Source organism: Eumetopias jubatus, unplaced genomic scaffold (genome assembly GCF_037043125.1).
Source record: "Eumetopias jubatus isolate StellerSeaLion01/CBP00866 unplaced genomic scaffold, mEumJub1_p1.0 scaffold_11, whole genome shotgun sequence".
NCBI lineage: Eukaryota > Metazoa > Chordata > Mammalia > Carnivora > Otariidae > Eumetopias > Eumetopias jubatus.
Window position 1 is genome coordinate 66103137 of NW_028274817.1, and position 60948 is coordinate 66164084.

Genomic DNA, 60948 nt, shown 5'->3' on the forward strand with positions numbered 1-60948 from the left:
GAGACAGAGAGTCAAGCAAAATGAGAAAACACAGGATTTTTTTCCAAATGAAAGAACAAGATAAAACCCCAAGAAAAAACCTTAATAAAACAGAGACAAGTAATTTACCTCATGAAGAGTTTAAAGTAATGGTCATAAAAAGGTTTGCCAGACGTGAGAGATGAATGAATGAATACAGTGAGAACTTCAGCAAAATATTAAAAAATATAAAAAGTATCAACAAGACACAGAGCAGAAAAATTACATTAACTGATCTAAAAAATTTTAGAGAGGTTCAACAGCAGACAAATGAAGCAAAAAAAAAAAAAATCAGTGATCTGAAAGTCAGAACAATGGAACACACCAAAACAGAACAGCAGAAAGTAAAAAGAATAAAAAAAAATTAAAGATATAGTAACAGACCTATGAGACAACACTAAGCAGAATAATTCACATTATTGGGGCCCCAGGAGAAGGGAAAAAGAGGCAGAAAAAACATTTGAGGAAATCAGAATTTGAGAGATAAGTGATACCATAAGACCAAACAATATTAGAATAATTGGGATCCCAGAAGAAGAAGAAAAAAGAGAGAGAGGGGCAGAAGGTATATTGGAGCAAATTATAGCAGAGAACTTCCCTAATCTGAGGAAGGAAACAGGCATCAAAATCCAGGAGGCACAGAGAACCCCTCTCAAAATCAATAAAAATAGGTCAACACCCCAACATCAAAAAGTAAAACTTACCAGTCTCAGAGACACAGAGAAAATCTGGAAAGCAGCTCGGAAGAAGAGATCTGTAACCTACAATGGTAGAAACATTAGATTGGCAACAGACCTATCCATAGAGACCTGGCAGGCCAGAAAGGACTTGCATGATATATTCAGAGCACTAAATGAGAAAAATATGCAGCCAAGAATACTATATCCAGCTAAGCTGTCATTGAAAATAGAAGGAGAGATAAAAAGGTTCCAGGACAAACAAAAACTAAAGGAATTTGCAAACACGAAACCAGCCCTAGAAGAAATATTGAAAGGGGTCCTCTAAGCAAAGAGAGAGCCTAAAAGCAACATAGACCAGAAAGGAACACAGACAATATACAGTAACAGTCACCTTACAGACAATAAAATGGCACTAAATTCATATCTTTCAATAGTTACCCTGAATGTAAATGGGTTAAGTGCCCCAATCAAAAGGAACAGGTTATCAGATTGGATTAAAAAAAAAACAAGACCCATTGATATGCTGTCTGCAAGAGACTCATTTTAAACCCAAAGACACCCCCAGATTGAAAGTGAGGGGGTGGAAAACCATTTACCATGCTAATGGACACCAAAAGAAAGCTGGGATGGCAATCCTTATATCAGACAAATTAGATGTTAAACCAAAGACTGTAATAAGAGATGAGAAAGGACACTATATCCTACTTAAAGGGTCTATCCAACAAGAAGATCTAACAATTGTAAATATCTATGCCCCTAACATGGGAGCAGCCAATTATATAAGGCAATTAATAACAAAAGCAAAGAAACACATTGACAACAATACAATAATAGTGGGGGACTTTAACACCCCCCTTACTGAAATGGACAGATCAACTAAGCAAAAGATCAACAAGGAAATAAAGACTTTAAATGACACACGGGACCAAATGGACTTCACAGATATATTCAGAACATTCCATCCCAAAGCAACAGGATACACATTCTTCTCTAGTGCCCATGGAACATTCTCCAGAATAGATCACATCCTAGGTCACAAATCAGGTCTCAACCAGTACATGGAAGATTGTGAAGATGTCAATGCTACCTAGAGCAATCTACACATTTAGTGGAATCCCCATCAAAATACGATCAACTTTTTTTCAAAGAAATGGAGCAAATAATCCTAAAATTTGTATGGAACCAGAAAAGACCCCGAATAGCCAGAGGAATGTTGAAAAAGAAAAGCAAAGCTGGCGGGATCACAATTCCGGACTTCCAGCTCTATTACAAAGCTGTCATCATTAGGACAGTATGGTACTGGCACAAAAACAGACACATAGATCAATGGAACAGAATCGAGAGCCCAGAAATGGACCCTCAACTCTATGGTCAACTAATCTTCAACAAAGCAGGAAAGAATGTCCAATGGAAAAAAGACAGTGTCTTCAACAAATGGTGTTGGGAAAATTGGTCAGCCACATGCAGAAGAATGAAACTGGACCATTTCCTTACACCACACCCAAAAATAGACTCAAAATGGTTGAAAGACCTAAATGTGAGACAGGAGTCCATCAAAATCCCAAAGGAGAACACAGGCAACAACCTCTTCGACCTCAGCCGCAGCAACTTCTTCCTAGAAACATCGCCAAAGGCAAGGGAGGCAAGGGCAAAAATGAACTATTGGGACCTCATCAAGATAAAAAGCTTTTGCACAACAAAAGAAACAGTCCAGAAAACCAAAAGACAACTGACAGAATGGGAGAAGATATTTGCAAATGACATATCAGATAAAGGGCTAGTATCAAAAATCTATAAAGAATTTATGAAACTCAACACCCAAAGAACAAATGATCCAATCAAGAAATGGGCAGAAGATATGAACAGACATTTTTCCAAAGAAGACATCCAAACAGCCAACAGACACATGAAGTAGTGTTCAACATTGCTCGGCATCAGGGAAATCCAAATCAAAACCTCAATGTGATACCACCTCACACCAGTCACAATGGCTAAAATTAAAACAAGTCAGGAAACTTGACAGATGTTGGCGGGGATGTGGAGAAAGGGGAACCCTCCTACACTGTTGGTGGGAATGCAAGCTGGTGCAGCCACTCTGGAAAACAGTATGGAGGTTCCTCAAAATGTTGAAAATAAAACTACCATATGATCCAGCAATTGCACTATTGGGTATTTACCCCAAAGATACAAATGTAGGGATCCGAAGGGGTACATGCACCCCAATGTTTATAGCAGCAATGTCCACAATAGCCAAACTGTGGAAAGAGTCAAGATATCCATCGACAGATGAATAAATAAAGAAGATGTGTTATATATATTTATGTAGCCATCAAAAGGAATGAAATCTTGCCATTTGCAACAACGTGGATGGAACTGGAGGGTGTTATGCTGAGTGAAATAAGTCAATCAGAGAAAGACATGTATCATATGACCTCACTGATATGAGGAATTCTTAATCTCAGGAAACAAACTGAGGGTTGCTGGAGTGGTGGGGGTTGGGAAGGATGGGGTGGCTGGGTGATAGACACTGGGGAGTGTATGTGCTATGGTGAGCGCTGTGAATTGTGCGAGACTGTTGAATCACAGATCTGTACCTCTGAAACAAATAATACAATATGTATCTTTTAAAAAAGAAGATAGCAGGAGAGGAAGAATGAAGGGGGGAAATCGGAGGGGGAGACGAACCATGAGAGATGATGGACTATGTAAAACAAACTGAGGGTTCTAGAGGGGAGGGAGGTGGGAGGATGGGTTAGCCTGGTGATGGGTATTAAAGAGGGCACATTCTGCATGGAGCACTGGGTATTATACGCAAACAGTGAATCATGGAACACTACATCAAAAACTAATGATGTAATGTATGGTGATTAACATAACATAATAGTAAAAAAAAGGGGACTCCCTATCAAGAGATGCTGTGTCCCTCTGTGAGGAAGAAATTCAGAAGGCCACTGGCACTGCCCAAACCATCTTCTCCACCCTCTATTCCTCCCTCTACCCCTTCTCCCAGGCCAGTTGGTTTGTATCCACCTCTCCCAACCTGTTACCCTCGCCCTTCACTGCTTCCATATCCAGGGGCTTCCCACCCTAAGCTGTGTCCCCTGGTTGAAGTGGCCAAGGAATTTGGAATTCAGGTTACTCAAAAACCTTTCTCTTTAAAAGAGTTTAACCGATTAAACAAGACCTGGGAATGTTTTCTGGTAACCCAGATGGTTACATAGAGGCCTTCCAGCATTTGACCTTGGCCTCTGATCTATCCTGGAAAGATGTGATGATCATTTTAGGACAGACTCTTTCAGAGACCAAAAAGGAAAAAGGTTCTTAAGGAAGCCAGGATTTATGCTAATAGTCTTCACCTTTCTGATACCAAATACCCAATAGGACAGACTGCTGTCCCTCCCATGGATCCAGGGTGGGGTTATAATCAACCTTCAGAGAGATGAGAATGAGACTACTTTCTGTGTTAAGGCAAAGTTAAAAGCCAGCTGACAAAAATCATCAGCTACTTTAAGATAGCTGTAGTCATCCAGGAGGCAAATGAGAACCCAACCACCGTTCTGGAAAGACTCAAAGAGGCTGTGACTAAATATACTTAACCTTGATCTCCAGTCTTTTGAGGGACAGATAATACCTTTCTTAGTCTGCTCCAGATGTCAGGTGGAAGCTGCAAAAACCGGTAAGAGAATCAGGCACCACTCTTGAAGAATTCCCTTCAGCAGCAACTGTCTTTTATAACAGTGATGAAAAGAGAGAGGCCAAGGCTTGGGAGAAGGAGCAAAGGAAGGAGGTAAGGCAGGCCCAATTGCTAGTGGATCTATAGGACCAAGCCCACTCCAAGGATGTCCAACTCCATGCTGAAAAGAGATCAGGAAAATGTCTGATCTGTAGGACTGGCCACTGGGTGTGAGATTGCTCTATTAAGGACAAGCACCCCCAAATACCCTGTCTTAAACATCAACACACAGGACACTGGGCAGCTAACTGCCCCCAAGGTCAAAGGACCCTGGGTTCAGAAACTGCTGTCCCGCTGATGGTGATGGATGAAAGGGCCCTCTGCTCCAGTCACCCCCTTGCAAGAAGTAACCATCAATGGACTGGAGCCATGTATAAAGATGGATATGGTAGGTAGAACAACTTTCCTTTTGGATACTGGGGCCACTTTGTCCTGACCTCCTTCTCTGAGATTAAGATTCCTGCAAAGTGATGGGAGTATCAGGCAAACTAATTACTAAGACTTTCACCCCTCTCTTTTGTTGCCTATGGGAAGATTACAGCTTTTCCCACTCCTTCCTGGTTATGCTAGAGTGTCTTTCTCCCCTAGTGGGAAGAGGTATATTAAATAACCTAGGAGCTAGGCTCATTCTGAGAGGAACTACAGCTACCGAGGCCCCCAAAACTCCTACTAATTGAAAAAATTCTGGAGCCCAGTTCTTTAGAAGAGGTTTTGTTAGTAGACCCTAGGATATGGGATGATGGGCTTCCAGGATGAGTGGTCACCACCACTCCTGTGTTAATAGAGCTAAAGAACCCTAATAAATGACAATACCCTGTCCACCTTGAGGCATGACAAGGACTCCAGCCTAAAACATGGCATCTTGATTCATTTTAACTCCACCAAAGGAAAATTATACCTAGCCCAGGGAGAAGGGACTGATCATTGGGAACCTGGTCAGTCAAATTCATCCACCCTTTTTCCTTCCTTCTCTGAGGCCCCATGTTTTAATACTGTTTCCTTGGCAACCCAAGCCATAACTTCCCTGTGGAAATATAGGTCCCCAATAATTGGATAGCTGAGGGTCTTTTATCATGCACATGGGTGCCTCCTATTGCCAGCCAAGATCCTCTTTGTCTGCAGCAACAAGGGTTATTCCTGCCTCCCTACAAATTGGACAGGGATTTTCACCTTGGCTCATGTCCTCCCTCAATTTTCCTACCTTGAGGGAACATTCTCCATACCCCTCCCCATCACCACTTGTTTAAGACACACCAAACAGGCTATGCCTTTAATACCTAGCTTACTAGGAATCTTGTCTCTTGCCAGCATTGCAGGAGTGACCACAGGAAGCTACAGAACCCATGCCCCCAACCAAATTTATTATAATCTATCTAAATCCCTGCCCAAAATAAATGAGTACTTTGCAGCCACCTTCTTTGATGCCCAGATAAAAATTAACTCTTTGGCAGCTATGGTCTTACAGAACTGTCAGACCCTTGATGTCTTTACAGTTAAAAGTGGAAGAACCTATTCATTACTAAGAGGAGAATGTTTTTGGTTCAATCGAAATACCCAGGTACAACACATCAAAACCTTCCTAGAGGGCTACCCTGGGTGGCTCATTTGGTTAAGCATCTGACTCTTGATTTTGGATCAGGTCATTCTCATGGTTGTGAGATTGAGCCCTGCCTCAGCCTCTGCAATGGGTGTGGAGCTTGCTTAAGATTCTTTTCTCTTGCTCCCTCTCCCTCTGCACCCCCCACTCACACGTGCTTTCTCTAAAAAAACAAACAAAAACAAAACAAAACAAAACTTTCCTAGAAAATGCTTAGGTGTTTCATGATCAAGCTAACTGAGGATGGTCAAATTGGAAAAAATACCTGATCCTGGCTATCATGGCTGCCTCCTTCCTTTTCTGGGGCTCTTAATTTCCATAATAGCTCTCCTTCTTGCAGGACCACCCTTATTTAATTTACTTGTAAAATTTGTGTCCCCCAGACAAAAAGCATTTAAACTCAAAATAAGCATCCAAACACTGAGGCTACCAGGCCATCTCGACTCAAAACACCTCCATCTACATGAGACCCCTGGATGGACATCACACCTGGGAATTCCTTCCACCTGACAGATAGCAAGAATAGTGGGCCCAAACTCTCTGAAGCAGGAGGGAAGAGATGTTAGGTAGAAGCTAAATATGAACAGGGGAGAGAACACCCAAGGAAACTTCATCACTTGATCTGAAAGACTTCAGAGTCCCAAGTCCCTGAAGGGGGAGTGATAGAGTAGGCAATTAGTTAGACATGAGCTGGAGGCAAGGATGGTGATATATAAGTTACACATTAGAAGCCTGAGGACACATTATCCTGATTTTGTGGCTTACAACATCCTGACCTTGTGGCTTCCAAGACCCTGGGGCTACAGACCAAGAGCCACAGGTACAGATCATGTGCTGTCCTCTTCCACCTTTGCTCCAGGGTAACCCCTAGATTCATTATAATGCCTTTGCCTTGCAGTTATAGTCCCCTGATGGAGGAAGGCTGCTACAGTGGTTCCCTTACAGACCTTGTAAGGTCAAAAACTCCCCCTCCCAACTTGTAGGAAGAGTCCCCCAAATGATTAGAAGCAGCCTCCATTAAAGACCACCCAGTCCATGATGCAAGACGCCACTCACATAAAAGGAAAGGATCCCTGAAGGCTCACAGCAGTTGCCACTTCTGGGCCTGTCTGCTCTCCCACCTTGAGAGTGTACTATCCTTAATAAAACTGTTTTATGCTTTCAAAAGAAACCCAAGATAAAAACAACTTTTTACATGCAAGGAACCCTCCATAAGACTATCAGCAGATTTCTCAGCAAAAACTTTGCAAGCCAGAATGGAGTGGCATGATATATTTAAAGTGCTGAGAGGAAAAAAGAATTCTCTACCCAGGGAGGTTATCATTCAGAATTGAAGGAGAAATAAAGAATTTCCCAGACAAATATAAACTAAGGGAGTTCACCACCAATAAATCAGCCCTGCAAGAAATGTTAAAGGAACTTCTTTAAGCTGAAAAGAAAGGGCTCTAATTAACAAGAACACATACTACAGTAAATATCTCATGGGTAGAAGTAAATATGTAGTAAAGGAATTGGATTAAACTCTTATCAAACTAGTATGATGGTTACAAGAGAAAAGTAAAAATAATGATAACAACAATGATTAGTTAAAGGATATACAAAATAAAAGATGTATAATGTGATATGAAAAACATAAAACATGGTGGGGGATAAAAATGCAGTTTTAGAATGTGTTCAAATGTAACTTGGAATTGACTTAAAACAGGCTCATAGATATGGGCTGTTAAATGTAAGCCTCATGATAATCACGAAGTAAAAAACCTAAAATAATACACTAAAGATAATGTAAAACAAATCTAAATAACACTACAATAAAATCATCAAACCACAGGGAAGAATAAAAGAGAAGAAAGGAATAGAGAGGGAGTACAAAACAGCCAGAAAACAACTAACAAAATGGCTATAACTACATACCTATCAATATTACTTGTCATGTAAATGGACTAAATTCTCCAATGAAAAGACATAGTGTGGCTGAATGGATTAAGAAAGAAGACCATTGTATATGCTGCCTGCAAGAGACTCACCTCAGATGTAAAGACACATACAGGCTGAACGTGAAGGGATGGAAAAAGATATTTCATGCAAATGGAAACCAAAAACTAATTGGGGTATATCAGACAAAATAGACTTTTAAAGTCTATTGTTTTAAACAATGAATGTAATAAAAAGAATAAAGATGGATAAGCATTATATAATGATAAATGGTGGAAATCCAACAAGAAATAGTATTTGAAAATATCCATTTAACATAGGAGCATCTATATATATAAAGCAAATATTAATATACTTAAAGAGAGAAATTGACAGCAATACAATATAGTAGGGGACTTTAATACCCTACTTACATCAAAGAACAGATCATTTAAGCAGAAAATCAATAGGGAAACATCAGCTTTATTTTTTGTTGTTGGGGGAAGACATTAGCTTTAAATGACATATTATAAAAGGGAGTTAAGAGATATATACAGGTCATTCCATCCAAAAGCAACAGAACATATTTTCTTCTCAAGTGCACATGAAACATACTCCAGGATAAATGATATGTTAGACCAGAAAACAAGTCTCAATAAACTTAAAAAGATTGAAAATTTTCAACCTTCTTTTCTGACCCCTGTGGTATGAAATTACAAATGAATTGCAAGAACAAAACTGGAAAAACTGAAAATATATGGAGATTGAACAACATGGTACTGGACATCCAATGGATCAATGAAGATATCAAAGGAGAAATCAAAATAATACCTTGGGACAAATGAAAATGGAAATACAACATACCAAAATCTATGGGATGCTCCAAAAACAGTTCTAAGATTTGTTTATAGTAATATAGGCCTACCACAAGAAACAAGAAAAATCTCAAATACACAATCTAACTACACTTAGAGATATGAGAAAAAGAAAAACAAGTGAAGCTTAAATTTAGTATAAGGAAGGAAATAATAAACATCAGAGAGTAAAAAAATAGAGACTGAGAAGATCAATGAAACTAAGTCATAGTTCTCTGAAGAGATAAACAAAATTGACAAACCTTTAGTTGGCCTAAGAAAAAAGAGAGGCTTAAATAAAATCAGAAATAAAAGAGGAGAAATGACAACTGATTAAAAAAAAAAGGATCATTACAGACTACTATGAACAATTATATGCCAACAAACTGGACAACCTAGAAGTAATGGATAAATTACTAAAAATATACAATCTGCCAAGACTGAATCATAAGAAATAGAAAATCTGAATAGACCAATTACTAGTAAGGAGATTGAAACAGCAATCAAACACCTTGCAACAAACAGAAGTCCAGGACCAGATGGTTTTACCGGTAAATTCCACCAATAATTCAAAGATTTAATACATATCTTTGTCAAATTCATCTAAAAAATTGAAGTGGAAATAATGGTTCCAAATTCATTTTACAAGCCCAGCATTACCCTGATAACAAAATCAGAGAAGGACACCACAGGAAAATAACATTACAGGCCAATAACACTGATAAAACAGATGAAAATCATAAAAGAATTAGCAAATTGAATTCAACAATATATTAAAAGGATCATACACCATGATTACATGGAATTTATTCTAGGGATGTTAAGGATGGTTCATTTGCAAATCAATCTACATAATACACCACATTAACAAAATGAAGCAAAAAACCCCTATGATCATCTTAATAGATGCAAAAAATTGACATAATTTGACATCTATTTATGATATAAATTCTCAACAATATGGCTATAGATGTAATGTACTTCAATATAATAAAGGCCATATATGACAAACCGATAGCTAATACATCATAGTCATATGAAAAACTGAAATGTTTTTTCTAAGATGAAGAAGAAAACAAGGATGCCTAGTCTTGCCACTTTTACTCAACACAGTACTGGAAGTCCTAGATAGAGCAATTGGGCAAGAAAAAGAAATAAAAGGCATCCAAATTAAAAAGGAAGAAATTAAACTATAACTATTTTCAGATAACATAGCATTATATATATCACTCTGAAGACTCCACCAAAACAACTGTTAGAGGTAAAAAAAAATTTTCAATATAGTTGTAGGGTACAAAATCAATATATGAAAATCTGTTGTACTTTTATATACTAACAATAAAGTATCAGAAAGAGAAATTAAGAAAATGATCCAATTTGGAATAGCATTCCCCCCTCCAAAAAAATTTACCTCAGAATAAATTAAACCAAGATCACTATTCTGAAAACTGCAAGACACTGATGAAATAAATCAAAAAAGACACAAATAAATGGAAATATATTCTGTGTTTATAGATTGAAATAATTAATATTGTTAAAATATCAATACTACCAAAAGCCATCTATAGATTCAGTACAATCCCTATCAAGAGTCCAATGACATTTTTTACAAAAGTAGAAAAAACACTCTTAAAATTAAATGGAATGACCAAAACCCCAAATAGCCAAAGAAATCCTGAGGAAAAACAATGCAGGAGGCATCACACTTCCACATTTCAAGCTACACTATAAAGCTACAGTAATAAAAACAGTATTTAATGGTATAAAGCAGATACACACATGAATGGGACAGAATAGAAAGCTCAGAAATAAACACAAGCATATATGGTCAACTTATTTGTGACAAAGGAGGCAAGAATATACAGCAAGGAAAGCACAGTCTCTTCAATAAATGGTGCTGGAAAAATTGGACAGCCACATGCAAAGAATGAAACTAGACCACTATCATACACCACACCAAAAATTTACTCAAAATAGATTTAAATCTTTAATATACAATGAGAAATGATAAACCTCTAAGAAGAAAACACAGGCTGTAAACTCCTTGACATTGCTCTTGGTGATAGTTTTGTAGATCTGATTCCAAAGGCAATGGCAATAAAAATGAAAACAAACAAGTGGGACATCAAAGTGAAATGCTTTTGCACAGTGGAGGACACCATCAACAAAATAAAAAGTCAACCAACTGAATGGGAGAAGACATTTGCCAATTATGTAACCAATAATGGATAATATCTAAAATATATAAAGAACTTATATATCTCAATAACAAAAAAATCCAAATTAAGTATGGGCAGATGATCTGAATAGACTCTTTACAAAGAAGACATACAGATGGCCAATAGGCACATCAAAAGATGCCTATTATTCATCATCTGGGAAATCCAAATCAAAACTACAAGAAAATATCACCTCACAACTGTCAGAGTGGCCATCATTAAAAAAAATAACAAAAATATGACAAGTGTTGGCAAGGATATGGTGAAAAGAGAGCAACTCATGCACTGCTGGTGGGAAAGTAAATTGGTGAAGCCACTAAGGAAAACAGTATGGAGGCTCCCCAAAATATTAATATTGGAACTAGTATATGATCCAGCAATTCCATTTCTGGGTATTTATCTGAAGAAAATGAAAACAAATTCAGAAATAAATAAGCACCCCTATGTTCATCACATTGTTATTTATAATAGCAAAGATATAAGTCAATCAAAGAAACACAATTATCATATGGTTTCACTCATATGTGGAACATAAGGAATAGTGCAGAGGACAGTTGGGGAAGGGAGGGAAAACTGAATGGGAAGAAATCAGAGAGGGAAACAAACCATATGAGACTCTGGACTCTGGGAAACAAACTGAGGGTTGTGGAAAGGGAGGTGTGTGGGGGGATGGGGTAACTGGGTTCTGGGCATTAAAGAGGGCACATGATATGATGAGCACTGAGTGTTATATTCAACTAATGAATCATTGAACATTAATATCAAAAACTAATGATGTACTATACCTTGGCTAATTGAATTTAAATTTTTAAAAAAGATATGGAAATAACCTAAGTGTCCATTGATGGATGAATGAATAAAGAAGATGTTATATATAATTGAATACTACTCAGCAATGAAAAAAATGATATCTTGCCATTTGTATCATCATGGATGGACTTTGTGGGTATTATGCTAGGTAAAATAAGTCAGAGAAATACAAGCACTATATGATTTCCTTATATATGGAATCTAAACAGCAAAGCAAATTTTGTACAAAATAAAGCAAAACTCATAGAGAATAGATTTGTTGCCAGATGGAATGGGGTTGGGGAGGGGGGCTGGATGAAATGGGTGATGGGGATCAAGAGGTACAAACTTACAGTTATAAAATAAATAAGTCCTAGGGATATAATATAAAAAAAAAATTTATGGCCCAGAGTACAGTCTATTTTTGTGTATGTTTTGTGTGTGCCTGAGAAGAATGTGTATTTTGTTGTTTGGGGCAAGGTGTTTTAGAAAGGTCAGTTAGACCACATTGGTTGACTTTTAAAGGGTATTTTCACTTGGTATAGAATACTAGTCTGATAGGTTTTTTTTTTTCATTCAACACTTAAAATATGTATTCTTGCTTGCATGCTTTCTGAGAAGTCTATAATTCTTATTTTTCTTCCTCTGTAGGCAGTATGGCCCCACTCCTGACTAACTATAAGATTTTCTCCTCAGTTTGGTTATTGTAAATAATGCTGCTATGAACATTGGGGTGCAAGTATCCTTTTGAATTACTATTTTTGTATTATTTGGGTAAATACCTAGTAGCATAATTGCTGGATCATAAGGTAGTTCTATTTTTAACTTTTTTGAGGAACCTCCACAATGTTTTCCAGAGTGGCAGCACCAGTTTGCATTCCTACCAACAGTGCAAGAGGGTTCCCCTTTCTCCACATCCTTGCCAACACCTGTTGTTTCTTGTGTTGTTGATTTTAGCCATTCTGACGGGTGAGACTCAGCCATAAAAAAGAATGAAATCTGGCCACTTGCAAAGACATGGATGGAGCTAGAGAGTATTACACTAAGCAAAATAAGTCAGTCAGAGAAAGACAAATACCATATGATTTCAGTCATATGTGCAATTTAATAAACAAAACCAATGAGCAAAGGGTGAAGAAAGAGAGACAGGTAAACCAAGAAACAGACTCAATTATAGAGAACAAACATAGTTACCAGAGGGGAGGTGGATAGGAGGATGGGTTAAATAGGTGATGGGGATTAAGGAGTGCACTTGTTGTGATGAACACCCAGTGTTTTAGGGAAGTGTTGAATCACTATACTGTATACCTGAAACTAATATTACACTGTATGTTAACTAACTGAAATTTAAATAAAAACTTAAAAAAAAAAGATTTTCTCCTTGCTGGTTATTCTTTATTATATTCATATATATATGAATATAATATGCTTAAGTGTGCATATTTGTTTCCATTTTCTTTTATATTTATCTTGCCTGATGTTCTCTGAAAATTCTGAGTCTTTGGTGTTTGTTAGTAATTTTGGAAAATTCACAGCTATTATTTCTTCAAATATTTCTTCTGTTTTGTTCTCTCTCTTCTGCTTATGGGATTCCACTGACATGTGTATTACACCATTTGTTATTGTTCCATAGGGCTTGCATCTTCTGTACTATTTTCCTATTCTTTTTCCTCTTAGTATTTCAGTCTGGGTAATTTCTATTTACTCATCTTCAAGATTAGTGATTCTTTCCTCAACTGTAGTGAGCATACTGATGAGCTAGAAAAGACGATCTAATTTCTGATTTCTAGTTTTCATTTCTGGCATCTCCATTTTATTCCTTCTTACAGTTTCTGTTTTCTTTTTTTATTTATTTACTTGAGAGAGAGAGAGAGAGAGCAAGTGACAGAGAGAGCACGAGCAAGGGAGAGGGGCAGAGGAAGAGGGAGAAGCAGATTCCCCACTGAGCAGGGAGCTGGAGGCAGGGCTTGATCCCAGGACCCCAGGATCATGACCTGAGCCAAAGGACAGACACTGAACTGACTGAGCCACCCAGGCACTCCAGTTTCTGTCTTCTGTTCAAGTACTTCCATAATCTTGCATGTTTTCTACTTTTTCTATTAGAGCATTTAACAGGGTTTCCAAGGTATCCCAACCTCAGCATAATAAACATTTCCAGCCAGATAATTCTATTGTAAGTTGCTGTTCTTTACGTTGTAGGATGCTTAGTATCCATGGTCTCTACCCACTAGATGCCATAGCACATCTTATGACAATGATAAATACCTCCAGACATTTCCAAATGTTCCCTGTGGGCAAAATTGCCCCTCCTCCTTTGATAACCAGTGCTTAAACATGTTAATCATAGCTGTTTTAAATTCCCTTTCTGATATTTTTAACAATCACGTCATATCTGAGTCTGCTTTGGATTATTTCTTTGCCACTTCAAACTGTTTTTCCATGCTTTTTTGTCATGTCAAATAGATTTTTTTGTTTAAAGATGAACATGTATAGAGTAATAGATACTGAGATAATTTTTTTATACTTCAGGATTAGCATGTTTTTCCTTCTGCTAGGCCTTTAGTGTGGATGCTTATGTTGATCTAGTCAGGAGTTGGACTAGGTTTGAAATTTGCTTAGTTCCTATTGTTGCTATGGTTACAAGAGTTGGAATTTGTTGCTATGGTTATCTGAATTGGATTTTGTTGTTGCTATGGGCACAAGAGATTTCAAAATCCTCTAGTGATACCTTGTTTTTGTCTCTCCTCTTGAATTTGGATCTTTCTTTTGTTTTGCTCCCCATAGTCAGTCTCTTGTCATCCTTCCAGCTGTACTCCACTATAATATTTACTCGAGCTTTGTTAGCCTGGTGAGGGGGAAGTTGGTGAATGGGACATTCTCTGATGCTCTTTTTAAGCCTCGGTGTTAGGCAAATATTTTTAACCTGAGTTTTGAGGCATGCTCTTCACAAGTGTTCCTATTCTTTCTCCAAATGTAGATTTTAGGAAGGTAAATATGGGTGCAGTTTTTGTGGGGGTCTGCATTTCCCTCACTCAACTACAGTGGGTTTCTATTGGTGCATTACCTTGAAGATGAAGTCTTTTGTTCTGAGGTGCAGATGGAGTGGGGGAGGATGTTGGACTATGTTGATTTTGACAGTGGCTATTATTATTTTTTTCCTCCAGCAACATGTGGGAACTTTCTTAGGTTCCTCTTCAGTCTTACTTCTGGGGTTTCCGGGGGGGGAGGGAAAGGCCTGCAAATAGGTGAGAACACACTTCTGCTGTGGCCCTTGTCCTAATTCATGCTAATCCATAGTTGACCTTTAGCAGTTCACTGAATATTTCCAGTTTAATCTTCTTGAAGGTTATATGAATTTGTAACATTTATTTTGGGTATACAATGGTCCAGTCCTGTTTTTATCTGCAGGCAACTCTCTCCAGATTTCAGGTCAGTTGTCTGCCCTTTGACTTCAATTATCTGATAGGTTCAAGAAGAGTTGTTAATTTACATTTTGTCCAGCATTTTTCTTGTTCTATGGGCCAACATAATGTTCCTTCCACATTTCTATATCTTCCAGGTGATTTCAGAAACTACTCTTAATAAACTTTTAAAGTGATTTAAATAATAAAAATTACCTTATATGTTTACCCATGCACTTATCATTTTGGCGGATCTTTATTCCTTTGTGTAGATCCATATTTCCGCTTGGCATCATTTTACTTATGTTTGAATGGCTTCATTTAACATTTTTGTACTGTGGATCTGCTGCTGATGTATGTCTGAAAAAGCTTTCATTTCACCTACATTTTTTTAAAGATTTTTTTTTTCTGGGTATAGAATTCCAGACTGACATTTTTTCCTCTCTCAGTAGTTGTATTAGGGTAATCCAGAGAAAACTAATAAAATGTGAGAGATATTGGGGAAGGGTCACACAGTTATAGGTTATTTTTACCCAGGGAAAGTTAATCTTTGTTCTATTAAGGCCTTCAACAGATTGGATGAGGCCTGACCATTATGGAGGGCAAAGTGCTTTATTCAAAGTCACCAATTTAAATGTTAATTTCATCCAAAAAAATAACCTCAGAAATATCAAGGATAAGCTTCGACCAAATATGTGTCAATTTAATTGACAAATTTAACAATCACGGTACTTTAAAGATGTTGATGTATTATCTTCTTTTGGCATTGTTTCCAATGAGACATCTACTGTCATCTTTGTATTTGTTCCTCTATATGTAATGTCTTTTTTCTCTGGTTGATTTTAAGATATTTTTCACTCATTTTGAATAATATGGCTATATGCCTTGGTTTATATTTCTTCATGTTTTTGTGCTTAGTTTGTTGGGCTTCCTGGATCTATTTTTATCAAATTTAAATAACTTTTGGCTATTATCATTCAAATTTTTTTCCTTTATCTTTTCTTTTCCTTCTAGGACTCAAATTCCATGCACACTATGCCTCTTGAAGTTTTCCCTCAGCTTGCTGATACTTTGTTCTTTTTTTAAACAACTTTTATCTCTATATGTTTTACCTCAAATAGTTTCTAGTGCCATATCATCAAGTTCATTTGTCTATTCTTTAAAGCTTTACTGTTGTAATTCCATCTAGTATATTTTTATGTTGGTTATTGTAGTTTTCATGTCTAGAAGTTTGAATTGTTTTTTGGGTTTTTGTTTTTGTTTAAGGGGGGAGGGGCAGAGGAAGAGAGAGAGAGTCTTAAGCAGACTCTATGTGGAGCCTGATGCAGAATTGATCTCACAACCCTTAGATCATGACCTGAGCTGAAATCAAGAGTTGGACACTTAGCTGACTGAGCCACCCAGACATCTCTGAATTGTTTTTTTTTTTTAATCTTTAGCTCTGTTTAACTTTTTGAACATATAGAATACAGTTAAAATAACTTTAATCTTCTTGTCTGCTAATTCGTAAGTCTCTCAGTTCTGGTAAGTTACAATTAAATTATTTTTCTTCTTCATAATTGGTCATTTTCTTCTTTGCATACCTGGTAATTTTTTATTGGATTGCTGACATCATGGATTTTACTGTTTACGTTCTGGATATTTTTGCATTCCAATAAATATTCTTAAGCATTGCTCTGTGATGTGATTAAATTACATGGAAACAGTTTGAGCTTTATGGTTCCATTTTTGTTATTTGTTATGTGGAACCAGAACATTCTTTAGTCTAAGGATAATTATTTCTCACTCCTGAGACAAGACTCTTCTGAGTACTTTACCCTCTATCTCATGAATTATGTGGTGTTCCAGTCTGGTTGGAAGAGGCACTCTTTCTGACAGAATGCTAGGTACTTTTCCTTCAGATTTTTTCTTGTGGTTCTTTTTCCTGCTTTTGGGTGCTTCCCTCACATGTAAGATCAACAATCTGCTGTGTACTTGAGAGAAACCCTCTCCTGACCACTGTTATTCTCTCTGTGTGCAGCTAGCTCTCTCCTCTTCTTTACCCTGTCCTGCAAACTCCAGTTACTTTGATTTTTCCTGACTCTTAGCTTCATTTTTTCAACTCTAGGAGACCCTGTGGCACTGCCTGGATCCCCATTACTACACTGATGCATATGCATAGAAACTCTCAGGGAATTAAACTGAGACAATTATTTGGATCATTTTGTTTCCTTTATGATTCTCAGGTATCACTTTATTTCACTGCCTGATTTGTTTTTGTTAATGATTGTTTCAGATATTTTTCCTTTTTCAAAAAATAATATTTCAGAAAAGAAGGTAAATCTGGTCCATAGTACTCCATTTTGTCCCAAAACACAAGTCTCATAAATGAGTTTTTGTTTATATTATAATCAATATATATTTTTAAAACACACTGTAGACAGCTGGATTTGTCTACAGCAAAAGCACCAGCAGAGCCCAAGGGGTCAACAAATCCACACAAATCTGCCCACAGAAGTGATGCTAGAAGAACAGGAGGAGAGAACAACCCATCTCTCAGTCAGTAGCAGTGGAGCAATCTACCTGTGGCAGTGAATACAGTTGAGCCCAGTCCTTTCTACCATTATGACTACTGGACTCTGTGGGTCAGTCTTCCTGAAACAGCAGCAACATATCCACCAGTCAGGCCAACTAACTCATGTATCAAACTCACCAGCACCAGGTCCTGTTAGCACCAAGGATGATAGTAGGTCTGGAGTGTCCCATCCCTTCATCCAATGTGATAGAAAGCTATGCAGACCCAGCAGTACTTGGCCTTCCGTGAAGTGGCAGAAGAAGATCAAGCCAAATGTCTCCCAGATTTCCACCCAATGGCAGAAGTCAACCAGGTGTCCCAAATCCTGGCCCTTCCCAGTGGCATAAAGTGAATCAAGCCAATGGTCTTTTGAACCTTTATGTACCCAGACATTGTGACTCTTGCTCTTCTAGTCAGTTGAAGAAGGTGGTAAAAATAAGTGCTTCCCTTACCTGGTGCCACTAGTAGATATAGAGCAGGGAGCTCACTGGCATTGGGTGGCTGGAAAGTAGTCCAGGGGAATTGTTCTTTGTCTTTTGTGATTGGTATTGGTATCCTCTATCCCTCACCTAATTACACCAGTAGCACAGGGAAAAACCTTCCATACTCACAGGTGGAACTAGCATGGATACAGCAGGAGACCAAGCAAAATCAGAAGAATAAAGTAGACTAAAGTAGCATTGGAAAGGCTTGAAAAACTAGACTGGCATTGTAACTACAGCCCACAAAAGAAGGCCAGAACTATATGCAAAACCACCTGCAACATCATGAGTGGCATGGAACAGATCCTTTCTCACAGCCATCAGAAGAAACCAACCCAGTTGTTAACTTAATATTGAATATGTAGTCACCAGAACTTTGAGACACTAAATTTCTGCTTAAGCCACCCAATTTATGGTACTTTATTATGGCAGCCCTAGAAAACTAATACAAATCTTGAATGAGAAAATATAATCAATTCATGCCAGCATGCTTTGAATATGAATTGGATGTTGGAATTATATAACAAGAATTTTTTTATACACAGATTTATTTTCTGAGATACATTTCACAGAACTCACAATTCATCCATTTAAAATGGGGTGTTTTTTTAGTATATGCACAAGGTTGTACAACAATTACCACAGTCTAATTTTGGAACATTTCACACACCCTCAAAAGAAACCCATATTTATGAGCATTCAATCGCCATCTCTATTTAACTCAGACATAAAAAATCATAAATCTACTTTCTGTATTCATAAATTTGCCCATTATGGACAGTTCATATAAATTAAATCATCTAATATCTCAACTTTTGTTAGTTGGCTTCTTTCACCTAAGCATAATGTTTACAAGCATCATCCACACTGCAGTGTGTATTAGTATTTCATTCCTTTTATTGGTGAATAATGTTCCACTATATGGATATACCATATTTTTTATCAATATATCAGTTAATGGACATTCTGTTTGTTCCCATTTTTAACCTTTATAAATAATGCTACTATGTGTACAAATTTTTGAATAAATGTATCACGTTACATGTTTTGGGTTTATACCTAAGAATGGAATTTGTGGATCATATGATAATGCTATATTTAACTTTTTAATAAACTTCCAAATGTTTTTTACAGTGACTGCACACATTTGCATTTACACCAGCAATATGTGGGGTTCCAACTGATATGAACACAAATTTTAAAGCAGTCATAATAAAAATGTTTCAACAATAGCTAAAATTCTCTTGAAACAAATGAAAACTTAGAAATTATTGTTTGAAAAAATGAAACATAACAAAGGACAAAATGGACATTCTAGAAGTGAATATAATGAAGAAAGAAAATATTTCCTGATTAGCTTGACAGTAAAGTGGCAATGACAGAATGAAATCAGTAAACTGGAGAATAGAACAATCAAATTATTCAATCTGAAAAGCAAAAAGAAAATAGACTGAAAAAATGAACAAGGCCTAAGGGCTCTGTGATACAATGAAAGATTCAACATTCCTATCATCAAAATCTCACATGAAAATGGAAAAATGAGATTAAAAAAGTTCAAAAATAATTATCTATGGGAGCACCCAAATACATGAAACAGTTAATAACAAACATAAAAGAATTAATCAATAGTAATACAATAATAGCAGGGGAGTATACCACCCCACATACAGCAAAGGACAGATCATCCAACTAAAAAATCAACAAGGAATGACACATTGGGACAGATTGATTTAACAGATATATTTTAACATTCCTATCTTTCAATAGTTACTTGGAATGTAAATGGTCTAAATGCTCCAATCAAAAAACACAAGGTATCAGATTGGATAAAAAAGCAAGACCCATCCATATGCTGTCTATAAAAGACTCATTTTAGACCCAAAGACACCTCCTGATTGAAGTGAGGGGGTGGAAAACCATTTATCATGCAAATGGACATCAAAAGAAAGCTGGGGTAGTAATCCTTATATTGGAAAAATTAGATTTTAAACCAAGGACTGTAATAAGGGATGAAGAGGGACACTATATCATATTTAAGGGGTCTATTCAACAAAAAGATCCAACAATTCTAAATATTTATGCTCCTAACTTGGGAATATCCAATTATATAAACCAATTAATAACAAAATTAAAGAAACACATTGATAATAATACAATTATATAGGGGACTTCAACACCCCACTCACAGGAATGGACAGATTATCTAAGCAGAAAATCAACAAGGAGGGCTTTGAATGACACACTGGACCAGATAGAATTCACAGATATATACAGAGCATTCCATTATAAAGCAACAGAATACACATTCTTCTGAGTGCACATGGAACATTCTCCAGAATAGAGCACATACTGGGTCACAAATCAGGTCTCAAGAGGTACCAAAAGACTAGAATTATTCCCTGTATATTTTCAGACCACAGTGCTTTGAAATTTGAACTTAATCACAATAAGAAATTTGGAAGGAACTCAAATACTTGAAAGTTAAAGAGAATCCTACTTAAGTATGAATGGGTCAACTAGGAAATTAAAGAAGAATTAAAAAGTTCATGAAAAAAATGAAAATGAAAACAACTGTTCAAACCTTTGGGAGGCAGCAAGGACGGTCCTTGGAGGGAAGTATATAGCACTATGAGTCTTTCTCAAGAAACAAGAAAGGTCTCAAATACACAGCTTAACCCTACACCTAAAGGAGCTGGTGAAAGAACAACACATAAAACCTAAACCCAACAGGAGAAGAGAAATAATAAAGATTAGAGCAGAAATCAATGAAATAGAAACCAAAAGAACAGTAGAACAGATCAACAAACTAGGAGCTGGTTCTCTGAAAGAATTAATAAGATCAATAAACCCCTGGCCAGACATACAAAAAAGAAAAGAGAAAGGATGCAAATAAATAAATTCATGAATGAAAGAGGAGAGATCACGACCAAGGCTGAAGAATTACAAACAATTATAAAAACATATTCTGAGCAACTATATGCCAACAAATTAGGCAATCTGGAAGGAATGGCTGTATTCCTAGAGACATATAAACTACCAAGACTGAAACAGGAAAAAAATAGAAAACCTGAACAGACCCATAACCAGCAAGGAAATTGAAGGAGTAATCAAAAATCTCCCAACAAACAAGTGTCCAGGGTTGGATGGCTTCCCAGGGAATTCTCCCAAACATTTAAAGAAGAACTAATACCTATTTTCTGAAACTGTATTAAAAAATAGAAATGGTGAGATGGCTGTGTGGCTTAGTCTGTTAAGCACCTGCCTTCAGCTCAGGTCATGATCCCAGGGTCCTGGAATCAAGTCCCACATTGGGCTCCTTGCTCGGCGGGGGCCTGCTTCTCTCTCTGCCAGCCATCCGCCTGCTGTGCTCTCTCTCTCTGACAAATAAATAAATAAAATCTTTAAAATAAAATAAAATAAAATAAAAAACAAATAGAAATGCAAGAAAACTTCCAAACTCATTCTATGAGACCAGCATTACCTTGATCCCAAAACCAGACAAAGACCCCACCAAAAAAGAAAATTACAGACGAATATCCCTGATGAACATTGATGCCAAAATTCTCACCAAGATACTAGCCAATAGGATCCAACAGTATATTAAAAGGATTATTCACCACGACCAAGTGGGACTTATTCCTGGGCTGCAAGAGTGGTTCAGCATTTGCAAATCAATCAATGCGATACATCACATTAATAAAAGAAAGGACAAGAACCATATGATCCTCTCAATGGCTGCAGAAAAAGCATTTGACAAAATACAGCATCCTTTCTTGATTAAAACTCTCCACAGTGTAGGGATAGAGGATCATACCTCAATATCATAAAGTTATCTATGAAAAGCCCACAGGTAATGTTATCTTTAATGGGGAAAAACTGAGAGCTTTTTCCCTAAGGTCAGGAACATGACAGGGATGTCCACTCTTACCACTGTTGTTGAACACAGTACTAGATATCCTAGCCTCAGTGATCAGACAACAAAAAGTAATAAAAGGCATTCAAATTGGCGAAGAAGAATTCACTCTGTCTCTTTGCAGATGACAGGATCCTTTATGTGGAAAATCCAAAAGACTCCACCCCAATATTGCTAGAACTCATACAGCAATTCAGCAACATGGCAAGATATAAAATCTATGTGCAGAAATCGGTTGTATTTATATACATTATCAACGAGACAGAAGAAACTGAAATTAAGGAATTGATCCCATTTACAATTGCACCAAAAACCATAAGATACGTAGGAATTAACCTAACCAAAGAGGTAAAAGATCTGTTCTCTAAAAACTACAGTACAGGGGCACCTGGGTGGCTCAGTCAGTTAAGTGGCTGTCTTCACTCAGGTAATGATCCCAGGGTCCTGGGATCAAGCCCTGCATTGGGCTCCCTGCTCAGCAGAGAGCCTGCTTCTCCCTCTCCATCTGCCTGCCACTCTGCCTACTTGTGCTCTCTCTCTCTCTCTGTTCAGTAAATAAATAAAAATCTTAAAAAAAAATAAAAACTACAGAACACTTATGAAAAAAATTAAGACACAAAGAAATGGAAAAACATACCATGTGTATTTACTGGAAGAATAAATTTTGATAAAATGTCTATGCTACCCAGAGCAATCTACACATTGAATGCAATCCCTATCAAAATACCATGGACATTTTTCACAGAGCTCGAACAAATAATCCTAAAATTTGTGTGGAAACAGAAAAGACCCCAAACACCCAGAGGAATGTTGAAAAAGAAAACCAAAGCTGGTGGCATTACCAAGCCGGGTTTCAAGCCACATTACAAAGCTGTAATCATCAAGATGGTATGGTATTGGCACAAAAACAGGCACATAGATCAATGGAACAGAATAGAGAGCCCAGAAATAGACCCTCAACTCTATGGTCAACTAATCTTTGACAAAGCATAAAGAATATCCAATGGAAAAAAAGACAGTCTTTTCAACAAATGGTGTTAGAAAAATTGGACAACCACATGTAGAAGAATGAAATGACCAATTAGGGGCATCTGGGTGGTTCTGTCCATTAAGTGTCTGCCTTTGGCTCAGGTCATGGTCCCAGGGTCCTGGGATCAAGCCCCACATCGTCTCCCTGTTCAGTGTGGAGCCTGATTCTCCCTCTCCCTCTGCCTACTGCTCCCCCTGCTTGTTCTCTCTCTCTCTGTCAAGTAAATAAACAAAATCTTAAAAAAAGAGAAACTGGACAGTTTTCTTACACCATACACAAAGATAAACTCAAAATGGATGAAAAACCTAAATGTGAGACAGGAATCCATCAAAAGCCTAGAGAAGAACATGGGCAGCAACATCTTTGACCTTAGTCACAGCAACTTCTTGCTAGACACTTCTCCAAAGGCAAGGGAAACAAAAGCAAAAATGAACTATTGGGACTTCATCAAGATAAAAAGCTTCTGCACAGCAAAAGAAACAGTCAACAAAACTAAAAGGCAACCTACAGAATGGGGGAAGATATTTGCAAACGTCTTATCAGATAAAGGGCTAGTATCCAAAATCTATAAAGAAGTTATCAAACTCCACATCCAAAAACAATCCAGTCAAGAAATGGGCAGAAGGCATGAACAGACATTTCTTCAAAGAAGACATACAGATGGTCGACAGACATATGAAAAAATGCTCCACGTCACTTGGCATCAGGGAAATACAAATCAAAACCACAATGAGATACCACCTCACACCAGTCAGAATGACTAAAATGAACAAGACGGGAAACAACAAATGTTGGTGAGGATGTGGGGAAAGGGGAACGCTCTTATACTGTTGGTACAAATGCAAGCTGGTATAGCCACTTTGGAAAAGAGTATGGAGGTTCCTCAAGAAGTTAAAAATAGAGCTACCCTATGACCCAGCAATTGCACTACTAGCTAGTTACCCCAAAGATACAAATGTAATGATCCGAAGGAGCATATGTACCCCAATGTTTATAGCAGCAATGTACCCAATAGACAAACTATGAACCTAGATGTTCATTGACAGATGAATGGACAAATAAGATGTGGTATGTATATACATATATATGTGTGTGTGTGTGTGTGTGTGTGAGTGTGTGTGTGTGTGTGTGTGTGTGTGTGTGTGTGTGTGTGTCTGTATAATGGAATATTACTCAGGCATCAGAAAGAATGAATACTTACCATTTACATTGACATGGATGGAATTGGAGGGTATTATGCTGAGTGAAATATGTCAATCAAAGGAAGACAATTATCATATCATTTCACTCATATGTGGAATACAAGGAATAGCACAGAGGATCATAGGGGAAGGGAGGGAAAACTGGATGGGAAGTGATCAGAGAGGGAGACAAACCATGAGAGACTCTTAACTATAGGAAACAAACAGGGTTGCTGGAGGGGAGGCGGTTGGGAAATAGGTTAAATGGGTGATGGGCATTAAGGAGGGCACATGATGTGATAAGCACAGGATTTTATATCCAACATATGAACTGTTGAACTTCTACATCTGAAAGTAATGATGTTGGCTAATTGAATTTAAATAAAAAAAGAGAAAACACCTTTAAAAACAGGTCAATAGAAATAGTGCATACCTATATAGGAAAAAATCTGAGTAAGAGTCAATTTCTACTGTGTTCGTGAGGATGTGGACCATCTTTCAAGTGCTGAGGAAAGTTCTTGGAAACCATGAATTCTATATCTGGAAAAACTATTCTTTAGGAATGAAGGAGGAATAATAATATTCTCATTTGAAGGTAAACAAAGAGAATTTGTCAGTAGCAGACTTATTCTTAAAGAATAGCTAAATTGTTTTCTGAAATAGAATGGAAATAATAACAGAAAATTTAAACCTTCAGAAAGGTAGGAAGAACATCAGAATGGAAAAAATGGGATAATTATAATGGAATATTATTCTTATGAATTTCTTAAGTCATATTTAAGAATTAAAGTAAAAATTATGATAATATTGTCATGAAGCCCAATACACATAAAAGAAATATGTGCAACAATTACATTTTTTAAATGAAGACGGCAGCAGTACCTAAATGGAAGAAAGACTTCAATACCTTACTCAAAGTGGTAAAAACATTGATAATAGTAGACTGTGATAAGTTATGTATATATTTTTTAATTCTTAGGAAAAAAACTGAAAATTTTAGAAAATAAAATATGTTCGATAACATCATAAGTAAAACATTATGGAATCATCTATATGTTCCAGTAATCCACAGAAAGGCAAGAAAAGCAGAAAAAAGAAATGGGAGAGAAGAAAGAAACTCTAAATAAATAATAATACGGCAGACCAAATTGAAAACATTTAATAATTACATTAAATATAAATAGTGTAGGGGGATACCAGAAGATGGCAGCATAGGACGATCCTAGGGCCACCTCTTCCTACAGACACACCAAAGATACAACTAAATTTAGAGCAATTCTCTCCACAAATTATTTGAAGACTAGCAGAACAATTCTTCCACAAAGGAGGACAGGAAAAAAAATAGAAAAAGACAAAAGCTGTACCAGGACTGGTAGAAGGGGCAGAGAGGTAGTCTTGCCAGGACACTCATGACTGGTGCAGAGACCTAGAGGGATATAAAAAATGCACAGCTCCTTTCTGAGAAGCAAGAGGGTTGAGTCAAATCAACCCAGCCCATGTGACCTGAACTGGAAATTTAACCCCTGCCCCAAATGACTGGCTTTGAAAACCAGTGGGGTTAACACCTGGGAGAACTGGAGGGATGTAAGAAACCAAAACTGCATTCTTGAAGGGCTTGCACATAAACTCATTTGTACCAAAACAAATCCAAAACAGGCAGTACCTTGAGAAGCACCAGGCTATGTGTATGGGAGATTCATTGACTAGTCTTAGGGAGTATACCAGAGGGGCAGGAGTCTGTTGGAGATCTCACTAGGGACAAAGGCGCTGACAGGTGCCATTTTTTGCTTTCCTTCTTCCTCACTAGCCTGGTGCTGGGAGGCACCACTTTTGGTGCTCTCAATCTTCCTTGCTAGTGCTGCTTACCCCGCCTGTACATTCCTTGCAGCCTGTCCCACCAGACTCGGCCCAGTTCTTGTCCACTGTGCCCCCAGCTCATCAGATCTGGCAAGCAGGATTACCCTGGCGAAGTGCAACTCCATCACAACCCCTACCTTGCCAAAGTCAAAGGCAGGCTTGCCCTGACTTAGCACTCATTCACTGAGGTCCCTGTCTTGCCAGATGTGGCAGGTGGGCTTGTCCCAAGCTGGTGTTTCTCACCAGAGACATTGCCCCACCAGACACCAGCAGGTAGGCTCACCCAGTCTTGGTGCTTGTTCACTGCAATACACACTCTGAGAAACCAAGTGGATAGGTTTGTCCCAGCCTGGCAATCATCCACCATGGTCCTATCACTCCAGACAAACCTGACAAAGGGGACACTCCTTGAACACCTGGCACTGCTAGCTGGGGAACTTACATTTCTGGTCCCCATGGGACTGAAAAAAAAATCAGCAAGACAGAAAATGGAAGTCTACTACTCCCAGGACACTGCACAGACAACAGACTGAAACACAACTCCAGATTTCCAGCAAACACCCCTTCAAGGCAGGGAGAGACAGCTTCATCACCCAATACACAGGAACAAATACAGAAAGGAAAAAGGAGACAGAGAGACATGTTCCAAATGAAAGAACAAGACAAAACCTCAGAAAAAGACAATGAAAGCAGTCTATCTGATAAAGTGTTCAAAGTAATAAAAATGCTTACTGAACGTTGGAGAAGAAAGAATAAGCACAGTGAGTTTTTCAAGAAGGATGTAGAAAATATGAGAAAGTTCCAACAGGAGTTACAGAGCTGAAGAATAAAATATCTGAACTGAAAAATACACAAGAGGGGTTCAATAGCAGACTGGATGAATCAGAAGAACAAATCAGTGATCGGGGAAACAAAGCAATGGAAATGAATCAGAGCAGGAAAAAAGTGAACATTTGGGACTTTTGGGATAACATTAAGTGACATAATAAGAATCATAGAGGTCCCAGAAAAAGAGTGAAAGAGCCAGAAAAATTATTTGAAGAAATAATAGCTGAAAACTTTCCTAATTGGGAAAGGAAACAGACATCCAGTTCCAGGGATCCCAATGAGTCCCAAATAAAATGAAGTCGAAGAGATCCACATCAAAACACAATCTAATTGAAATGTCAAAATTTCATAAATAAAGGATCTTAAAAACGAGAGAAAAACAATTTATGTACAAGGGAAACCCCATAAAGCTCTGAGCAGATTACTCAGCAGATATTTTGCAGGACAAAAGAAAGGGGCATAACATATTCAAAGTGCTGAAAGGAAAAAACAAAAAACAAAACTTCCAACAAAGAATTCTCATTGAAAGAGAGATCAATGATTTTCCAGTTAAGCTAAAGCTGAAGGAATTCATTAGCAATAAACAGCCTTATAAGCAATGTTAAAGGGACATATCTGAGCTGAAAAGAAATGGCACTAATTACTAACAAATATGCAAAAGTGAAAACCTCACTGGAACATGTAAATATATACAGGCATAACTTGTTTTATTGCTCTTCACTTTATTGTATTTTACATATACTGCATTTTCTACAAATTGAAGGTTTGTGGCAACCCTGAATCAAGCAAGTTTATCAGTACCATTTTTCTAGGAGCATTTGTTCACTTAATATCTCTGTGTCACATTTTGGTAATTATTGCAATATTTCAAACTCTATCATTATTACTTGATTTTTATATAGTTGTCTGTAATCAGTAATGTATGATGTCAATATTGTAATTATTTGGGGATGCCATGAAACTTCCATATCAAATTTAGTTGATAATTGTGTATGTTTTGACTGCTCTACCAATGGACCATTCCCCCATATCTTTTCCTCTCTTTAGGCTTCCCTATTTCCTGAGAACAACAATATTAAAACAAGGTTAACTAATAATCCTACAATGGCCCCAAAGTCTTCAAGTGAAAGGAAAAGCTCTCTCACTTTAAATCAAAAGCTAGAAATGATAGGTAAAATAGGGTGAAAGTTAGGTCTCTTCCACTAAACAAATTTTGAAAACAAAGAAAAAATTCTTAAAGTAAATTCAACGTAATACTCCAGTGAACACACAAATGATAACAAAGTCAAATATCCTTATTGCTAAATATGGAGAAAGTTTTATTGGTCTGAATATAAGCTCAAACCTGCCGAAAATTCCCTTAAGCCAAGTCCTAATCCAGAGCAAGGCCCTAACTCTCTTTAATTCTGTGAAGGGTTAGAGAGGTGAGGAAGCTGCATATGAAAAATATGAAGCTAGCATAATTGGTTCATGAGGTTTAAGGAAACAAGCCATCTCTGTATCAAAAATGCAAGGTGAAGCAGCAAGTGCTGATGTAGAAGATGCAGCAAATTATCCAGATGATCTAGCCAAGATGATTAATAAAGGTGGCTACACTAAATAAATGATGTTTCACCATATACAAAGTAGCTTTCTATTAGAAGATGCCATCTAAAAATTTCGTAGCTAGAGAGGAGAAGTCAATGCCTTGCCTCAAAGTTTCAAAGGACAGCTGACTCTCTTGTTAAAAGCTAATGCAGCTGGTGACTTTAAGTTGGAGCCAATGCTGATTTACCATTCTGAAAATCCTGGGACCTTTAAGAATTATGCTAAATCTACTCTGCCTGTGCTCTATAAATGTAACAAGAAAGCCTGCATGATAGTGCATCTGTTTACAATATAGTTATCTGAATATTTTAAGCCCACAGTTGAGACATGCTGCTTGGAGAAAAAAAAAAGATTCCTTTCAAGATATTACTGCTCGTGGAGGGCTAGGGATCTTTAGGAGGTTTCTCTAATAATGAAAGACCTGGTGGGTACCATTTCTCTTTCCTAACCCCTGCACCCCCAGCCTAGATACCCAGAAACCAGCACAAACACTAGCCACACAGCCTGCTAACAGCATGCACCCCACCCATGTGTTCTCCTACAACCCACCCCATCCATCCAGCCCCACTTGGCACAAGTTTCTCCAAAGTAACTCCAGCCAGGTCTCATCCTGCAAGTAGCCCCAGTAGGGACCAAAGACAGGCACATACCTTGTAAACACCATATGCCTTGCCTTCACATTCTCCTGTAGGTTTGCTCCATCCAACCTGCCCCACAAGGCAAAAGTCCCTCCAAAGGGGTCCCTGATGCATCTCATTCTGCAAGCAGCTGCAAAAGTGACGAGCACCACTCCAAAGTGACACTTGACAGGGGGAAAAGAGAAAATAACCACACAAACAAGCTTGAATGCAGCCCCAATAATGGACAGTGGACAGACATCTGATCTACCTGCAAACCCCACCCACCAAAGAAACCTCACAGTAGGCAGCACAAGGAAAGAGCTCTGTAGTTTGGGGGTCACTATAACACCAACAAATGGATTGGGGGCAGGCACCTGTTTGGACTACAAGCCTGACACAGCAAAAAAAAAAAAAAAGAAAAAAAAAAAAAGAAAAAAAAAAAAGAAAAAAAAAAAAAAGAAAAGAAAAAGCCTTTCAGGGGACAATGCAGAAAGAGCACACTGCAGTGTGGTGTAACCATGGCCCAAGCAAGTGGGCTGAGTGCAGGCATCTTCTTTGACCCAACTTTAAGTCCAAGGTGGGTCCACACTGGCCTCTTAACAGCACAGGAAATAAACAATGCCAGCAACAAACAAAGGGGGCCATTGCAGCAGACTGGGCTGAAGGCAAACATAGCTCAAGCACAACAGTAGGGCACACTAAACACACATAGGAGACAGCCCTAAAGTGCTTGGTTCTGATGAATAGAGGACATTATACTACAGGGCACTACAGGTATCTTTTTCATAAGGCTCTTACTTTCAAGAGTGGGGGATGTAGCTGACTTTCACAATACATAGAAACACAGAGTGTTAGACAAAATGAGGAGACAGAAGAATATGTCCCAAATGAAAGAAAAGGGTTGAAACCATAGTAAAAGAGCTTAATGAAACAAAGATAAAAAATATGCCTGATAGAGATCTCAAAGTAATGGTCATAAAGATATTTATTGGACTTGAGAAAAGAGTTGAGGATCTCAGTGAGACCTTCAACTAAGAGACAGAAAATATAAAGAACCAATCAGAGATGAGGAAATCAATCACATAAATTAAATATACACTAGATGGAATAAAAAATAAACAGGAAAAAAGAAGAACAGATCAGCAAGGTGGAAGACAGTAATGGAAAGCAACCAAGCTGAACAGGAAAGAGAATAATAAAAAACGAGAAAGGGTTCAAGGAAATCAGTGATATCATCAATCATAATAATATTTGCTTTATAGGGATCCCAGAAGGAGAAAACAAGAAAAAGAGAATTTATTTAAATAAATAAGAACTGAAAAATTCATTAATCTGGAGAAGGAAACAGACATCCAGACCCAGGAGGCACAGAGATCCTCCAACAAAACCAACCCAAGAAGGTCCACACCAAGACACATAATGATTGAAATGGCAAAATGTAGTGATAAAGAATTTTAAAAGCAGCCAGAGAAAAGAAAGCCATTACATACAAGGGAAACACCATAAGGCCATCAGTTGATTTTTCAGCAGAAACTTTGTAGGCCAGAGGAAAGGGGCATAATATATTCAAAGTGTTGAAGGAAAAAAATCTGCAACCAAAATACTCTATCTGGCAAGGCTATCATTCAGAATAGAAAGAGAGGTAAAGAGTTTCCCAAACAAAAGTTAAAGGATTTCATCACCACTAAACCAACTTCACAAGAAATGTAAAAGGAAGTTCTTTGAGTGGAAAGAAAAGGCCATAATGAGTAGTAAGAAAGTAAGGAATGGAAAAATTTCACAGGTAAATACAAACATAATGAAAGTAGTAGATTAATCACTTATAAAACCAGTATGGAGGTTAAAGCACAAAAGCAATGAAATCAATTATATTTATAAAAATCAGACAAGGGATTCACAAAATAAAAGGATGTAAAATAAGACACCATATACACAAAACGTGAGTGAGGGGAGTAAAAATTTAGTGCTTTTAGAATTGTTTTAAACTTAAGCAACTATCAACTTTATAATATAGACTGCAATATGCATAGGATGTTATATATCAACATAACAATAAACAAAAATAAAAAATCTAAAATAAGTATGCAAAAGAAAAAAGAAAAAAATCTAAGCATATCGCTAAAGAAAGCATCAAACCACAAGGGACAGCAGAGAACTACAGAAAAAAACCATAAAACAAGTAACAAAGTGGCAATAAGTACATACCTATCAATAATTTGAATGTAAAGGGACTAAACACTCCCATCAAAAGACATAGGGTGACTGAATGAATAAAAAAGAAAGATCCATCTACATGTTGCATACAAGAGACACACTTCAGACCTAAAGACACAGAGATTAAAAATGAAGGGATGGAAAAACTATTATCATGGAAATGGAAGTGAAAAGAAAGCTGAATAGCAATGCATATATCAGACAAAATAGACTTTATTATTATTTTATTTTATTTTACTACTTTATTTTATTTTATTTTATTATGTCATGTTATGTTAGTCACCATACAGTACATCATTAGTTTTTGATGTAGTGTTCCATGATTCATTGTTTGTGTATAACACCCAGTGCTCCATGCAGTACGTGCCCTCCTTAACACCCATCACCAGGCTAACCCATCCTCTCAGCCCCCTCCCCGCTAAAACCCTCAGTTTGTTTCTCAGAGTCCATAGTCTCTCATGGTTCGTCTCCCCCCTCCGATTCCCCCCCTTCATTGTTCCCTTCCTTCTCCTAATGTCCTCCATGCTGTTCCTTATGTTCCACAAATAAGTGAAACCATACGATAATTGACTTTCTCTGCTTGACTTATTTCACTTAGCATAATCTCCTCCAGACCCATCCATGTTGATGTAAAAGTTGGGTATTCATCCTTTCTGATGGCTGAGTAATATTCCACTGTATATATGGACCACATCTTCTTTATCCATTTGTCTGTTGAAGGGCATCTCGGCTCTTTCCACAGTTTGGCTATTGCAGACATTGCTGCTATGAATATTGGGGTGCATATGGCCCTTCTTTTCACTACATCTGTGTCCTTGGGGTAAAACCTCAATAGTGCAATTGCTGGGTGTTGGAGAGGTTGTGGAGAAAGGGGAACCCTCTTACTTATAACTGTTCTGATTAGATCCCTGGCTGTAAGCTCTTCTTGTTCTTTCTTTTGGGATGAATTCTTCCATCTTGATATTTTGCCTAGATTTCTGTCTTTTCTGTGTTAGGAAAACCTGTTATGTTTCTTGCTCCTGAGAGTAATGGCTATAAGAAGAGGTCATATACTGTCCAGGGCCTGGTGCTTTAGGAATTTTTTTGTGCACTCTGCTGTTGTGTTTTGCTTGCCCTTTCCCTCAGGTCAATCTTCTGCAGAGTTGTTCCTTGCCTGCAGTTTGGACCTGGTCCAGTGTGTTGTGAGTTTTTTTCTTTTTTTTCTTTTCTTTTTTTTTTTTTTACTATTACTAACATATAATGTATTATTATTTTTCAGGGGTATAGGTCTGTGATTCATCAGTCTTACACAATACACAGTGCTCACAGTGTGTGGTGAGTTTTAACTAGGTGTGTTTTGGTCTGCTTGTTAGAAAAATCTAGGTCCTATTTCCTCTAGAGCTGAAGCTTTGCAGCACTCCATGATCAGTAGACTTGGTGCATGCAGGGAGGTAGTGCTGGTCTTTTGGGTGGAGGGGGAGCCCGCTGTGCTGGTTCTCAGGCAGACGTGCCCTAGGAAAGATGCACCTGCAGGGCACATTGGGGTGGGGCTTGGTGTAAGCAGCTCCTCTGGGAGCGCTGTGTTGCTCACTGAAGCCTGTCCATGCTGCTGGGTAGGGGGAAAATGGCATCACCCAGCTCTCTTGTGCCTGCAGTGGGGAGTTAATGCCAGCCACTCTTCAGGAAACCCTCACAGAAGAGTGAACAGTCTCTCCTTTTATGTCAGAACCCGTCTTCACCCCGTGTCTGAACTGTCTGCCTGCCCGGTGGCACAGTGTTCCTGCATTTTATCTCAGGCGCATGACAGTGTTTCAGAACTCCAAATTTTAGGGACCTGGCATGGTGCAGACCCATGCTGATCTTCTGGGGGAGGGTCTTGCCACACTGTGGTTGATGCCAATTTGTCCCAGAAAGCAGTTGCATGACCATGCAGGGGCTTGGAATTTATGGTAAAGCACAGAAAAAAACTCACTGCCAGGTTAGCTGCCTTCAGCAGGTGCCTCTGCTGCTATGCTAATTAATGGGGCCTAATTAATGGGACTGCTCAATGGTGCCCGCCTTCTCTTTTGTCCCCTGAGGGGCTGTGTCACCTCTCCCAAATGCACTAAGATGGAGAACTGTCTTTCCCAGTGTGACCCATGGGATCTTCAGACCATGTTGTCTGCTCCCAGGCCTCCACCCTCCTTCTCCACAGGAGCACTGCTAAGCCCACCAGGCATGAACTTGGCAATGATGTAGATTTCTAAAACTTCAGACTTTGAGCTCCCCTGCTTGTAATAACTTGTAATAATCAGCCCCTCTCCTTTTCCCGGTCAATAGTTTTGGGGAAGTGTTTTTCTTGTGCAAGACCCTGCACTCTGCTTTCTCTCTTTCTCTCTCTCCTCTCTCCATGATCAGGGGTCTCTCCCCTCTGCAGCACCTGTGATTCTTTTCTCCCCCAAATCAACTCCCACAGCTCCTACCTTCCACAATGTGGCCTTTTTTCTCCCTCTAGATGTTCACTTTATTCTCTCAGTCCACACATTAATTTCTTGGGTGTTCAGAATGATTTGATATTTATCTACCTGTGTTTGAAGGATGAGGCAAGCATAGGGTCCCCCTACTACTCCGCCATCCTAACCACCCCCCAACACACACAAAATTGTCTTATTTATTAAAAGTAGAGATAACTTTGAAATCCTCTTCTTTGTTTCTATAGTCTGGGGTTAATAAGTGCTAGACTTTTTTAAAGACTTTATTTTATTTATTTGAGACACACACACAGAGAAAATGAGTGGGGAGAGAGGGGCAGGGGGAGAGGGAGAGGGTGAAGCAGACTCCCCACTGAGCAGGGAGCCCAACATGGGGCTCAATCCCAGGACCCTGGGATCATGACCTGAGCCAAAGGCAGACGCTTAACCAACTGAGCCACCCAGGCACCCCAATAAGTGATAGACTTTTAATCATAAGCTTAATAAAATTGTCAGAGGCAATAATATTTCAAAGTCAGTTGTGTGTCACTCTTTTTTGTTTATGCATATGGCAAAATACATTTTTTACATCTAAATTTTCTTCTCTCTCCTCAAAGAGAGAATATAATTAGCTTTTGCAGTGATAATTGCATATTTGTCAGGAATCAAATCCCTCTCATTTCTTTTCCTTTCCATTTCCTTTCCGTTTCTCTCTCTTGAGAAATTTTAAAGATTAACTGATCAAAAAATCATTCAATTCTTCTGTGTACATTTTAAGAATATCTAGTCTAGATAAACAGTTATTAAAATAGAAAGAAAATTATGGTGAGTGCTGTGAATTGTGTAAGACTGATGAGTCACAGACCTGTACCCTTAAACAAATAATACATTATATGTTAATAAAAAAAACGAAGGAAGAAAACAGAAGGACCGAAGTCCTCAAGAAGCCCATAAAGTGGGGGCTCCTAGAGCTCCAGCAGAGGGATCTGGCTTGGGAGGTAAACTGGAGATGGGTATAGAGTTGAGGGAGATTCTAATTGAGGAAGCTTAAGATGAGGTTTCTGTTCAGAGAAAGGGTGGGGAAGGCCTTGGGAGAGCTTTTAGGAGAGAAGGTAGAGATAAGAAACTGAAAATCCTATCTCAGGGAGATGGAAAGAAGCCTGCTAGACACAGGGTTGTGGACCCCTGTTAAGTGACTGCTTCAGGTGAGGGAGGCTCTGGGAGAGCTGGTTTCAGGATTTAAATGTAACTGTACTGTATATTGTGGTGCATCTTTATGTAATATCTTTCTCTTATTCCCCAAGATTTTTTATTTTCCTTTGGAGAACCTGGACAAATTGGTCTCCACGTTTATCTCTGTGGTGTCTCCACTCCTAGGTTAATTGTATTTTGAGTTTTGTACCTGTTGAATTTCATAAACGTCTCTCATTTTTCTAGGACACTCATTTCTCTCTCAGATATTGTGTAAATGTTCATTTTGTCAAATTGGGTCACCTAAAAAATAAAGATTTAAAGTGAAACTTTAAAAAAATAAAATAGAAAGAAAATTATTAAAATACGGGGTTTATGAAGGGACACTGAAAAGCTTATTTCCATAATAATTTTCTTACTATAGCAATGAGATAATAGGAAAGGCTTTCAAGATAAAAGGAGAGTTCTGTCATAATTCAGATTTTTAAAAAATTAATTTACAATACCAAATTAATGTTAGCACACTATTTCAGTTTGTTAAGGACCAGAGCTAAATTTCTCTTTATTAAAATTTCCTAAATTCCCTACATAAGTTTATGAGTGAAATAACTTTCTACTTTTTTCATAACTTGTTTAAATACAAAATTATATGTGTAAAATAATAATCATCTACAAATGGCTGTTATAATAATGAATATTATATTCACTGACATAACAAATGCTGTAAGTATAATGAATGTTATGTTTTAAAGAATATTTTTACAAAGAATTAATTTTGTGAAATTCTTAAAATGCTTCAAATCATAAAGATTTTTTTGAAAACATAGAATTGTATTTACTTTTTTGAATTGTATTTTTCTTTACTTTCTTAAAAATTTAAATTCAGTTAATTAACATATAATGTATTATTGGTTTCAGAGGTACAGGTCTGTGATTCATCAGTCTTATATAATACCCAGTGCTCATTACATCACATGCTCTCCTTAGTGTCCATCACCCAGTTACCCCATCCTCCACCCAACCCCCAGCAACCCTCAGCTTGTTTCCTATGATTAAGAGTCACTTATGGTTTGTCTCCCTCTCTGGTTTCATCTTGTTTCATTTTTTCCTTCTTCCCCTATGATCCTCTGCCTTTTTTCTTAAATTCCACATATCAGTGAGATCATATGATAATTATCTTTCTCTGATTGACTTATTTCACTTAGATAATACCCTCCAGTTCTATCCACATCATTGAAAATCACAAGATTTCATTTTTCTGATGGCTGAGTAATATTCCATTGTGTGTGTGTGTGTGTGTGTTTATATATATATATATATATATATATACACATACCACATCTTCTTTATCCATTCATCTGTCGATGGACATCTAGGCTTTTTCCACAGTTTGCCAGAAACATTGGGGTGCAGGTGTCCCTTTGGATCACTACATTTGCATCTTTGGGGTAAATACCCAGTATGCAATTGCTGGGTTGTAGGGTAGCTCTATTTTCAACTTTTTGAGGAACCTCCATACTGTTTTCCAGAGTGACTGTACCAGCTTGCATTCCTACCAACAGTGTAGGAAGGTTCCCCTTCCTCCACATCCTTGCCAACATCTGTCCTTTCCTGCCTTGTCAATTTTAGCCATTCTGACTGATGTGAGGTGGTATCTCATTGTGGTCTTGATTTGTATTTCCCTGATGCTGAGTGATGTGGAGCATTTTTTTCATGTGTCTATGGGCCATTTGTATGTCTTCTTTGGAGAAATGTCTGTTCATGTCTTCTGCCCATTTCTTGGTTGGATTATTTGTTCTTTTGGTGTTGAGTTTAATAAGTTCTTTATAGATTTTGGATACTAACCCTTCATCTCATATGTCATTTGCAAATATCTTCTCCCATTCTGTCAGTTGTCTTTTGGTTCTGAAGACTGTTTCCCTTGCTGTGCAAAAGCTTTTTATCTTGATGAAGTCCCAGTAGTTCATTTTTGCCTTTTTTTCCCTTGCCTTTGGAGACATGTCTAGCAAGAAGTTGCTGTGGCTGAGGTTGAAGAGGTTGCTGCCTGTGTTCTCCTCCAGGATTTTGATGGTTTCCTGTCTCACTTTAGGTCTTTCATCCATTTTGAGTCTATTTTTGTGTATGGTGTAGGGAAATGGTCCAGTTTCATTCTTCTGCATGTGGTTGTCCAATTTTCCCAACACCATTTGTTGAAGAGACTGTCTTTTTTCAAATGGATGTTCTTTCCTGCTTTGTCAAAGATTACTTGACCATAGAGATGAAGGTCCATTTCTGGGTTCTCTATTCTGTTCCATTGATCTATATGTATATTTTTGTGCCAGTACCATACTGTTTTGATCACTACAGCTTTGTAATACGGCTTGAAATCTGGAACTGTGATGCCTCCAGCTTCGGTTTTCTTTTTCAACATTCCTTTGGCTATTCGGGGGTCTTTTCTGGCTCCATACGAATTTTAGGATTGTTTGTTCCAACTCTGAAAAATGTTGATGGTATTTTGATAGGGACTGCATTGAATGTGTAGATTGCTCTAGGTAGCATAGACATTTTAACAATATTTGTTCTTCCAATCCATGAGCATGGAATGTTTTTCCATTTCTTTGTGTTTTCCTCAATTTCCTTCATGAGTGTTCTATAGTTTTATGAGTACCAGTTCTTTGTCTCTTTGGTTAGGTTTATTCCTAGGTATCTTAGGGTTTTGGTGCAATTGTAAATGGGATTGACTCCTTAATTTTTTTTCTCCTGTCTCATTGTTAATGTATAGTAATGCAACTGATTTCTGTGCATTGATTTTTATATCTTGCCACTTCGCTGAATTCCTGTATGACTTCTAGCAATTTTGGGGTGGTCTCTTGGGTTTTCCACATAAAGTATCATGTCATCTGCAAAGAGTGAGAGTTTGGCTTCTTCTTTGCTGATTAGGATGCCTTTTATTTCTTTTTGTTGGCTGATTGCTGAGGCTAGGACTTCCAGTACTATGTTGAACAGCAGTGGTGATAGAGGACATCTCTGCCGTGTTCCTGACCTTAGGGGAAAAGCTCTCAGTTTTTCCCCATTGGGAAGATATTCACTCTAGGCTTTTCATATAAAGGATATCTTTTCAAGGAATTAATTTTATGAAATTCTTAAAATGCTTCAAATTATAAAGATTTAATGTGTTAACTAAATTGTAATTTTCAAATCTTTAACTTTAAGACTGCAGGCCTAAGTTAAATAATAAGTAATCTTTGAATGCCTGTATAGTTCCTAAAAAATAAAGATACAAAATATGGATTACTAAACAGAATTTTAATATAATATTATTTCTTAAAATCAATAGATGAACAAAATTTGCAAATGCTTTTGGATTATTATATGTGTATGTTTTTGCTTCCTCAGAGTTGTTAAAATAATATGAAATAGTGCTCATGGAAAAAATAAATAGTTTTGGGCTTTTGACTCCATGGTTTTCTCTTTTATCTAGATAAAGAAAAAGTTGGTTACTTCAATTACACCCAAAGACCCTCAGTTCATACCCACTGGAGCCCTAGCTATCCTGCCAGAGCACCACCAGCATGGACCATTTCATGACAACACAGGCTGTGCCCACTTTAGCTCCAGCCACACCACCAAGGCATCCCCTGTGTGGAGCTCCACAGGACCAATTAGGTTGTGTCTGTTTCCAGCAATATCTATCTAACCACGGTGGCCCTGGTGTGGAATGGCCCAGAACCCCCAGCCTATTCCTGCTATATCTCCTGATGGCTGCCCAAAGCCACTGGGTAATGCAGTCTCTATAGGGAATTGTCCTACACAGGGCCATGCCTTCAAGACTAGAAGTAGCTGTTCCACCTAATTCATAGAAACAAACACAGCAAGTCAAAGAAAATGAGACAGAGTAATATGCTCGAAATGAAGTCCAAGACAAAACTTTAGAAAAAAAAAAACTAAAAGAAACAAAGATAAGCAATCTAACTGATAAAAATTTCAAAGTAATGGTCATAAAATGCACACTGGACTTGAGAGAAGAGGGGTAAATCATTGAGAACTTCAACAAAGAGATAGAAAATATAAAACGGAATAAATCAGAGTTGAAGAACACAATAACTGAAATGAAAAAAACAACAGATTAGAAACAATATTAGGGAAACAACAGCAGATTAGAAGATGCAGAATGAATCAGCGATTTGGAAGACAGAGAAGTAAGAAGCACCTAAGCTGAACAGCAAAAAGAAAAAAATTTAAAATATGGATAGGTTAAGCAACTTTTCGGACAATATCAAGTGTATTAACATTCACATTATATGAGTCCCAGAAGAAGAACAAGAGAGGGAAAGGGGTAAAAACCTTATTTGAAGAAATAATAGCTGAAAAGTTCCCTAAGCTGGGGAAAGAAACAGATATCCAGGTTCAGGAATTACAGAGAGCCCCAAACAAGATGAACCTACATCACGAAACATAATAAATAAAAAGACAGAGATTACAGACAAAGTGAGAATCTTAAAAGCAACAAGAGAAAATTAAATATTTCCATATAAGAGAACCCCATAAAGGCTATCACTGATTTTTCAGCACAAACTGCACTTCAGAAGGAAGTGGCATGATATATTCAAAGTGCTGAAAGGAACAAAACCTACAGCAAAGAATACTCTACCTGACAAAGTTATTTTTCAGAGTTGAAGGACATAAAGAATTTCCCAGACCAACAAAAGTTATTAGAGTTTATCACCACTAACCCAACTTTACAAGAAAAGTTACAGGGAGTTTTTAAGCTGAAAAGAAAAGGCCATAAGTACAAATAAGAAAATTATGAAAGGAAAAAGTTTTATGGACAAAATAAAACATATATAAAAGGTAGTAGATTAAACATTTATAAAGTCAGCATGGAGGTTAAAACACGAAAGTAGTAAATTCAGTTAGATCTACAAAAATTAATCAAAGGGTACAAAAAATAAAAAGAAAAATTATGACATCATTTAGATAAAACATGGATGAAGGAGCAAAAATTCAGTGCTTTTAAAATGCATTCAAATTTAAATGACCATCAAATTAATATAGACTGTTATATACTTAGAATGTTATATATAAACCTGAAGGTAACTACAAACTAAAACCTATAATACATACACAAAAAAGTAAAGAGAAAAGGAATCCAAGCATAACACTAAAAAAATCATTAATTACAAGGGAAAGGAGCAAGGGAAGAAGAAAGAAACAGAAAAGAACTACAAAACAACCAGAAAACAATTAACAAAATGGTAATAAGTACATGCATATCAATAATTACTTTAAATACAAATGGTCTAAAAACACCAATCAAAAGACATAGACTGACTGAATGAATAAAAAGACCCATCTATATGCTGCTCACAAGAGGCTTACTTGAGACTTAAAGACACATAGAAACTGAAAGTAAAGGGATGAAAAAATATATATCATGTAAAGAGAAGCAAAAAAAAAGTGAGGTAGCTATACTTAGATAAAACAGACTTTAAAATGAAGACTATAACAAGAGACAAAGGACATTGCATGATGATAAAAGGATCAACCCAATAAAAGAATATAACAATTGTAAATATCTATGCACCCAACATAGAAGCACCAAGATATATAAAGCAAATATTAATAAACATAAAGTGGGAAATTAAAAGTAATACAATAATATTAGGAAACTTCATATCAATGGATAGATCATCCAGATAGGATATCAATAAAGAAACAGTGGTTTTGAATGAAGATGATGGACTTAATGGAGACTTTAAAAATGGAAAAGATCAACAAAACCAAGAGCTGGCTCTTTGGAAAAAAAGTGTAAAATTGATAAAACTTTAGCCACAGTCATAAAGAAAAAAAGAGAAAGGACTCATGAAGATAAAATCAGGAATGAAAGAAAAGTTACAACAGATACCACAGATGTATAAAGGATTATAAGAACATACTACAAAAATTATATGCCAACAAATTTGACAACCTAGAAGAAATGGATAAATTTCAAGAAATATACAATGCTCCAAATTGAATCAGGAAGAAATAGAAAATCTGAACAGACTGATTACTAGTAATTGAACTGAATTGGTAATCAATAAATTCCCCCCCCAAAAGTCCAGGATCAAATGGCTTCACAAGTAAATTCTACCAAATACTTAAAGGAGAGTTAATATCTACTCTTCTCAAATTATTCCAAAAAAGAAGAAGATGACGAAAATGAAGGAGAAGGAAGAGGAGGAGGAGGAGAAGAAGAAGATGAAGGCAGGAAGGAATGCTTTCAAAATCTATCCTATGAGGCCAGCATTACCCTAACACCAAAGCCAGGCAGACACTACAAAGAAAAGAAAATTGCAGACCAATATTCCTGATGAACATAGATGCAAAAAACTTCAACAAATACTAGCAAACTGAATTCAAACATACATTAGAAGGATAATTCACCACAATCAAGTGGGATTTATTTCAATAATGCAAGGTGAATATATATGCAAATTAATAATTGTGATAAACCATATTAACAAAATAGAGAATGAAAATACATATGATCATATCAAAAGATGTAGAAAAAGAATTTGACAAAATTAAACATCTATTTGTAATAAAGTCTCTCAACAAAATGCATATAGAAGAAACATACTTCAACATAATAAAAGGCATATATGACAAACCCACAACTAACATCATAATAGTTAAAAGCTAAATTTTTTTCTTTAAGATCAAGAACAGGACAAAGATGTCCATTCTTAGCACTTTTATTCAACATAGTACTGAAATTCCTAGTCAAAGCAATCAGACAAGAAAAAAGAAGTGAGAGACATCCAAATTAGCAAGGCAGAAGTAAAACTTTTACTATTTGAAGATGACATGATACTATATATAGAAAACTCTAAAGACTCTACCAAAAAAATGTATTAGAACTAATAAATGAAGTCAGTAAAATTGTAAGATACAAAATCAATGTACAGAAATCTGTTTCATTTCTACCCGCTACCAATGAAATAGCAGAAAGGGAAATTAATGAAAAAAAGAATCCCATCTATAAGTGTATCAGAAAGAAAAAAATATTCAGGAATATATTTAACCAAAGATGTAAAGGACCTACACTTGAAAAACTATGGAATACTAATGAAAGAAATTAGAGATAACACAAATATTGGAAAGATATATCATTCTCATGGATTGGAATAATTATATTGTTAAAATGTCCATACCATCCAAGTAATCTACAGATTAAACTCAATCCCTATCAAAACTCTAATAGAAGTTTTCACAGAACCAGCACAAAAATCCTAAAACTTGCGCGGAACCACAAAAGACCTTGAATAGCCAAGGCAATTTTGAGAATGAAGAAGAAAGATGGAGGTATCACAACACCAGATATCAAACTATACTACAAAGCTGTAATAATCACAACAGTATGATACTGGCAAAAAAAGAGACATATAGATCAATGGGACAAAATTGAAAGCCCAGAAATAAACCCACACTTATATGAACAACTAATCTATGACAAAAGAGGCAAAAATATACAATGGGAAAAAGACAGTCTCTTCAACAAATGGTGCTGGGAAAACTGGATAGCTATGTGCAAAAGAATAAAACTGGACCACATTCTAACACCATACACAAAAACAAATATATGGTGTTAGTGGACATTTAAAATGGATTAAAGACCTAAATATAAGACCTGAAACCATAAAACTCCCAGAAGGAAACATGGGCAGTAATCTTTTTGATATCAACCTTACCAACATTTTTCTAGATATGTCTTCGAAGGCAAAAGAAACAAAAGCAAAAGTAACCTATTGGGACTACATCAAAATAAAAAGTACAGCAAAAGAAACCATTGACAAAATGGAAATGCAACCTACTGAATGGGAGATGTTTCCAAACGACATATCCAATAAAGGGTTAATATCCAAAATAGGTAAAGTACTTATACAACTCAACACCAAAACAATAATCTGATTAAAAATGGACAGAGGACATGAATAGACATTTTGCTGAAGACATACAGGTAGCCAACAGACACATGAAAATATGCTCAACATCACTAATTGTCAGGGAAATGCAATCAAAACTACAATAAGATATCGCCTTACACCTGTCGAAATGGCTAGAATCAAAAAGACAAGAAGCAACAAGTGTTGGTGAGGATGTAGAGAAAAAGGAACCCTTATGCAGTTGGTGAGAATGTAAACTGCTTTAGCCACTGTGGAAAACATCATGCAGGTTCCTTAAAAATTAAAAAATAAAAACACCATATGATCCAGTAATTCTACTACTGGGTATTTATCCAAAGAAATGAAAACACTAATTCAGGAAAATATATGCATCCCTATGTTTATTGCAGCATTATGTACAATACCCAAGATATGGAAATAACCCAAGTGCCCATTGATGGATAATGGACAAAGATGTGAGATATAGATATAGATGATATAGATATAGATATAGATATAGATATATGAAGGAATATTAATTAGCCATAAAAATGAGTTCTTGCCATTTATGACAATATGAGTGGACATAGAGGGTATTATACAAAGTGAAATAAGTGAGACTAAGAAAAACAACATGATTTCACTTATATGTATGATCTAAAAAACAAAGAAATAAAACTCTTAAATAAAGAGAACAAAACAGTGGTTGCCAGAAGGCAGGTGAGTGGGGAGATGGGTGAAATAGATAAAGGGAATTAAGAGGTACAGCTTAGTTATAGAATAAATAAGTCACAGAGTTGAAAAGTACAGCATAGGAAGTATAGTCAATAGTACTGTAATAACATTGTGCACTGAGAGACAGAGACTACACTTATCATAGTGAGAAATGAGTAATGTACAGAATCAATTTGTTGTACACTTGAAACAAATATAACATTGTATGTTATTTATACTTCAATAAAAACGTATGCACCCTTATGTATATTGAGGCTTTACTTACAATAGCCAAGATATAGAAGCAACTTAAGTGTTCATTGATAAATGAATGGTTAAACAAGATGTGGCATATATACACAATGGAATATTACTCAGCCATAAAAAAGAATAAAATGTCATTTTTTTATGACAACATGGATGGACCTAGAAGGTATTTTGCTAAGTACAGTAAGCCAGACAGAGAAAGAAAAATACCATATGACATCACTGATACGTGGAATCCAAAAAGCTAAACAAGCAAACAAATAAAAACAACAACAAAGAAGAACATACTCATAAATATAGAAAATGAACTATTGGTTACCAGAGGGGATGGGTGTGGGGTAAATGCAAAATAGGTAAAAGTAATTAAGAGATATAAACTACCAGTTTTAAATTAAGTCAAGGGACACCTGGGTGGCTCAGTTGGTTAAGCATCTGACTCTTGATTTTGGCTCAGGTCATGATATCAGAGTCATGAGATTGAGCCCTGTGTGGGGCTCTGTGCTCAGCAGGGAGTTTGTTTCTCTCTCTCTCACAAATAAATAAATAAATCTTAAAAAATAAGTTGTAAGGATGAAGAGTAAGTATAGGGAATATAGTCAATAATATTTATAAAATAATGTATGGTGTGCATTTCATAATGTATATAATTGTTAAATCATTATGTTGTACACCTGAAACTAATATAATATAACAGCAATTATACTTCAATTAAAAAGAAAACTGAAATCATATCAAGTATCTTTTCTAACCATAATGCTATGAAATTAAAAATCAATTATAAGAAAAAAGACTGGGAAAAACACAAATACATATTATTTTTTTCAACAAACATCTTTAAAAATTTTTTTTAATTTAAATTCAATTTCATTACATACAGTGTATTATTACTTTCAGGGGTAGAATTTGGTGATTCATCAGTAGCATATAACATCCAGTGCTCATTTCATCAGGTGCCCTCCTTAATGTCCATCACCCAATTGGCACTTCCCCCCACCCATGTCCCCTCCAGCAACCCTCAGTTTGTTTCCTAGGTGGCTCAGTTGGTTAAGCAACTGCCTTTGGCTCAGGTCATGATCCTGGAGTCTGAGGATCGAGTCCCGCATCGGGCTCCCTGCTTAGCAGGGAGTCTGCTTCTCCCTCTGACCGTCTTCCCTCTCATGCTCTCTCTCTACCGTTCCCTCTCTCTCTCAATAAATAAATAAAAATCTTTAAAAAAAAAGAGTCTCTTATGGTTTGCCTCCCTATTTTATCTTTTTTGATTTTTCCTTCCCTTCCCCTATGTTCATTAGTTTTGCTTCTTAAATTCCACATATGTGTGAAATCATATGGTATTTGTCTTTCTCTGACTCACTTATTTCGCTTAGCATAATACCCTCTAGTTTCATTCATGTTGTTGTAATTGGCAAGATTTCATTCTTTTTGATGGGTAATATTCCATTATATCACCTCTTCTTTATCCATTGATCTATCAGTGGACATCTGGGCCCTTTCCATATTTTGGCTAGGTAGACATTACTGCTATAAACATTGGGGTTCATGTGCCCCTTCCAATCACTATGTTTGTATCCTTTAGATAAATACCCAGTAGTGCAATTGCTGGGTCATAGGGTAGCTCTATTTTCAACTTTTTGAGGAACCTCCATACTGTTTTCCAGAGTGGCTGCACTAGTTTGCATTCCCACCAACAGTGTAAGAGTGTTCCTTTTTCCTCATCCTCAGCAACATCTGTTGTTCCCTGAGTTGTTAATTGTAGCCATTCTGACTGATGTGAGGTGGTATTTCATTGTAGTTCTGATTTGGATTTCCCTGATGCCAAGTGATATTGAGAATTTTTTCATGTGTCTGTTGGCCATTTGTACGTCTTCTTTGGGGAAATGTCTGTTCATGTCTTCTGTCCATTTTTTGACTGCATTGTTTGTTTTTTGAGTGTTGAGTTTGATTAAGTTCTTTGTAGATTTTGGATACTAGCCCCTTATCTGTTACGTCATTTGCAAATATCTTCTCCCATTCTGTCGGTTGTCTTTTGGTTTTGTCGACTGTTTCCTTTGCTATGCAAAAGCTTTTTATCTTGATGAAGTCCCAATAGTTCATTTTTGCTTTTGTTTCCTTTGCCTTTGAAGACTTGTCTAGCTAGAAGTTGCTATGGGTGAGGCAAAAGAGTTTGCTGCCTGTGTTCTCCTCTAGGATTTTGATGGTTTCCTATTTCATATTTAGGTCTTTCATCCATTTAGAATTTATTTTTGTGTATGATGTAAGAAAGTGGTCCAGTTCATTTTTCTGCATGTGGCTATCCAGTTTTCCCAACACCATTTGTTGAAGAGACTGTCTTTTTTCCACTGGATATTCTTTCCTGCTTTGTCAAAGATTACTTGACCATAGAGATGAAGGTCCATTTCTGGGTTCTCTATTCTGTTTGACTGATCTATGTGTCTTTTTTTGTGTGTCAGTACCATACTGTCTTGATGATTACAGCTTTGTAATACAGCTTGCAGTCCAGAATTGTGATGCCTCCAGCTTTGATTTTCTTTTTCAACAGTCCTTTGGCTATTTGGGGTCTTTTCTGATTCCATACAAATTTTAGGAGTGTTTGTTCTAGCTCTGTGGAAAGTGTTGGTGGTATTTCAACAGGGATTTCATTAAAAGTGTAAATTGCTTTGGGTGGTATAGACATTTCAACAATGTTTGTCCCTCCAATCCATGAGCATGGGATGCTTTTCCATTTCTTTGTGTCCTCTTCATTTTCTTTCATAAATGTTCTATAGTTTTCAGCATACAGATCTTTTACCTCTTCAGTTAGGTTTATTACTAGGTATCTTACTGTTTTTGGTACAATTGCAAATGGAATCAATGCCTTGATTTGTTTTTCTATTGCTTCATTATTGGTGTATAGAAATACAACAGATTTCTGCATATTGATTTTATATCCTGCAACTTTGCTAAATTCATGTATTAGTTCTAGCAATTTTTTGGTGGAGTCCTTTGGGTTTTCTACATAGAATAAAAGATAAATAATCTTAAAAGAAGCAAGAAAGATACAAAAAGATACCTAAAAGGAAAACCCTATAAGGCCTGTCAGCTGATTTTTCAGCAGAAACTTTGCAAACCAGATGGACTGGCATGATATATTCAATGTGGGAAAAGGAAAAAAGCTAAAACCAAGAATACTCCACCCAGCAAGGTTATAATCCAGATTTGAAGGAGAGATAACAAGTTTCCAAGACAAACAAAACATAAAGAAGTTTATCACCCCTGAACCATCTTTACAAGAAATGTTAATGTGACTTCTTTAAGTGGAAAAGAAATGCCGTAATTAACCATAAGAAAAATATGAATGAAAAGATGTAAAATATGACAACGTATTCTTAAAACATAGAGAAAGGAGTATAAAAGGAATAGAAGGGGAAAAGAAAAAGGAAGATTTTTGTGTTTGAACTTAAATGGTCATCAAATTAATAGTGACTGCTGTTTATTTAGGTTGTTATATAAGAACATCATGATAACCACAAACCTAAAATCTGTAATAGATACACATAAAAAAGAGAAAGAAAGGCAAACAAAACACTACAGTTACCCATCAAACATAGAAAAACAAGAGAAGAATAAAGGAACTAAGACTAGAAAAACAACCAGAAAACAAATTTTTTAAATGACAATAAGTACATACCTATCAATAATTACTTTAAATGTAAATGTCCTCAATGTTCGATCAAAAGACATAGAGTGGTGGAATGGATAAAAGAACAAGACCCATCTATACATTGGCTACAAGAGACTCACCTAAGACCTATATACAGACTGAAAGTGATGGGTTAGATTAATCATGCAGTAGAATTGGATAAAAAAAAGTCAGGATAGCAATACTTATATCAGAAAATTCAACTTTAAAACAAACACTAACAAGAGACAAAGAAGGGCATTACATAGTGATAAAAGTATCAATACAATAAGAGAATATAACATTTGTAAATATCTAGGCACCCAACACTGGAGCACCTACATACATAAAACAAATGTTAATGTACAGAAAGAGAGAAATTAATGGTAATACAATAATAGTATGGAATTTTAACTACACTTAAATCAATGGATAAACCATCCAGACAAAATCAATAAGGAAACTATGTCTGAATGACATATTGGACTAGATGGACATAATGGATATATACAGAATACTCCATGCAAAATTACAGAATACACATTCTTTACAAGTGCACATAGAACGTTCTCCAGAATACAATTCAAAATTTTCATTTATTTATTTATTTATTTATTTATTTATTTATTTATTTGAGAGAGAGAGAGAGAGCATGAGCAGGGGGAGGAGTAGAGGTGGAGGGATAAGGAGGGGAATGAATTTTGAGCAGACTACACTGGGTGCAGAGCCTGATGCAGGGCTCGATCTCATGACCCTGAGATTAGAACCTGAGCCAAAACGAAGAGTCAGATGCCCAGCCAACTGAGTCACCCAGGCACACCCATTCTCCAGAATAGATCACATAATAGGCCATAAAAGAAGCCTCAATAAATTTAAGAAGACTGAAATAATACCATGGATCTTTGCCAACCACAATGGTATAAAAGTAGAAAAAAACTCACAAGGAAAAAAATCCCCACAAACACAAGGAGACTAAACATGGAGACACTAAACAACAAATGGGTCAATGCATCAATTAAAGAAGGAATTAAAAAAATACATGGAGACAAATTAAAAATAAAATACGTTGGTCCAAAATCTCTGGGACACAGCAAAGGCAGTTGTAAAAGGGAATTATATAGTGATACAGGCCTACCATAAAAAAAAAAAAAACAAGATAAACCTCAAACAAACAATCTAACTTGACTAGAAAAAGAAGAACAAACAAAGCTGGAGGTGAGTAGAAGAGGGAAATAATAAAGATCAGAGCAGAAATAAATGATATTAAGACTAAAAAAAAAATCAACCATGATCTGGTTCTTTGAAAAGAAAAAAAATAGACAAACTCTTATCCAACTACATCAAGAAAAAAAGAGAAAGGACCCAAATAAATAAAATAAGAAATGAGGGAGGAGAAATAACAAGTGACACCACAGAAATACAAAGGAATATAAGAGACTACTATGAGTAATTATATGCCAATAAACTGGATAACTTATAAGAAGTGGATAAATTCTTAGAAACGTACAATCTTCCAAAACTGCACTAGGAAGAAATAGAAAATATGAACAGACATATCACAAGAAATGAAATTGAATTGGTAATGAAAAAACTACCAAAAAATGGAAGTCTAGGACCAGATGGATTAACAAGTGAATTTTACTGGACATTTAAAGAAGAGATATTATCTATTATCATTAAACTATTCCAAAAATTAGAAGAAGAAATGTTTCCAAATACATTCTGCTAGTTCAGCATTACCCTCCTATGAAAACCAAAGACATCACATAAAAAGAAAATTACAGGTCAGTAACCCTGATGAACACAGATGCAATAATCATCAACAAAATATTATCAAACCATATACAACAATACATTAAACCATCATTCACCATGATCAGGTGGAGTTTATTTCCAGGATGTAAGGATGATTCAATATTTGCAAATCAATCAACGTGCTACACCACATTAACAAAACAAAGGATAAAAATCATATGACCTTCTCAATAGGTGCAGAAAAAGCATTTGACAAAATACACCATTCATTCATGATAAAAAAATCCTCAGCAAAGTAGGTTTACAGGGACTATACATCAACATAATAAAGGCCATATATGACAAACACACAGCAAACATCATACTCAATAGGGAAAAACAGAGCTTTTCTTCTAAGGTAAGGAACAAGACAAGGATGTCCACTCTTCACTATTTTTATTCAACATAGTACTGGAAGTCGTAGCCACAGCAATCAGACTAGTAGAAGGAAGAAAAGGCATCTACATTGGTAAGGAAGAACTGAAACTTTACTATTGGCACATGACATGATTCTCTATAAGAAACCCTGTAGGCCCCACCAAAAACTGTAAAAGTAATAAATGAATTCAGTAAGGCCACAGGATATAAAATCAATGCATAGAAATCCACTCAATCCACTCATTTCTATACACTAATAATGAAGCAACAGAGAAATTAAGGAAGCAATTCCATTTACAATTATGGCAAAGATAATAAAATACCTAGGAATAAACGTAATCAAGGTGCTGAAATACTTGTACTCTGAAAACTATAAAACATTGATGAAAGGAATTCAGGTGACACAAACAAATGGAAAGATATTTCATGCCCCCCCAAAAGAAAGATATTACATGTTCATGGATTGGAAGGAAAATATTGTTAAAATATCCATACTACCCAAATCAATCTATAGATTTAATTCAATCCCAACCAAAAAATACCAACATCATTTTTTAAATTATTATATTATGTTAATCACCATACATTACATCATTAGTTTTTGATGTAGTGTTCCATGATTCATTGTTTGCATATATACATCATTTTTCACAAAGCTAGAATAAAGCATCCTAAAATTTGTATGGAACCACAAAAGATCAAGAACAGCCAAAACAAACTTGAAAAAGAAAAACAAATCTGGAGGTATCACAATTCCAGAATTCAAGTTATCCTACTAAGCTGTAGTAATACAGACAGTATGGTACTTGCACAAAATAGACACATAGAACAGTAGAATACAAAACCCTGAAACAAACCCACCTGAAACCATAAAAATCCTAGAAGAGAGCACAGGCAGTAATTTCTCTGACATTGGGCATAGGAACGTTTTTCTCGATATGTCTCCTGAGGCAAGGGAAATAGAAGCAAAAATAAACTATTGGGACTGCAGCAAAATAAAAAGCTTCCGCACAGCAAAGGAAACAATCAACAAAACTAAAAGACAACCTACTGAATGGGAAGAAGATATTTGCAAATGACATATCTGATAAAGGGTTAGTATCCAAAATCTATAAAGAACTTATATAACCGAACACCCAAAAAACAAATTATCCAATTAAAAATGGGCAGAAGACATGAACATACATTTCTCCAGACATCCAGATGGCCAAAATTCACGTGAAAAGATGTTCATCATCATTTACCATCAGGGAAATGCAAATCAAAACTACAGTGAGATATCATATCACACCTGTCAGAATGGCTAAAATCAAAATCTCAAGAAACAACAGGTGTTGGCGAAGATGTGGAGAAAAAGGAACACTCGTGAACTGTTGGTGGGAATGCAAACTGGTACAGCCATTGTGGAAAACTGTATGGAGGTTCCTCAAAGAGTTAAAAGTAGAACTACCTCATGATGTAGCAACAGCACTACTGGGTTATTTATCTGAAGAATACAAGAACACTAATTCAAAGGGATACATGCACCCCTATGTTTATAGCAGCATTATTTACAATAACCAAATTGCTATTTACAATAGCCAAATTACAACAGCTGAATATTATTCAGCTATAAAAAAGAATGAAATAATGTCATTTGAAAGGATGTGGATGGAGCTAGAGAGTATTATGCTAAGCAAAATAAGTCAGTCAGAGAAAGCCAAATACCATATGATTTCACTCATATGTGGAAATTGAGAAACAAAACAAATGATGAAAGGGAAAAAACGAGACAGACAAATGAAGAAACAGACTCTTAATTATAGAGAACAAACTGATGCTTACCAGAGGGTGGGGGTGGGGGAATGGATTAAATAGGTAGTGGGGTTTAAGGAGTGCACTTGTAATGAGCACCAGGTGATGTATGGAATTGTGGAACCACTATATTGTATACCTGATAATAATATAACACTGTATGGTTAACTAACTGGAATTAAAATAAAAATAAACACAAGAAACAACAAATGTTGGCAAGGATGTAAAGAAAAAAGAACTTGTGCACTGTTGGTGGGAATACAAACTGGTGCATCTGCTGCAGAAAACAGTATGGAGTTTCCTCAAAAAATTAAAAATAGAACTTCCCTATGATCCAGTAATTGCACTACTGGGTATTTAACCCATGAATACAAAACACAAAACACAAAACATATATCAAAAGAATATATGTGCTTCTGTGTTTATTGCAGCATTAATTACAATAGCCAAATTATTGAAGAATTCCAGCAAATGCATAAAGAATATGTGATTATATATATATATATATATACACATACACTCATGCGCACACACACACACACACACACACACACACACACTGGATTATTATTCGGCCATAAAAAGAATGAAATCTTGCCATTTGCAACTATATGGATGAAGCTAGAAAGTATGATGCTAAACAAAATAAGTCAGAAAAAAAACAAATACCCTATGACTTCACTCACATGTGGAATTTGAGATATTCACGTTTTTAAGTTGCAAAAGGATGTCAGAATATATTGCTAGAAGTCCAGAATAGTGAGTATGGTCCCATCTTTTTCATTCAAACTTAGAGTATAAAATATACTATATGTCACATTCACAGACACAACTCCTTTATTTTTCATTTAGCAAAAACTAGAACTACTTCAGAGACCAATAGAATATAAATGGCTGAGACCAAGAGTGTAGCTCAATGTGACTTGGGAGTAGATTTCATGAATGGAAGTGCTGGGAGATAAAAATGAACATGGAAATCCAGGTAGGGACCAATTTGTGAAGGACTTGAAATCTGTGGAATTAGACTAGGGTGTTATTTCAGAGGTAAAATGCTACCATTCAATGTTGGTTTTTTGTTACTAGATGGAGGGTTAGTAGAAGTTTCACATCATGACAAAATATGAGTTGGGTTTCAGGCAAATATATAGCTGTTTTCTTTTGTGACTGGAGAATAAAAATCCTCTCTGAATCTACACCTTGGCAGCACCTGTCTAGACAAAGAACATGGTGCTCTCCTGGGGGAATGGAAAGACCAGACTGGGGGATCCTATCAGATCTGGTCTCAGTTACACCTTTTTTGCAGTTCAAAGTTGGTGCTGCTTTCCACAAGATTCTCCTAATCAGCACACAAACCACACACTTCTATCTTGTAAAACATGCATATTTATTTGTATAAACATTGTTCTCTGCAGCCCAGTTTGGCAAAATCCATGGTCCTGAACTGCCTGGTTTGCTACTGTAAGAGAGCATCTGAAATGTAGAAAATGTCAGAGGTAAGTGGCCTCCACATGTGAAGGTAGTGCTCTCTGAAGAAATTCCTGGGCACAGGATAACTAAATGTAACAGTATTTATTACCATCAAGAATTTAAGGATTTCAATTGTGACGGCAGATGGCAACTTTATGTAATTTTTTTCTCCTTTCCCAATATTTAACCACATAACTTGATGGTTGAGAGCTAGGATTTAGCCCAATTATTTTGGTAGCACTCCCTGAAAATAAAGCAGCTGATCCTTCTTCTTGGTCAAAGTGCTTTGATTTTGCTTCCTCAAACACATGACCAACCTCTAAATAACCAGGCCCTATTCTGGTGTTGCCATTCCCACCTTGTGGGGCCCCAACCAATTCTGTTATACTGCTAAATTAGAAAACAGGAAATCCAATTATTCCTGACTCACCATCTGCATCCTCATTTCCCACCCATCCTAGTACACTTTGGCTTTAGCCACTTTGGGTAACCAGCTGTAATGCAAACTTATTTTGTACTTTCACATCTCTGGGTCTTTTCTGATGCTGATCCTTCAGCCTAGAATCCCTTATAGATCCTTTCCATCTTATACATCACTTAGAGCTCAATTCCTCCTTGAGGCATGTGCCCCTATTCCAAGATATCTCAAACTAAGCTGTAATTAATTGCTTGCTTCCTCTGTGTTTATATCATATGTTAATTGATGCTACATTAAAGAAACTATTTCTATCTACTTTATATGAGTCATTTTAAATGAATAGGTTAAACAAACTCTTTGGCAGATGGTGTCAGAGAAAGTACTTATGCTTGAGACTCTGACAGACTTCGGTTCAAGTCCTGTTCTCTTTCATTTGTTGCTGCCTCATTTTGAACAAGTAAATTCATTTCTCTGACCCAGTTTTCTCATCTGTAAAATGAGGAACATTAAGAGTAGCTACCTCATAGCTAGCATTAAGTGTTTTAATGTGGGGCAAGTGGAAATACCAGAAACTGCCTGGTACATAGTAAATGCTTCTTAAGGGTTAGTTCTCATTATTATCACCATTGTTTGAACCTACCCCAGAATGTAAACTCCACACAGGAAAAGATAATCATATGTTTGTCCTCTGATGTGCCCCTAGTACCCAGCACTGTGCCTGGCGTTTCGTATGTACTCAAAAAATGTGTGCTGAGTGTGTGGATAAATTAATGAATTCGTAAAATAATTCTCATTGTTAGTATCCTCCTCTTCCTCTTTGACTCTTCTATTATCTATTAACGTGGTGCTTTATACCTCACACAAAAACTATCAAGTAGAGGGTCACTGAACATCTCCCATCCCTTGTGCATTTTGCTTTACCTCCGTTTTTTGCCCCCTTTTTTGAATTCTCTGCTCTAACAAGTTTGAATTCAGCAGTAACCACTTCAGCCTAGCCCTGCTGGCAGAGGTAGTACGCAGGAGTCGGGGGCTGGAAGTGGGGCGTGGCCACCATGTCGCAGAACCAGACTGCGCCTGCGTAGGCTGCGGCAAAGCTAAGCACTGAGAGGCTAGCGGTCATTGCTCACTGGTGTTTGTGTAGAAAGATCATTCCTCTCACCAGCTCTCACTCCTGATCCCCGGTCTCTGGCTTAGGACTTGCGCCGAGGCGCCGACATTCCTACCATCCTCTCTCTGACAGATTGCTGACCTCCCAGTTCCTGCTCCTGACTCCTGGAACCATGTCTCTGGTAAGCCAGAATGCGCGCCGCGGAAGCGCAGAGACCACTGCAGATTACATCGACGGCCAGGGTGAGATGCAGGCTAGTAATGCCTCCGGGTCCCCGACCTCCGTGCTAGTTCCCCAGGCCCTCCAGGGCCCTCATGCGCCAATCAACCCCCAGGGTGCCAGCGTTTCCCAGGCTGCGCAGGACCCGAACGACCTCGAGGTCCTAATCGAAGAGCAGTCCCAACGTTTGGAGGCGCTCAGGGTCCACGACCCTCTGGAAGACAGGTCGATTGCTTTGGTGAATTTCATGCGAATGAAAAGCCAAACCGAGGGTTCTATCCAGCAGGCAGAGATGCTGGAGTTCCTCAGAGAATACTCAGATCAGTTCCCTGAGATCCTCAGACGAGCCTCAGCCCACCTGGATCAGGTCTTTGGGTTGAACCTGAGGGTTCTTGATCCCCAGGCTGACATTTACAACCTAATCAGCAAACGGGGTTTCCAGACCACTGATCGGATAGCAGAATCCCTGGATGTGCCAAAGGCAGGTCTCCTGGCCTTGGTCCTAGGCCACATCCTCCTGAATGGTAACCGGGCAAGAGAGGCATCCATTTGGGACCTGCTGTTAAAGGTTGATTTGTTGGGTGATCCCCAGAGGATCAACAACCTTTTTGGGAACACAAGGAACCTGCTCATTACTGACTTTGTGCGCATGCGGTTCTTGGAGTACTGGCCAGTGTATGGCACTAATCCCCTCGAATTTGAGTTCTTGTGGGGCTCTAGAGCCCATAGGGAAATCACAAAGTTGGAAGCCCTGAAGTTTGTGGCAGAAGCCCATGATGAAGAACCCTGGAGCTGGCCAGAAGAATATAACAAGGCCCTGGAAGCTGACAAAGCCAAAGAAAGAAGACAGGCTGCTGGCTTGGAATTCTGGTCAGAGGACACTATGAATGATAAGGCCAATGATTTGGTCCAGTTGGCCATTAATGTCACTGAGGAGTTGCTGCCTATACATCAGGATGAGCTACTGGCTCACACTGGCAAAGAATTTGAGGAAGTGTTCCCAAATATTCTCAGTCGAGCTACTCTAATCCTTGATCTGTTCTATGGGTTCTCTCTGATTGAGGTTGATACCAGTGAGCACATCTACCTCCTTGTCCAGCAACCAGAATCAGAAGAAGAACAAATGATGTTAGACAGCCTGGGGAGACCCACTCAAGAATATGTGATGCCGATTTTGGGTTTGATCTTCCTGATGGGCAACCGTGTCAAAGAGGCCAACATCTGGAACATGCTTCGAAGATTTGGTGTGGATGTAGGAAGAAAGCATGCCATCACCTGCAAGCTTATGAGACAGCGTTACTTGGAATGCAGGCCACTGTCCTACTCTAATCCAGTTGAGTATGAGCTTCTGTGGGGTCCTCGAGCTCACCTGGAAACCACCAAAATGAAAGCCTTGGAGTATATGGCCAGGCTCTATAGAAAGCGACCACAGGACTGGCCAGAGCAATATAGGGAGGCTGTTGAAGATGAGGAAGCCAGAGCCAGATCTGAGGCAACTGCCATGTTCTTCTTTGGCCCCATGTGAAGTCTAGGGAAATATATCACTTTAGTTGTGTGGCGTCAGTTAAAGGGGCCCTGGGGAAATGGGCACTGGGGGCCCAAATCAGAAGTCAGTCGGGGCTGGGGTGGAAAGTACACATTGTGCTTGCTATTTGTGTTCTATTCCTAATAGTATTTCCTCCCTTATAATGTACTCTTGAATTAAGTTTGTGATCAATGTTTATAAATTAAATTGCTCATTTGCCATCCCTGTCTTATTTTAATATAAAAGCTCAGATTGTTGTGTAAAATGTACTGGTAATACTTACATCTTTATGATGTGGAGAATATAAAGTTCTTTAACTGTTTGAAATAATTAGTAAAATGGTGTGGTGCAAAAGTTAAGTAAAAATAGTAACAACACACACAACAAAAACAAAAAATCACTTATCTGTGGATGCCTTCTTTGTGTCTATTCTCGTGTAAGGAAAAAAAAAAGCTGGCATTTACCTGTATTATTTGCTTTGCTCTTCCAAAATGTAGTGGAAAATAAAAGTATAATGAATTAGACCCCTTGCTTAAGCACTCTTTTATTCAATAAATATTTATTAAGCACCCGCCATGCTCTGTGCTGGGAATATAAAGGTGGAGAAGATCCAGTTGAACCCTGGGCTTAAGGGGGAGGGGCCGTGGAAGTAAAGCAGAAGTTGTTTTATTGCTGCTGCAAGATGTATAAGGATAAGCTTATGAGTGCTAGGAGAGGCCACAGGGGTAACTTCCAACTAAACTGTAGGTGCTGGGATGGGACGGTGGAGAAGGTAATGGGGCACAAGAAGGGCTAGGGGAGGGGCAGGGGGTGTCAAGCAAAGGATTAGTGGGGGAGTGGACCAGGTGGTGGTAGGGAATAATGAGGTGGTATGGAGGGCTGAGGACAAGTTGTCTTTTAGTGACTTCTAAGACCTGAGGTTGGGGTGGGGGAGGGAGGGATTGTTTATGAAGTCAGGAGCAATATGTAAAACACCTTTGGCAGGATTCACAGACACTGTTCAGTTCAAAGGGAAAGTGGGAGAGGGAAGCCTGTGGCAGAGATAAGGAAGACCCATATTCTCGAGAGTGGGTCTTGGGAATCAATAACGGTTCTCCTGAAGGTAACTGGTCTTGGATCTTTGGTCAGACTGAACAATCTACCTGGAGCTGTGCCCAGCAACCTTTGCCCAGTGCAGTTTATTTCTGCACCTAAGCTGTTACGGTGAGTGAGTATTTTGGCTCTCTTCATCCTGATCCTTCACGCAGCTTCTAATCCTGCTCACGGCTCTCCCTAAGCTTTCCCTAGAAAGCCTGCAAATAACAATTTCTATAAGGGAGCCCTGGCTCAGTAGTGGATGCTATGTGGAAAGTCACCTATGACGCAGGAGTGGGGGAGGTCCTATCAGTGGTGTAGGTTTTATGTTTCCTCACCCCCTGGCACCCATAAGCTTTCTGTCCTTTCATCCATTTAATCACTAAGGGTTACCCCCAAACCGCCACCTCCTAATAAATGAGAGAAGATTCTCCTCACATTTTCGTCAGCCTCAGGAAGAGAATGACACAACCGTTTTGCCGGGGGAGGGGATGAGAAGAAGGGAGATATACCGTTTTTGGTCCCAAATCCCGCTGCCTGCAGAAGTCAAATTAGAGCTGCCCGCTTGAGAAAGCCACTGCGCATGCGCACTCCGGGGTTGCCCGGGAGATACAACCCCCACCTTGTCTCAGTGATCTCCCCTGTCATAGCATTCCGGGAAAAACTTAACACTAAGGGCAGGATTTCCAGTAATGAGAAAATGCGTAGCTAGAGAGCTTGAGCTAAAGGGGTTCTGGAAAATGGGATGGGGGGTGGAGTTATGAGGCAAGAGAGTATCTAACTCAAAATCTGGGATCTTGAGGTAGGGTCCTGCCTACGTGCTGAGAGCCTCTCTTTTTTTAGCCTCCTTGAACCCTTAATATGTACATGCTTGTGGGGCGGGGGAGAGGGGCAAGCAGATTAACATGCCAAGTTTTTCTTGCTCTGATTTTTTGGATGGTGCAGGTTTCGGGATCCTCGAGAACATCAGCTTTTCTGGGGGTACCAGTAGAGAGAAATTGAGGGGAAGGTGTAGCATCCACACCGACAATAGTGTAAAGCCGCCAACTTCTTTAGTACTAAATTTGTGCTAGGTACTGATGGGTTCTTCACCTCCTTTAGCTTTAATCTTTCCAACAGTTCTCCAAGAAGATTTTAATAGCCTCATTTGACACTGTAGGAAACTGAGGCTTAAATAATATGCCCAAGGTCACACAGCGAGTCAATGAATGTTGGGATTGGAGTCTAAGGCTGCCTTTGGCTATGGTTCACACTCATTCCAGTACACTACATCATAGGCGCCCCCTCCAGCTTGTGCTATGTTTTCACTCGAATTTATTGATTCTCAAGAAATATAAGGAAGGGCTGCATGATATGATGGCAGGGGCAAGACGATAGCCCTCTGGAGGAGGATGAAACTGAGGCTGAAATTTTCCAGGCTCTTAACTTGTTCCATCACTCAGGCTCCATGAGAGCTGTCTAGGTGTATAAAGTGCATTTTTGTCTAATCTCCCTACTCTGTCCTATGAGTCTTCCCCAATTAGCCCTCTTCCTGCAGGCTTCCAGCCTTATCTGCTGGCTTTCACCCAGAGAAACTCAAACATCACCATTTCTGGACCTCTAGAAATGTTTGGCATTGTGTTTTGTAATCCTGAAAGAACAATGACCTGACAGAGTTCATGCTTTGCCAGGGGGAGCTCAGGATGCAAAAACAGAAGTAGGAAATAGCCCCTGTGTCAAAGATGCCACACATAGTTTCCCATAAGTGACAAAGCTGAGACTTGTATGGAGCACATGCCCATGGTGAGGGAAAGGTTGTAGTCTCTCTCTGGCTACAGCCATTCCTTTGAAGGCTATGAAAGGTTGGGGTATTCTCCTTTTTACACACACCAAATTAGAATTAGCACCCCCTAGGATAAATGGTGATGGAAGTGGGTGTCTGGTAAACAAGACTTACAAAGGATGCTGCATGAATTAATTCAAGGTACAATCACTGTTAAGCCTTTAAACACTGAACCAAATATCCTTTTAATCTGTGTGAATTAATTTGGAAAATGGTATAGTCTGAGTTCATTTGCAGACTCTTTGGGCCATCAATACCACAAGTATTGAATTTTGGCCAAGTTAGGGTTTGCAGAATTGGTGTTGGTTAGATATGGGCTCATAATCCTATACCAATCCAATACCATTCAGATTCCCCTTTGATCTTTCCTGGAAAGAAAACTTTGAGAATACATTCATTTTCAGTTGCTGAGGCCCAGGAGTGTCCTCTTCTGGAGAAGATGGGTGGTTAAGGAAGACTTTTCCTGCCTTCTTTCCCTCAGTTTCTGTACACACACTTAAGCCATCACAAATGAACATTACAATTCAAGGAAAAACTGAGCTGGACTGGCACGTGTGGACTTTAAGGCAATTCTCCCAGCCCTAGGATTGCTGCCCATAGACCCTCTGATACCAACCATCTAGACCAGCCTGTAAGTACCCTTTAGGTTCAGACAAGGACCTCACAGTCTCCTACCTTTCTAGTGGGGATTTCCAGACAGTGAGATTTCTCACTCTACATAGTTTCTTTTCCCCCTCAATGAGTACTTGGCAATGTCTTAAGGAATTCTCTGCAGACATGGTTTGAGGCTAGTTGTAAAGAAAGCTGGAAAAGAATTATCAGAGTGGGCCCTAGCTCTCTCAGACATTTCTGTTCTAGGCCTTATATGAATACAATAAGCATATGATAAGGAGGGGGCAGTATATCAGAATGATTATGAACCCTGGATCTGGACAATGATGGCTCTCTCACTTCCTGGCTGTGTGTGACCTTGGGCAAGTTACTCAACATCCCTATCCAAACTACTTAAAGCTATTTTCAAGAAATTGATAGAAAAGCCCAGGGTCACACACTTACTTACTATTTGATGATGTCATAACTATAACCCAGGCCAATTGTATCTTAGTCTAGTGATATTTCAATTCTTCACACTGCTTTTAAGACTACTTGTCAACACCTTGGTAGGTGAGTTCAAATGAATACAGATTTCTTAGAATTACTAGTATTTGTTTTTTTTAATACTTATTTCAAATGAATATTAGCCCCAGGTAGTTATGAATTATAAAGTTTAGCTGCATTAATAACATATTCTTTGCAAACACCCATCCACAAGACACTTTTCTAGGGGCTTCTGTGTGATCTCTTTAAACAGGTCTCAGTGACTATTAGGAATCACCTGCTTTATACGCCACTGAGGGAGTCCCAAACAGTGAGGATTACTTCTCAGATAAAAGGGCAGGGTTAGAGGTGCCTGGGTGGCTCAGTTGGTTAAGCATCTGCCTTCAGCTCAGGTCATGATCCCAGGGTCCTGGAATGGAGCCCCATATCGGGCTCCCTGCTAAGCAAGGAGACTGCTTCTCCCTCTCCCTCTGCTGCTCCCCCTGCTTGTGCTCTTTCTTTCTCTCTCTCAAATAAATAAAATCTTTAAAAAAAAAAAAAGAGGCAGGGTTAGGAAGGGAGTTGGGAGCTCAATCCTAATGTCTGAGCAGCCTTATTTCTTATTTTTTATTTGAGTA

The 60948-nt window shown here is 37.7% G+C and overlaps 1 protein-coding gene across 1 annotated transcript; it reads left to right on the plus strand.

Moving 5' to 3' along the window:
- The first annotated feature begins 54598 nt into the window (after positions 1-54598).
- On the plus strand, positions 54599-56861 carry MAGEE2 (MAGE family member E2). The gene has a single exon (XM_028101457.2). The coding sequence runs from the start codon at positions 54766-54768 to the stop codon at positions 56335-56337; it is 1572 nt and encodes a 523-aa protein (XP_027957258.1). The 5' UTR covers positions 54599-54765; the 3' UTR covers positions 56338-56861.
- Positions 56862-60948: the final 4087 nt, after the last annotated feature.

Bases quoted from the DNA above. Each gene is read 5' to 3' on its own strand.
- MAGEE2 (XM_028101457.2), top strand. From the start codon at position 54,766: ATGTCTCTGGTAAGCCAGAATGCGCGCCGCGGAAGCGCAGAGACCACT.